Consider the following 72,089-nt stretch of genomic DNA (forward strand, 5'->3'; position numbering starts at 1 on the left):
GTGTAATCTATGCCTTCTTGTTGATTGTAACCAAGAACAACCAATCGTGCCTTATTTCTCACGATTATCATGTGATCGTCCTTTTTGCACTTAAAAACCCATTTTGTCGGAATAGCCTTTTTCACACGGTCGGATTTATCAATTAAGTCCCATACACCCAGTCGAATAAACTGTTGCAGCTCCTCCTACATTGCTTCTACCCAAGATGGTTCCTTAAGTGCCATCGTGACACTTGTCGGTTCAATCTGTGATAGGAAGCAGGTGTATTGTGCAATACTAAGGATACCCGATGAGTGCAAATCCGCATAAGCATATACAATCGAATCATCAGTAGGATATAAGTTACAGTCAACCATATCATCACAAACGTTAGCTAATTCGTGTCTTGTACGAACCCCGTCGTTCACATCACCAATTATCTGTTCCTGCGGATGATTATAGTGAATCCTTAAAGAAGGGTTAAGCATGTACAAATACATTATCACCCAAATTGGTGATATTTTCCTCCGCTGTGTCTAAAGAGACAGTTGGTGAGGCATCAACAATTAGAATCGGCTCATTTGTTTCTGGAGCTTCATCTAATGGAACTGACGATGAATCAACAAAATCAGCATCATCGGAAGACTCAGAAACCTCATTTAACGTTTCTGATACATTAGGAGAGTCTTCTACATCAACGGACGAAGAACTTGGAGTCGGAAGACATTGTTCGTCCAAATAAGAACGAATAAAGTCTTCAGGGATCACCTCCCCCACTGGTGTAAATGAATTAAATAACCCTTCGTAATCGAACATCCAGTCAGGACCCGTACCAGTTGGAGGAGTAGTATAACTTTGGCAATCAATGTGATACCATTCTTTCACACAACCAGAAGAGATATTGAAGATTCATTTCTTAGGAGAGTTATATCCCAAAAAATAACCCTCAAAGGCTTTTTCATCAAACTTTCCAGTATCTCTCTTCAATACAGTACACGGACACCCGAACGGTTCCAAATACTTTAAGTTCGGCTTATGACGTGTGTGAATATATATATAAATTTGGATAAAAGTTCTACACAAATCGGGTTTTGAAAATAGGTTTTCACCTATAACTAAACCACACACGAAAGGCAAGTGTACCTATCGTTTATAATAAAGTGTCGGCAAGAACCGAGTGTCAATCCATGGATACGGTAATTTTCTTGTACTAAATCTTTGTAAATGACTAACTGAACAAAGAAATCTTAATTTAAGTTTTTAACTAACTAAACTAGCATACAATGAAAACAAAGCAAGTAAATTACAAGAAACAATCAATCCAACAAAACTACCTACACACGCATCCACTCTACTAATGTGATAAAATAGCAATGATATGGTCAACATCATGAATCTAAACATAAATACTAGATTACAATCAAGCAACCAAATACTAACAAATAATCATCACGATGGGCTTCCAATCAAGAATTAAACATAGACTAACTTGTTTGTCAAAACAACAAAGTCTCATAATCAAAGGAAAGATAGCATGAATAACATTCTAACCACCTTAGATTACACTAAATTAGATAAACTCATGAATTAAACATCAACTTATGAAACTTTAACTAGCAAGTCATCACCAAGTCAAGAATCACAACAACACTCATCAATTTTCTAATATCAAGTGTAGGGTTTCATGCTCATCAATAATATTACAACCAAACTAATATTTACTAGTCATTCCTAACTTAACAATGTAAACAAAGAAAACTTGAACATTCAAAGTTTACAAACAAACATCTAGAACATAGTTTTCCTACATGAATGCCCAAACATTTGTAAGACTAACAAGGTATGCAATTCTAACAAGCATGAACACCATCAATATCAACTCATAACTTCAACATTTCCTTGAAAGAAAAACCAAATTACCATAACCATACATAGATAAAAATCACAATAGTAAAAGCTTCAACAATGTCTACATAGTAAAGGTCTTAGCCCATAAGGCTTACTACAACTACAATCAATCTAAAAATAAGCTTCCAAAACATGCTCTTAAACATATAAATACAAACCAAAATCAAGCAAGGATTGAAGGATGGAATGATGAATCTTATGTTGATGGAAGCCTCTAAGAATCCTCTAAAAATGCTGCACTTGGTTGAGAGAAAATCCCCAAGACTCCACACCACAAAATGAGGATAATGGGGGTGTATTTAAGCTTTCTGGACGTCGTGCCCGGGCATGAACGGTGATGCACCAATCTGGAAAGTCAACTCCATTGCTTTAATCTGACCAAAAAGTCAGATTTCTCTGTTTGGGCACGAGCTGGCACGGGCATGCACGTTCGTGCACTGGCTAGCACTGGCGGATTTCCCGGGAAGTACTGACTGGCACTGGCTTGTTTTTTGTCCACGAAACGCCCTCTTTTCATTTTTTCTTTGTCGGGCGGGTGCCCGGACCTGCAAATTCACAATAACTCAAATAAGTACCAAAAACAATGAACTTGCATGGAGTTCGTCATAAATATGAGATAATTCAATGCAATAAGATGTACACTTTGTGTTTCTTCAAACATCCCCACACTTGAACTTTTGTGGGTTCCCAGCGCGGGGCGTCGCCGATCGATACGAGATCCGCACGAGGTCTAGGAGTGCGGAATCCTCCTAGACTCGTTTATGGTGTAGAAGACGAAGAACATGATTACACACATACAAACACACGAACAAACACACGAATGGGATAAACACATCTGCAGATCTTTTATAATAATCAAAACCACGTTACATACCGAACATAAACAGAAACACGGCCGACCCGAGGTGAGCTCTACCTCGGGCCGTCCTACACGGCTCTCCCTCTCTGTTTCTCTCTAGACAATTGAACTGTAACACAAATCTCTCTAACTTTCTGGATACACAAACCTAACCAAGACACACATATATATATAAACAACTTCACGGGCTTGGGCCTGTAGGTGAAGTTGTTACAACTTCGCCTAAGGCGAAGTTGTTCTAACTTCGCCTATGGCAGAAGTTGTTACAACGCCTATGGCGAAGTTGTTCTAACTTCGCCTATGGCGAAGTTGTCCTAACTTCGTACATCGTTTCCGCTGATCAGAATTGCATAGCGACGGTCACAAAATGCACCAACAGACTCCCCTTTGACCGTTGCTCTCAATTCTAACAAACACAAAAGATCATCTGTTACAAACCATGCACTAACAGACTCTCTCTTAACTGATGATCTTCTGTTTGCCCTTCAACCAGCCGTGTCTGAAACTGTCTTGTAGCTTCACAAATCTACCAATCACCCAGCGTCTTCCCTATCAGATCTCCCCTTAAGTGTAAGCTTCTCCGACTATATAGATTGAGGTCTTTGAAATGCATGCATCCCCGTGCCTAATTGATCATCTCAACCAATCACGTGAGTCCTTCTGACTTCACAATACGTGAAGTTGGGCTCCCTCCATAACTTCACCAACACGTCGGCATACGATAAGGTTTAATCTTCAACTACTCAACATCAAGTGATCAATTTCATCACAAAACCACCTTGACAGAATCTAACACATATGACCATTAATTAATCCGAAGCATCTTCAATCACCAGGGATAACGATCAAGAACATAAACACTTAATTCCCGATTAAATCCAACTTGTTCCAGAATTTTCACTTTAATAAATAAGCATCACGTTTCAGGATCCAATTCTCGAACGCCTTGAAAATAACATAAATAATATGCTCTGACCGCAATCCAGTAATGACAAAAACCTTCAGTTCAATTTGACTTTCTTCAGTTGGTCAACCTCGAACAACAACAATTTCATTGCCCACAAACACCCAAATATGTGTCAATATCCAGTTTCAATCAATATCCCATTCACAAACTCAACTCCATATCCAGAGTTGACACGTATTTGTTCACCACGTAAGACCAAGAGATAACAAGTTTCACTCGTTGACGGAACAACGTCTTCGGTCTCACAATAATCGTGTACACCTGGCCATACAGACGAAAACTTCAAACACTTTTTTTTTTAACTTCGCCTAAAGTCAACTTCGCTCCTCCTTGACTTCGCCTGACCAAAACTTCGCCTGACAGATAACTTCGCCTGAGATAAGCGAACTTGTGAGGTAGGCGAAGTTGTGAATAACTTCGCTTAACCTTATATCTTCGCCTAAACCCTAAAATTTAAGCGACAACTTCGCCTGAACCCCATAACTTCGCCTGCGGCGGCTGTTCGGCCAGAAACGCATCAGAAACGTGCCAGAAACACCAAAACGCAGATCTCGAACCATAGCATAAGAGCCTAAGGCTCTGATACCACTTGTGGGTTCCCAGCGCGGGGCGTCGCCGATCGATACGAGATCCGCACGAGGTCTAGGAGTGCGGAATCCTCCTAGACTCGTTTATGGTGTAGAAGACGAAGAACATGATTACACACATACAAACACACGAACAAACACACGAATGGGATAAACACATCTGCAGATCTTTTATAATAATCAAAACCACGTTACATACCGAACATAAACAGAAACACGGCCGACCCGAGGTGAGCTCTACCTCGGGCCGTCCTACACGGCTCTCCCTCTCTGTTTCTCTCTAGACAATTGAACTGTAACACAAATCTCTCTAACTTTCTGGATACACAAACCTAACCAAGACACACACACACACACACACACACACACACACACACACATATATATATATATATATATATATATATATATATATATAAACAACTTCACGGGCTTGGGCCTGTAGGCGAAGTTGTTCTAACTTCGCCTATGGCAGAAGTTGTTACAACTTCGCCTATGGCGAAGTTGTTCTAACTTCGCCTATGGCGAAGTTGTCCTAACTTCGTACATCGTTTCCGCTGATCAGAATTGCATAGCGACGGTCACAAAATGTACCAACAACTTTGCTTGTCCTCAAGCAGATGAAACAAACTCAAAAGTTGCAATAATAAACCGCACGCAATAATCATTCAAATCTTTAATAGATCAGGCAAGCATTGTATATATGTCGAAACAAGCCTAATAAGAATTAAGACATAATCTAGAGAACATTACAATTTGTCATCAAATTCCCACCTTGCAAACCTCACAATGTTCACGCGTACACTCGGCTATATTTAGTGATCATGTGTGTAATAGTGCATGTTGAGAATACTCGATGCCAAGACGATGACTAGGCAAGGCATAGGCTTGTTTAAGGGTCAAATCAAACTAACACATACATGGCATAAAATACTAGTAGTTGAGGGTTGTAATTTGGCTTAGGGTGAGGAATTTTTGGGAAAAGTGGCTAAACGGCCAGAAAATCCGAACTAAGCTAGAAATAAAACAAAATTTAACTAACTAAACCAAATGGTTTACACGAGCCGAGAGCTAACGAACCAAAAATTGCTCTTTGAAATCAAGTTTCACCTCTATATGATGAACTAACTTCTTAGTTTTCTCTTCTTTTCTTGTAAGGATTTTTCTTCTCTGTTTTTTTTTGCCAACTAAATTTATACAAATACCTTTAGGAGATAGCATTGTGCTTCTAAAGTTCCCAAGTGATAAAATATATACAAAAATGAAATGCAAAATAAACTAACTAACTTAGCCGAACCGGATTTCTAACGAAAAATGGGTGAAAAATAAAGGCTATATGGCTAAGTGGTGATAAAAATAGGACGACATAGAAAAAACACGAGAAAAGGCTAAACATGGCTACTATGGGAATAATGTGGGTATGGAAAATATAAGTGAAAAATGGCTAGACATGGGGTTTATCCTAAATTCCTTAATGGTTTATGCCATGTATATGTATATGGTTTTGAAATGCCATCCCAAAAACAAGTTCTACCTTACAATAATCACCCGCTCACTCAATTGCCCGCAAAAACATGAGACAAAATAACTGATGAGGCCAACTCACGGAAACGGGTGGAATGGGTAACTTTTGCAAGGTAAGAATGTGAATTTTGTTTGTTATGCTTAAAGGTATGTCTTTTTAAAGATTTTCGGCTTGAATGTCTTAAAGATTTGTGCTATGACAAAACAATTAAAGTTGAATTAAAATTGCTTAGTGGTTATTATTTTCTACAAAAATTTTTCTTAGGAGTTTTGCAAAAAAATTAAGTTTGGACAAACATAGTTCATAAAATTCCCTCCCCACACTTAAATTGTGCAACGCCCTGGTTGTACAACAAAAAACTATAAAAGTGAAATGCGTAAGAGAGAGAACAGAAAATTCCCCTGATCCAGCAAACTGCCAGAAGTGCCTCCAAAGACTTCACAATGCGTGAAAGCATCCAAAACCAAAGAAACCATAACATGCCACTGACATACTAACAAACACATTATAAACCTATCATATATAATAAAAGCATCCAACAAACATAATCCCAAAACCAACATAATCCGAACCATCAAAATATAGTTTGCAACAAAACAAAATACTAAAAGAAACACACAAATGGGTTGCACCAACGAGGGAAAATGGTGCAACCCTACATACTACCAAAGCCGAACACACATGAAAGTCCTAAACATGCTACATTTTGCAACAGTCGATAGCTAGACTCAACCCCTCAATTTAATTATCCTTGGGTGATGTGCTAAAAGTAGTTATTAATTTATTAACTAAATAAACGCTAATCTAGACACTAAGTAAAAATTCTAGACTCTTAATTTAACTATAACTACTAACCGGCAAGTGAACCGGTCGACTCTAGTACAGCTATGTAAGTCTGGATATCGAACCCACGAGACTCTTTTAAATACGTAAATTAGCTAAATTAGACTTAACTACATACACAACTATTTATTTATTATTATTGGGGGTTTTTCTAAAAACTAATATTAAACTAATATTAAATTAATCACTAAGACTTAAAGATGACTTAAACCTAGACTTAATTCAAATAATGACAAGCAACCACGTAGGCTAGAATCACTAATGTATCAATTATCAAATAGTTGGAAAATGCTAAGTTATGGAACTAGGGTCTTAAATTATTCACTTAACGAAAATCCGAATAGGACCCCTGACCCTTCTCAAGAAGACACCTATGGATCTCTATTAAGTTCTTAAAAACACCAGTTTAATTAAACTCGCTTATGGTCGCTAATTTAATTTATGATAAGTACCTCTATAAGAAATCCTACCTTACAGCGCGAAAATCAAAGGTAGTTTAAAGTATTCACTCGACTAGATAAACAAGGCTGAAAAATCAAACCTAGACGGACTCCTTACAAAGAACTAAATCTAGCAATCTTAAACAACCAAGACTTATTATATAATCTATGACCTCTCAGCTATTTAGATTAGCAGCACACTTAGGTCTATTTGATTTATTAATATTGTTCCTATGGCTTTAATGCAAATCAACCATAAACTAGTCAAAAACACACATAAGATGACCTAACAGAATCCTATCATATGACAGACAATCACCAAGGAAATTGTGGAACAATAAAACCTGTCAAACAATCCTTAGCACACATATGCATCGAATAAATAACAAGAAACCTCTTACTTAATCATAAAACATAACAAAAGCAAAATCCAAACCAAGATCAAACATCAACAAAAGTTCATCATAAACCTAGGTGGTCTAGGGGTTTAGCCAACAACCATACTCAAGAACAAAATAAAATAAATAGGTTCAAATAATGAATTCATAATGAAAACAATAAATTCAAACCAAATAATAAGGATTCTTGGATGAGACGGTGTTGAACCCAAACCCTCTCTTTTCTTTTTTCTTTCTTGCGTGACCCTTCCTCCCATCTGTTCGTAGGGTTCTTTTTATTTATATGTGCTGCTGTGCCCTCTCCAATTACTGACTTCCTTTTTTCTTTTCTTTCTGAATTGTTGTCCAAGTCTTCTTCCATCATATGTGAGCCCAGCCCTTGTTTAATTCACGTGCTGGGCTAAAAATACAAATGCTTGTGGGCTTGTAATTCTTCATTTAGTCCAACTTAAAGTTAATTCAATGGATCCCATATTTTCATTTGAGATTTGAACTCACGTGGAACATGCCTGTACAAAATCAACATTTATATTTTAGAATTATATTTAATATGTGCACATATATAATATTATGAAATATAAATCATATTAAATGTTATATAGGTTAAACAAAATTAATTTTAATAATCTGTTCAACCAAACAAGATAATAATAACTTAATTTATTTACTTCACCATTCAATAATGGATTTACTCATTTTAACTCGATGTATCTTAAAACCTTAAAACATTCAATAAGAGTCAGATAAGAGTAATATTCAATAACAACCTAGCTCAAAAGGTACTTAAAAGTATAGGAAATATTAATATAATTATATGTATATTTTAGGCACATCAAATATCCCCACATTTACTCTGTTTTCGTCCCTAAAAAATATATTTTTGTAATGGAATCATAATTGGAAAATACAGTCTTAGAAAAATATAGGTTATTTTAAAGCTCAGATAAACGTAAAAACCGCGATTGCCGATATTGTTGTCCACTTAAACCCTGTCACCAGCCTATCAAGCCCCCACGCACATTAAGCATTTAAGTTTATGTGATATCAAAAACCTATGGGTCTCACACCTTTAGAGTTATGATCCACCTACTCAATCTCAAGTATAGTAAAGACAATTAAAAATTGAGTTGAAGCAAACTGGTTCAACATGTCGTCGTAAGATAAGAATCCCTTAATGGTAAGAAGAAAATACACATAGATGGAATTTTTATGGAAGATAGTTCAGGTGACGTCGTACGAGCATGTCCTAAATATTATTGGACTTTGTCCTATATATTCCCTAAGAAAATATTTATCGACTAAAAACTTTCGAGCCCCAATAGTGTATCCTCAGAGTCGCCATCCCCTTGGTAACACGTAAACTCTCAGTCTCGTCTAGTATGTGCACTTTGGCCTCCTTTTCTATTTTTTTTTTAGAACGCTTCTTTGGCATTTTTCATTACTTAGCTTTTCTCACTTTTTCTGTTCAGATCAACTTTTTGGATTACACTTATTTTTTTCTTTTTATTTATTATTTTTTTCTTTTTTATTTATTTTTTTGTGCATGTAGGCATCTTTTATCCTAAATATATAACTAATTACTAAGCTCGTATAAAATTGGACATTTGCGGGGCGTCACCACTCTTTAATTATTTTCATAAAACGGAGTGGCGTTCTAATGTTAAAGTTCATTCAATTCTCACCACCTTAGGGTAATCAGCTTATGGTAATACTACCTATACCTTATCGAATTTCAGCTTCACTGTCCCCCTTAGGATGAGAATCCACAAAATCTAAGATTAATTAGGTATATTAAGAATATGCAGTGGGAAACCTTTCAAAACTAGTTGGGCCTATCGACACATCCCAAGCTTAGTACTCTTTCTTTTATATTATCTTATATTATTAGTAGTTTGAAAAACCAATTTCTGATTACACTATCATCTTCCATTATAGTGCAAAAAATATTCCTTAAATTCTTGGGACATTTTTTTTTAAAACTCTTTTTATTTTTTATTTTTTTAAAAAAATATATAATATTGTATATATATATATATATATATATATATTTTTGCTGAAAAACATCATTCCCATTCTCACACTTAAATTTCATATTGTCCTCAATGTGAGAAAAAGGAAATTACAAATAAGCTTATGCAAAAAATAAAAATAAATTAATGAATTGGAACAGATTCCCCTGGTAAATGTGACGATATGCCTCGCGAGCTGTGTTCTGCGCCTTCCAATTCGAACCCAATCAGCAAACTATCTTCAAATAACTGAATCTCTCACGAACAAAAGCAACAATCCTGAAGCAAGTGGCATCCCCACACTTGTTTAAAACCATAGCTCATCAATCATCTCATAAGCAACCCTGGAACAATCTGCAAGTAAGAGAAGAAACACCCGGCAGAGCAAAGAAATAAAACCAAAATAAAAATTAAAATAAAATGAAAACATAGTACCGGGTTGCCTCCCGGGAAGCGCTAAGTTTACAAAAGAGTCTTCAGCCGGACTCGTTCACGAAACCTCAATCAAGAGGCTTCTCCTTTATCCTCTTCCGATCAGTGCTCTTCAACACTCTCCTTTTACAACTAGTTGGGAAGAAACTAGTTTTCAAATTCATGTGGGCCCAATAATAAGCATTAAGCTTGATCCACCAATTATTGAAATTCTGAGGATGTGACAAATTTGGCACACTTTGATTCCTGACCCCGGATATCCTTCTTAAGGCTCTTGATTTACGTGGCGATCCACGAATGAGTATTTCTAAAAACCTGCCAGCTTTACCGCGCATACGCGTATGATGTTTCACAATGAGATGCAGTTCTTTATTCTTCAACTCTTTGGATATCTCTTGTGATTCCTCTTTGACATTTAGCTTCTCAACCAGCTCCCCGAATAACAATATTTCAATCTCCTCAATATCTCTTTCGGGGTTAAAATCTCTCTCATCAATATCAACTAAGCCCACTAATTCTTCACCAAATTCATCTCTAAACTCGTCCTCCCAAGATGGAATACATTCCTCTATCTGATTCTACAAACAAACATCCTCAAACTCTATCATCGGCTCACTAAGTTGTATTCGACATTTTAAGCCTGACCGAAACTCATCCATAAAATCCCCAAGCGGTGTACTTGGATTCATGCTATGGACGACACGCATGAAATCAAAGAATATCTCTTCTGGATGTGGTATATAATCCATCATTGCACCAGATGAGTCATTACAACCAACAACATTCCCCATCCTATCATATATCGGGCAAAATTTGGGCTCATAGTAGCACTCCATGAAGATCACTACAAAGATAAACTTAAACAGAAAAGGATCACGGGCACCAGAGAATAGTAATAAACAATATATTAAAGAAAAAACTAAACTAATTTAAAGCAATTAAACTAAACTATATTAACCTAACTCCTACGACTCAATAAAACTATATAAAAAAACAAAAAGAAAAATAAAATAAAATAAAAGCTACCTAGACTCCTATGACTAAAAAAAATAAAAATAAAAATAATAATAGAAAAAAAAAACAAATAGCACGGATGTATCAAGCAAGTCTAATCAAAGCTAATGAACGCAATCGCCAAGAGTCCCCGGCAACGGCGCCAAAAACTTGATGTGCTAAAAGTAGTTATTAATTTATTAACTAAATAAACGCTAATCTAGACACTAAGTAATAATTCTAGACTCTTAACTTAACTAAAACTACTAACCGGCAAGTGAACCGGTCGACTCTAGTACAGCTATGTAAGTCCGGATATCGAACCCACGAGACTCTTTTAATTACGTAAATTAGCTAAATTAGACTTAACTACATACACAACTATTTATTTATTATTATTGGGGTTTTTTCTAAAAACTAATATTAAATTAATCACTATGACTTAAAGATGACTTAAACCTAGACTTAATTCAAATAATGACAGGCAACCACCTAGGCTAGAATCACTAATGTATCAATTATCAAATAGTTGGAAAATACTAAGTTATGGAACTGGGATCTTAAATTATTCGCTTAACGAAAACCCGAATAGGACCCCTGACCCTTCTCAAGAAGACACCTATGGATCTCTATTAAGTTCTTAAAAACACCAGTTTAATTAGACTCGCTTACGGTCGCTAATATAAGAAATCCTACCTTATAGCGCGGAAATCAAAGGTAGTTTAAAGTATTCACTCGACTAGGTAAACAAGGCTGAAAAATCAAACCTAGACGGACTCCTTACGAAGAACTAAATCTAGCAATCTTAAACAACCAAGAATTATTATATAATCTATCACCTCTCAGCTATTTAGATTAGCAGCACACTTAGGTCTATTTGATTTATTAATATTGTTCCTATGGCTTTATTGCAAATCAACCATAAACTAGTCAAAAACACACAGTAGATGACCTAACAGAATCCTATCATATGACAGACAATCACCAAGGAAATTGTGGAACAATAAAACCTGTCAAACAATCTTAACCACACATATGCATCGAATAAATAACAAGAAACCTCTTACTTAATCATAAACCATAACAAAAGCAAAATCCAAACCAAGATCAAACATCAACAAAAGTTCATCATAAACCTAGGTAGTCTAGGGATTTTAGCCAACAACCATACTCAAGAACAAAATAAAATAAATAGGTTCAAATAATGAATTTATAATGAAAACAATAAATTCAAACCAAATAATAAGGATTCTTGGATGAGACGGTGTTGAGCCCAAACCCTCTCTTTTCTTTTTTCTTTCTTGCGTGACCCCTCTTCCCATCTCTTCGTAGGGTTCTTTTTATTTATATGTGCTGCTGTGCCCTCTCCAATTACCGACTTCCTTTTTTCTTTTCTTTCTGAATTGTTGTCCAAGTCTTCTTCCATCATATGTGAGCCCAGCCCCTGTTTAATTCACGTGCTGGGCTAAAAACACAAATGCTTGTGGGCTTGTAATTCTCCATTTAGTCCAACTTAAAGTTAATTCAATGGATCCCATATTTTCATTTTAGATTTGAACTCACGTGGAACATGCCTGTACAAAATCAACATTTATATTTTAGAATTATATTTAATATGTGCACATATATAATATTATGAAATGTAAATCATATTAAATGTTATATAGGTTAAACAAAATTAATTTTAATAATCTGTTCAACCAAACAAGATAATAATAACTTCATTTATTTACTTCACCATTTAATAATGGATTTACTCGTTTTAACTTGATGTATCTTAAAATCTTAAAACAATCAATAAGAGTCAGATAAGAGTAATATTCAATAACAACCTAGCTCAAAAGGTACTTAAAAGTATAGGAAATATTAATATAATTATATGTATATTTTAGGCACATCATTGGGGAAGAAAATGTAATCCTTTTATAAACGGGTGGTTCTATGATATTGATAATTATTATACGACCCGTTTTAGATAAAGAATGTTTTAGAAAAAAATCAATAAACGGCATGCCACAAACACTTAAGCTTACCTGGTCCAAATCTGATACAATTTATGTAGTGAAGAAGGCGATCATCCTGGCGTTTTCTTATGCTTTTGATGTGTTTATATGACCATTGACACCCTTGAAATTTGGTTGGTCCGGCTTTCTCCATGCCATCTCCAATGGTGTTTTTGATTTGGGTGGCGATCCACCATCATCCTCATCCATGGGCGGACATTCTTTGGTGCAATGAAGTGAATTGGATGTCACCATAGTCATTGGTTTGTTGGTGAACCCATTCACTTGTAACTTTTCATCTTGGTGCGGCTCTTTCATGACTTCCACGGTTGGTTCTCCAAATTATAAGGCTTCCAATTCATTAAGATCACCAACCGGATCAAACTCTTCTTCATTCACTTCCATGAGTGGTATACCTAACAAATCATCCCTAAACTCGTCTTCCCATGATGGAATAATATGAACCGGAGGTGGGACTTTTGCGGTACTTTGTGGGCTTGAGAATTGCACTTTGTCCATTATGGTCCCCGGTTCTTAAGTTTGCTCCAACACAACAATGGATAAGGGTTTTCGTGCTTTAATTTCATCCTCATCATCCCAATATATGTTGTGATTCGTGTAGCAAGGCAAACTCTCCCGTCGATAGTTAGCACAAAGTTCATTGATCACAATACTTTGGGCCTCTATTATACGGAGTTGTTCCTCAGATTCACGAGTATCGAGCATCGGTAGTGGTATCCCAACATCTTGTATCCCCTTGTCGAGCATCGCGTCCCAACATTTCATTCTTTGTTCCCAATACTCTAGAAATCCCGGGCTAAGCTCGAGTTGGGAAGGTGGTGTGTTGGGACCCTCAAATGGTTGTGAATAAGGGCAAGGTTCTTCATTTAAATATGTGGGGCACCCACTTGAATAATAACAATCATGTTTGTGATGGGGTTCTCCACATACCTCGCACCAAACCTCCATGTGATAATTCCCGTTATCATAATGGTATCCTTCACAATAATCTCCATAGTAGTGCTGCTCTATAGGAATTACTGCAAGGAACACTCAAACAAAAGAATCACGGGCACCACATATACATGAAATAAAATGAACTAAATAATGAATAAACCAAAAAAAATATATAAAAAATAACACACATACACAAAGTGGCTACCAAAAAAAATAACTAAACAAGTAAATGACACTAAAATAAAAATAAAAATAAAAATAAAAATAAAATATGAATAAAAATGAAATAAAGTAGATCGAAAATATAAATAAGGCTAAATCAAGGACTTGGATCGTTCTCAAAAAATCACCGCATCCCCGGCAACGGCGCCAAAAACTTGACGTGTGTGAATATATATATATATATATATATATATATATATATATATATATATATATATATATATATAAATTTGGATAAAAGTTCCACACAAATCGGGTTTTAAAAATAGGTTTTCACCTACAACTAAACAACACACGAAAGGCAAGTGTACCTATCGTTTGTAATAAAGTGTCGGCAAGAACCGAGTGTCAATCCATGGATACGGTAATTTTCTAGTACTAAATCTTTGTAAATGACTAACCGAACAAAGAAATCTTAATTTGAGTTTTTAACTAACTAAACTAGCATACAATGAAAACAAAGCAAGTAAAAATACAAGAAACAATCAATCCAACAAAACTACCTAGACACGCAGCCACTCTACTAATGTGATAAAATAGCAATGATATGATAAACATCATGAATCTAAACATAAATACTAGATTACAATCAAGCAACCTAATACTAACAAATAATCATCATGATGGGCTTCCAATCAAGAATTAAACATAGACTGACTTGTTTGTTAAAACAACAAAGTCTCATAATCAAAGGAAAGCTAGCATGAACAACATTCTAACCACATAAGATGACACTAAATTAGATAAACTCATGAATTAAACATCAACTTATGAAACTTTAACTAGCAAGTCATCACCAAATCAAGAATCATAACAACACTCATCAATTTTCTAATATCAAGTGTAGCGTTTCATGCTCATCAATAATATTATAACCAAACTAATCTTTACTAGTCATTCCTAACTTAGCATTGTAAACAAAGAAAACTTGAACATTCAAAGTTTACAAACAAACATTTAGAACATAGTTTTCCAACATGAATGCCTAAACATTTGTATGACTAACAAGGTATGCAATTCTAACAAGCATGAACACCATCAATATCAACTCATAAATTCAACATTTCCTTGAAAGAAAAACCAAATTACCATAACCATACATAGATAAAAATCACAATAGTAAAAGCTTCAACAATGTCTAGATAGTAAAGGTCTTAGCCCATAAGGCTTAATACAACTACAATCAATCTAAAAATAAGCTTACAAAACATGCTCTTAAACATAGAACTACAAAACAAAATCAATCAAGGATTGAATGATGGAATGATGAATCTTATGTTGGTGGAAGCCTCTAAGAATCCCCTAAAAATGCTGCACTTGGTTGAGAGAAAATCCCCAAGACTCCACACCATAAAATGAGGATAATGGGGGTGTATTTAAGCTTTCTGGACGTCGTGCACGGGCATGTGCATGGGCATGCACGGTCGTGAACCAATCTAGAAAGTCAACTACTTGCTTTAATCTGACCAAAAAGTCAAATTTCTCTGTTTGGGCACGGGCTGGCACTAGCATACACGGTCGTGCACTGGCTGGCATGGGCGTGCAGGTCTGGCACTGGCGGATTTCCCGGGAAGCACTGGCTGGCACTGGCTTGTTTTTTGTCTACGAAACGCCCTTTTTTCATGTTTTCTTTATCGGGCGGGCGCCCGGACCTGCAAATTCACAAATAACTCAAATAAGTACCAAAAACAATGAACTTGCATGGAGTTCGGCATAAATATGAGGATAATTCAATGTAATAAGATGTACACTTTGTGTTACATCAGCCTACGATTGTACAGAAGTTCGTAACTTGTTTTCTTGAACCTCTTTACAGGTAGTACACGATTCATTGTGTAACACACCGTATTCAAAGCTTCGTTCCAGAATTGAACGGGTAGCTTTGAATCAGTAAGCATTGTTCTCGCAACTTCAATCAACGTATGATTTTTCCGTTCAAACATGACATTCTGTTGAGGAACATAAGGCGCACTGAATTCCCGATGAATTCCCTTCTGAATGCAGAAGAAATCCAATACATTATTCCTGAACTCGGTTCCATTATCACTCCGAATTCATCTCACTTTCAGTTTGTAAAGTGATTCGATCTTCGTGATAAGGTTCTGAATTAACAAAGGCGTCTGATCTTTCAATCCCATAAATAACACCCATGAGTATCTTGAGAAGTCATCAGTAACCACCAAGCAGTACAGATCACCTGCAATGCTAGCACGATTCACTGGACCGAAAAGATCCATATGAAGTCGTTCTAGTGGTGTAACAATCGAGTTAATTGACTTGCTCGGATGTGACTTCTTCTTTTGTTTCCCCTTCTTGCATGCAACACAATGATCATTAATCTTGAAGTTCTTAAGAGAAACACCATCCACCAACTCATTTGAAATCAGAAAATTCATCTTGCGTATGTGAATGTGTCCCATGCATTGATACCAAAGGATAGAGTCCTTTTCGGTTGCTTTTGATATGAAACATGTAGCCGAGGACAAAACATTTACATTACAACTCATGTCTAGTACATAAATATCATTTGATCGAGATGATCGCATGACAACCATGTCTTCAGGAATCATGTATCCCGGTTGAAGGATAACACATTCGGTATCTGTGAAAATTGTGGTAAAGTTCTTATCACATATCTGCGAAACGCTCAGCAGATTATGATCCACCTTTTCACAATAATTAACCTTTTAAAACGTCACTTTCCCGTTTGAAACTTCTCACTCCTTAGTAATCATTCCACCATTGTTACAAGCAAACACAACATAACCCCCTTGAATATCTTTGACGTTATTCAGAAGATATAGGTTGCCGGTGATATGCCGAGAACATCCACTATCCAATATCCACTTGTGATTAGACACGGACCTGGATGAACTCTGCACAAACAAGTAAAATGATTAGTTCAAAAAGGTAGCCCAAGCCTCAGACTTGGGCTCTCCCTTTGATACTTTCGGAGTTAAAGATAAATTAACACTAGCATTCGGTACTTGAGAATAGGTGACCGGTTTCTTGGTTTTCTTCTTTAAGTACCCGTCCCGTATTATTCCTAAATCAGTGTTCTTACAAATTGGTTGAACATGGTCAACAAATTTGTTTGATACATTAAAGGATTCAACCACAACGACTTTCTTCAGATTGACATTGGAATACATTATAACACACTCATCAATTTGTTGTTCTTTCAAATTTTGATTCAATTCAGTCTTTCGGTTTGATGACAACTTGATATCATTAACCTTAGCTTTACATTTCTTTGAAACATGACCCGGTTCACCACATTTAAAGCATAAACGTGTGTCTAACGATTTATGTGGTGAAACACTTGGTATGCTTTCATGCACAGGTTGAGGAATATCAATATTAGACTTTTCAAAAGTTAATTTCTTTGGAACAGTAGGTTTGAATCCCTTTTTATTTTGATAAAATTCCAGATTAGTAGAATTCGAAGAATCTTCCCTACCGGACGATTTCACAAATTTTATAGGTTTAAACTTGTTACCATTTGAATTTTCTTGTACATTCTCAAATTTTGATTTGGTAAATCTTTGTTCAAGCTTAGTAACTTTTGACGTGTCATCTTGATAGACACTTTCGATCATTTCAGGATTTAGAAGATTCAAAGGAACTTCTTTATCCGAAAAAACTTTTGACAATCCTTTTAACTTAAATATCTTTCCACTTGAAGATTTAGTTTGAGGATTGACAAACCTCATCAACTCCTCATCAGACACCGATGGTTTATCTAATTTAGGTACTTTAGGAGATACCTTAGGAGTTTTTGATGATTCACCCGAAGATTAACCATACACTGCTTGTTCAAACTCTTCAGGTTCACATAAGATGTGATTGTCTGCATGAATGTTCTTTTCTTTGACAATCTCATCTGGTTCAATTAAATCCTCAATAGAACCGTCCAATTCACTTTTGGTAAACACTGATTTACTTTAGATGTGAATCGGTTCTAGAGTTGGTTTGTTTTGATCAACAATTTCAGATTCAACTGTATGCATATCTGGACATTGTTTCACATCTGGAATACTACAGTAATCTCCTTTAAAAGGAGGAGGAATCTTGACGTACCCTAAACCTGCTTTCCCATTTTTCTTGTGGGAATTGTTTACTTTAATGATTTCATTTAACAGAAACGAGGAATCTCGAAATTTTCCAAGTTTGTTTTTCAGTTCTAAAATTTCATTTTCCATATTAGAAATGCAGGTTCGGAGTCGGAGAATCTCCTTGAAATGTTGTTCAACCACAATTATCTTACATTGAACCTCAGCTTTGAGATCATGATTGCTTTCAGACAGATTGTGAATTTTTAAGGTAGATTGTTCCAGTAATTTGGATTTCTGTCGATAACATTCATTGATCATAAAGTGATCTTTTGTGAGAGTAGTGTTCTGATTTAAAGCTGATTCAAGTTTAATTTTGAGTTCAGCACATTCAGTACACTCAATCACAACAGCTGAAGGTTCAGATACATTAATTGATGGTTTAAGACATACCTCCTCAATTTTAGCCATATAAGCAAATGATTCGGTTTGCATAGATGAACTCTGGTCAGAATCAGTTTCTGAATCTGAGGTGTCGCTTTCTTCAGATACATTATCTCTGCTTGCATCTTCAAACTTCTCAAATGGTTCAACAACAGCAAGGTTGGCTTGATTTCCCAATAACCTTTGAGACCAGTCTAAACCATCATTTGCGACAAAAGCTTCAGTGTTGTTTGACTTATTCTTGTCAACTTCTGATGAACTCCTTTTACTTTGATCACTTCCCGATGAATTCTTACTTGGAGATCTCTCAGCATTGCGTGGACCCGAATACTCTTTTCTTGATTTATCACATTCTTTGGCCAAGTGGCCAAAGTCCCCGCAATTATAACACTTGACCTTTAGTTTATCAAAACCAACTCGCTTGTTAAGAGTAGGAAGGTCTTTTTCGGTTCTTTGCATAAACCTTTTAACCATTCTGACAATCATTGCCATATTCCATTTGAGATCCATCAGTTCAAGGTCATCGAGATCAATCTGGTCGTAGTCTTCATCGGTCAACTCACTTGTTGCAATCTTGCTACCAACCAGTTGTTCATATGAAGTCATGCATGCACACACAAAAGCAAATTGTTGTTCAGCTTCTTGAAGATCTACTTTTGGCAACGAACTTGAAGCATTTGCATTTGACTCAGACTTTGCACCAGTTGCCATGAAACACATGTTAGGCAAACTATTTACATTAGCATTCTCTTCTTGTTCTTGAGTGAAAAATGTTGTGATTGGAACTGAACTTGAGCTTGATGAATTATTAGCTGGCAATGCACCACCATACAAAGAAGGATTCTGAACTTGATTATCCTTCAATGAGTTTTTGACACTTCAACTCAAATTCTCTTTCCTCTATCTTGTTAATAAATTGCACTGCCGTGAGCTCTGTGTTATGAAAGAAACCATTCTCTTTTAACACAAAAAGGGAAGTAGAATATGATGAGGGCAATGCGTTCTTCGGTGTATCAACTTTATCGGCTTCAGTTGGCTCAAGATTTACACTTGCCATTTCCACAACAAGATGACTAAAATGATTAATAATCTCTTCCACAGTTTCATTCTTCATTAAGATAAAGTTTCTAAACTCAAACTTCATAAGAGTCTTCTTACTCTCAGGCGTATTACCCAAGCTTCTTCTTTTCAGAGTATCAAATAAAGATGCAAAAATCTTTATAGTGCTATATTGGTGAAAGATTTGTTCGGGCAAAGCCATTGTGAGAGTCGAATACGCCTTTGTCTCACTCTCAAAATCTTTCAGTTCTTGTGCTTCATAATGCTTAAATTCCTTTGGAGTCCAACCAAGATTGTCACTACTAACCAAAGGTGCTGCATAAACAACATCGAGATACCGTACACTACTTGGATGAACTGATCCCAAGTGAGCATGAAATATTGGTTCCCACCGAGAAAAGTCTGAAAGTTTCAGAAGTTTAGGACACTTTTTGTGACTACCAATCTCGTTGTCCATCGTAAGCATTTGTTGCATTAAAGCATTCTGGGATGCTAATGCATAGAACGAAGCATTCTGAGAAGCCATAAGATAACAAGTTTTGAAATTCAGGGATCAAACTTGTCAAATTTTAAAACTTAAAGTTACTATTCAAACGAATCAGAACAATAACGAATGTGAAAATCAACGGAGTAACGAATGGTATAGCGAATGTGAATTAACGAATGTGAAGTTTGTGCCTGGTGAAAGTATAGCGAATGTGATGGAGCGAATGTGACTTAAAGCGAATGTGTTTTGAACTATTGAACGATTGCTAGGATTAACGAATGTGGTTTAGTAACGAATGTTGATTGAATAAAGAATAAGTTATAAGCAAATGTGAAGGAGTAGCGAACGATCAGTTAAGAAATAACGAATCAGTCTTCATCCATTAACGAATCAGTCTTCATATCTTCAACATTCAAACCTTAGTCCATACTTGTCTGAAATCAATCAAACTTATATTAAATGACTCGTAATCCAAATCTGATCCTTACTATGCTAGTCCGTAATCACAAACACTAAAATCCAGACCTAATTAACAATTCACCATCTGAATCACCTCAAATCCGAACTTAAACTTCCATAATCAGTCTCAATTGCCTTATATCTCAATCCATTACACTTAGAACAATCTAATTACAGTTCACCTGAAAACCTCTATATCACTGGAACTTAACTAATCACTAATTAGATCAATTCATAACGAAATTGATTCATTCCTTAATCAATCAATACAATTATACAACAAATAACCCCGAAGATCATATTAAATGGCTCTGATACCACTTGAAAGAGCCGGTACGGAACTAGATCTTATGATGACATCGAGTTATTCATTGTTTATGTATACGGTTAAGCATGATTACATGAACTGTGTGTAGTGTGTGTGTTGAGAGTGAATTCAGGCAGAGTAACGAGGTAGAAAGAAGAATAATCAAAACTGTTTTTTTTAATCATAACTTATAGGGGTATATATAGTGATGACTACATTCGTTAATTTACAACTTAACGAATGTGACATTCGTTACATTTACCTAACGAATGAACAGGCTCATTCGTTAACACATAAAATGATAGCGTATAGCTCCACATTCGTTATCTCATTCGTTAAACAAGGTTAACGAATGAGCTTACATTAATACGAATGTGATACATTCGTTACGGGGTAACGAATGTATCTTACATTTAGAGCGATTGTCATTTTACATTAAAACCCCTATACTATAATATAATGATAAATATATAAAGACCGAGACGTACAAAACATGTATCAACAAATTTAATCAAAAATAGGAAAGAATTGGCAAAACTAGTCCCTGTAGTTCCCGAAAATGCGATTCTTAGCCATTTTAAGCGATTTTAAAGGTTTCTAAGGGTTATTTGGCATAATTAAAAGTAATGAATTTATAAAATAAGTTAAACCAATTTAAATACCAATAAGTACAAGTTTTAAATAGTTCGGAAGATCCAAATTACGTCCCCGAATCGATTTAAACTTAAACGAATATAGATACGAAAACTCCGAGATGTTACAGTCTCCCCTACTTTAGGGAATTTCATCCCGAAATTAATGAAAACCACAACATCCTCGTTTTGAAAACAACTATACTTTTAACGAAAATATCATAACATAGAACTTATAATAACCGAAGCAACGCTTCAAATGACAATCTGATAAGGACACTTATATATAGGATATACTAGCGGCGTGTCCACCATGTCCTTATCATCTCATCATTCGTACCGTTACCCAAGCTACCTTTGGTTCTAGATCATGACACATAATTGTATGATTTCCATGCGAGGACTCAGATAATTATGTTCGTGACCATAATTACTCTTATCGTCGGATGGTTCGCATAATTCATTTCATCATGTGGGTTATAAAATATTTAAAACCATCATTTTGAAAGAAATCAAATGTTTTGATAATTTTTAAATATAAATTCAAAAGATAATTAATATATGTTCGAGTTGAATTTGTTAAAACCGTGAATTTTCTAAACACCTTTTATAGCAAAGTTACAAATTTTAGAGTTTGGAATGGATTTCGTGAAACAAGCATTTGAAGTGAATTATGATGATCGAGAACAAGCTATGAGTAGAATATGAAGGTAAACGTGATAGATTAAGGAACTTGTTTCGTGAGATGATAGCCGCAAAATTTTAATTTGTAACAATTTTTAAGATAATTATACCATGTGGAATCTTTAAAGATCGTATTCATTAGAATGAAATTCTTAAGATCGAGAGTATAAGTTTAAACGAAAATTTTGGTGAGTCGATTTTGATCAGTTCGAGAACTTATGGGATTTTAAAGAGAAGTTAATTTTGATATTAGATTAATTCGATTAAGATATTCTAAAATATAATATAATAGTTAGTAATTAATAATTTAGATATTAATGATAATGCGAAAATAGCATATTTGAATTAAATGGTTAATAGATTAAATTGGTAAACGGATATTCCCGAACCACTGAGATAGTCCTATTCCAATTAAACATTTTAAAATTATTTAAATTAGATTAAATTGGAAATTCGTGGATTTTTTCACCTTTTTCACAAAATCGGTATAAATATTAGAAAATAAGTAAATTGAGTTATTAATGATCTATAATGGAAATTCAAGTAAATAACAAAATTTTAAATTAATTGTGATACCAAAAATAATATGTGAATTATCGTAATAAAATAAGATAACGCGAGGCTAGTAATGCATGACACCATGACTATTCTAACACTACGAATTTATCATTTGTTGGGTCGGATTTTCTACATGGAAGATTGGAATCTTCTCAACCTCCTCAGAAACGGCTAAGTATGGAATTCGAGCAAGCCCAGACGATCGAGCATGGTTTTTACTACTTCGAGCAAGGTTCTGAACCTTAAATGGTTGATTCTTCTAAGTGTTAAAGGCTTCGAGCAAGCTACACTTCAACGAGCAAGAGTATTCTTCTATCGAGCATGGATTGCCAATCGAGCAAACAACTTGATCATACAAGTTCTAACCAAGTGTTACGAGCACAGGATGATCGAGCACATGGGGACGAGCATGGATGCAATAAGAGGATGTCATGTAAATCAAAGCAAAGACTTCGAACAGAGTTCAGTTAACGAGCAAGATTTACATCCGGGCATGCTAAAGATTGCTGAATAAAAAAAGCTGAAAACATCAAGAAGAATGAGCTTGTTCGATGGACTTATTCGAGCAAAGCTTGAAAAAGTCAAGAGGAACGAAGCTTACTCAAAGGGAATATTGTAAGGCCCCGAACCCCGGGAACCCCACAGTTGGTAATCATTCAAAACACTCGTAAAAATAATTAAACTTGAAAACAATTCTTTTCATTAAAATAAGCATCACAGAGTATAATTCGGCGGAAAACGTAAATAAGTAAATGAGTTCCCAAAACCCGGGAATTTTGCCCAAAATCAACATAATTATCTTTAAATAAAAACTTTTAAAAATAAATGTTTAATAATAAAATCTTCATTCCCCGTATGCCCTTCACCGTCCAAGTAGCTTCGTGCACGTCCAAGCGATAAGGCATCCTCTTCCTAACCTGAAACTCAAACTAACATGCACACAAAGTCACCTTAAGCTGAGTGAGTTCAAGATTTAAATAACTAACAAAAGTCTTAAATAATCATTCCAACGGTTTTAAAACGGTAAACGGAAATACATCGGTTAGGTCACCACATTCGATAAATAGTCATTCTTACGTATGAGCATCTCTATACGTGCATTCCTATATATATCAATATATATATATATATATATATAACTATATATATAACATTCAATAATAACATTCAGGGCCGAGAAAACGTACAACCCAAACACGTAACATTCAGCGCATACAAACACAAAGTAGGCATACGCAACATTAAGTAGTTGAGACGACTACAAACATTCAGGGTCGAGCAAACGTACAACCCAAACACGTAACATTCGGCGCATGCAACACAAGGTAGACATACGCAACATTCAATAGTTGAGATGACTACAACATTCGCCAAATATTGGCCATTCTAAATATATATAAATATATATATACATACACATTCTATAACATTCCAAGGCTTACCAATACTAGCAAGCCTATGTAAAACCATTCAAAACATTTCATCAAGTAAGAAAAACACTTAGGTGTGCATGCTAGCCCAAAACTTAAAAAGAGTTAAACGGGGCATCAAGAACTCACCTGAAATCAATCGAACACCTACAACGAGCTAGGAAATCCCTAAGTGCACAATCACAAGCAAGGGCCTGTAAAGTATACACAACGTGTTACTAAACTAGACCATAAGAACACTCTTGCCTAATGGGCCGTTCAAGCCCAACACTTGGCCCAAGGCCCAACAACCTTACCTTAGCCCCTAAAATCTTTCGACTAACCAAATCCACCGGTTAAGCCTAAAACGAACTTATCGATTAATAACGAGTAAAACGTGTAGATTTTAGCATGCGAAGATGCATTTAATTACATAGGATAACCTTTGAAATAAATTATTAAATTTTTACCAGAATTTGATAAATGTCTTAGGTTTATAAAAATATTTTTATTATATTTTTCTATTGGACACAGAAATTATAAAAATTCCTCCAACACAGCAAGGTAAGTGCAGCTATTTCAGTGTGCAACAAAATGGTTTTATTTTTATAAAATTCATTACCGAACCAAATTAAACGATTACAATTGGGTTTGGTTCCTAACTCAAAATACTAACTTCCAGAAGTGGAACCAACACATTTGGACCTGTCGAAAAAAGGTTATGACGTCGGGAAGACAGACCTGAATCCGTCATCCCGTATCAGCTTTGACACTCGATTTTATAAATTCATAAAAACCACTCAAATCTCGTCCAAAAATTACGTATTATACCTTTCTGGAAACTAGACTCAAAGTAGAACATTATGAAATCAAAAATCGATAAAAAACAATGGATTATCATCGCGTTACAGACCCTACAATAAACGTATACAAATCTGTCAGCAAACTGTTATCATCAAAACTCAACCTTAACGACCAATAAGCGCGGTAATATGATCAATTAAGGTGTAAAAGGCACGGGGAATCATAAAACCGACTTTGAATTGAAGTTTTCATGGCCGAAACTTGGCTGGGCAGAAGAAAAACAAGCAGGGGGGGTCTTAGCTGCGATCGGCTGCTGAAATAGGGTTTAGGGTTTTTTGTTTAGTGTTATATTATAAAACATTTTCATTCTAGCCCCCCAAATTTAATAATGATGCAACTTGGAAGAAAAGTTAAGCGATTAGACGTACCGGGATGACATAAAGGCTTTCGAGAAGCATCGGATAAATCCCGAGAATTATACATACTCTACAAGCTTTAATCTTGAAACCGGAATTGACGGGCGTTACAAGTCCACCCCCCTTACAATGGGATTCGTCCTCGAATCCCTATGCGACAGGAACAACTGCGGATAATGCCTCATCATCTCGTGTTCGGACTCCCAAGTGGCCTCGGAACCCCTACGGTGTTTCCACTGCACCTTCACCTGTCTAACCACATTATTCCTCAAACGCCTATCCTGACGGTCAAGAATAGCAATCGGTTGTTCGACGTAGTTCAGCTTACTATCAAGTTCAATATCATCGAGAGGCACATGGACCTCTTCATCCGCTAAGCATTTCCACAGATGGGACACGTGAAAAGTAGGATGAACCCCCGCGAGCTCCTCGGGCAATTCCAGCCTATATGCTACCTCACCGACTCGGGCCAATATACGGAACGGACCAAAAAAACCTCGGACTGAGCTTCCCCCTCTTACGAAAACGAATAATGCCCTTCCAAGGAGAAACTTTCAACATATCGCGATCTCCAGCCTCGAACATACTAGGTCTTCGCCTTTTATCCGCGTAAGATTTTTGTCGATCCTGAGCGGCCTTCATAAACGCCTTAATTTTATTGAGCTTCTCAGTCGTAGCCTCAACTACCTCCAAACTACCCAACTGTTTCTGTCTAATGGAACCCCAACAAACTGGAGTCATACACCTCCTACCATACAACATCTCAAACGGTGGCATCCCAATCGTGGCGTGATAACTGTTATTATATGAGAACTTTACCAACGGTAAGTGACGATCCCAACTACCACCAAAATCGATGACACAAGCCCGTAACATATCCTCAAGAGTTTGAATGGTCCTCTCGGACTGACCATCCGTCTGCGGGTGATAAGCGGTACTAATGAGGAGTTTGGTGCCCATCTCCTCATGAAACTTCTTCCAGAACCTGGAGGTAAAACGCGTATCCCTATCCGAAACAATAGATACCGGCATCTCGTGCCTAGAAACGATCTCACGAATAAACACATCGGCCAACTGCTCGGAATTAAAAGTCTCTCGGATCGGCAAGAAGTTAGAGCTTATGGTCAGTCTATCAACGATTACCCAAATGGTGTCGTAATTACCCCTAGGAGTACGAGGCAGTTTAGTCACAAAATCCATGGTAAGGTGCTTCCATTTCCACTCAGGTATATCCAACGGCTGAAGTTTCCCAAACGGCTTCTGATGCTCGGCCTTAACTTGTAGACACGTCAAACACTTACTCACATACTGAGCCACCTCAAACTTCATCGTAGGCCACCAATAATTTTTCTTCAAGTCTTGGTACATCTTGGTCGCTCCCGGGTGAATAGAATAGCGCGACTTGTGTGCCTCATCCAAAATTTTATCTCTGAATCCCCCATACTTCGGTACCCATAAACGACCATCCTTATACTTCACCCCGTCACCGACATCCTCCAACAATTTCTTCTGAACCCAAACACGCTCTGACATAATCCATTCCACCTGCAAAGCCTCATTCTGAACGCTGGCTATTTGCTTTTTAAAATATCGGGTTTAAGGATAAGCTGGTAAGATTTTACACGAATCGGCTTCGGTCTCTCCTTCCGGCTCAACGCGTCAGCCACCACGTTAGCCTTACCTGGATGGTACATAATCTCCAAATCATAATCCTTAATTAACTCCAACCATCGACGCTGGCGCATATTCAGTTCCTTTTGTTCGAAGAAATACCTTAAACTCTTATGATTGGTATAGATAACGCAAGGAACACCGTACAAATAATGCTGCCACAACTTATGCGCAAACACAACGGCCGCAAGCTCCAAATCGTGAGTAGGATAATTTGCCTCATGAGGTTTCAACTACCGTGAGGCATAAGCGATGACTCGACCTCGCTGCATCAAAACACACCCAAGCCCCTGATAAGAGGCATCAGAATACACTACCAAATCATGGTGCCATCAGGTAAAGCTAAAATCGGGGCATGCGTCAACCGGTTCTTCAACTCGAGAAAAGCCTCCTCCTGGTCAGTACCCCAAACGAACTTAACACTCTTCTTAGTCAACCTGGTCAGCGAAGAAGCAATTTTCAAAAAGTCTGGAATAAAGCGTCGGTAATACCCTGCCAAACCCAGAAAGCTACGGATTTTAGATAGAGACTTTGGAGACTCCCATTCATTCACGGCTTCCACCTTTTGCGGGGTCAACCAAAATACCACTCGGGTTAATAACATGACCCAAGAACTGAACCTCGCGTAACCAAAAAGGAACACTTAGATAGTTTCGCATACAACTTGTTCTTTCTCAGCGCTTCCAAAACTTCCGTGAGATGACCGGCATAATCGGATTCGCTTTTGGAATATACCAGAATGTCGTCTATGAACACAATAACCGAATGATCGAGCATCGGCCTACACACCCGGTTCATAAGATCCATAAACCCAGTCGGTGCGTTGGTCAAACCGAAAGACATCACGAGAAACTCATAATGCCCATAACGAGTGCTGAAGGCGGTCTTAGGAATGTCTTCCTCCCGAATTTTTAACTGATGATACCCGGATCTAAGGTCGATCTTAGAGAACCAACTAGCTCCTTGGAGCTAATCAAATAAGTAATCGATCCTTGGGAGAGGGTACCGATTCTTAACAGTAAGCTTATTCAATTCACGGTAGTCAATGCACATTCGCATGCTACCGTCCTTTTTCTTAACGAACAGGACCGGGGCACCCCAAGGTGAGATGCTCGGTCGAATGAAGCCCTTGTCGAGCAAGTCTTCCAACTAGGCCATAAGTTCTTTCATCTCATTCGGTGCTAGACGATAAGGGCTTGAGCAACGGGTTTTGCGCTTGGCACAAGATCTATCTGGAACTCGACCTCGAGGTCTGGCGGTACATCTGACAAATCATCTGGAATTACATCCGGGAAATCCCGAATGATAGGAACATCACCGATGGTAGCCCTAGACCCAGAAACAGATTTTCCTACGGCGACCTCAACCTCAAACACATCGACTACGCGCTCGGGTGATTTATTCAACGAGGAACAGAAAGCGGTAAACACAAAACTTCTACTGGCGCCCGAATCAAATAAGACTGACGCCGGTAATTCATCAAGTAGAAAGGTATCTAGGATAACATCACGCTCCTACTTAGCTAAACAGTTGCTCATACATTCTTGAAGAAGCGAGGAATTTAAGCGGTCAAGTACCAAGGAACCCAGAGTGACAGTATGCTACGCCTCAGCTAAACAATTACGCGCAAAGCGTTCGAGAGGATGGAAAATGAACAGGAGAATCTAGGGAATAAGATAAACTTTAACGCTAACGACTCGAGAGTTAGCCAAATCCTACCCCTACAAAGACGGAACCCTAACATACTCAGACACAAGTGGTATTTAAAACATGGAAGGTAAGGGTAAACTGCTATAACGTTAATCAAGTGTTATTACTTGTTTACTTCACCGGCCCGTTCTAAGCACCCCCTATCCCTAACCACATTAGCATTCTATCTAACACTTTACATTTAATCACATACTGGAAACTTTCAAATTCAAAGGAATGACTAAATAATTTAAAGTTACCTCTTGGCGTGCAGCTACTCGAGGTGGGCATACTGGTCTCTTTTCTTACAGTTCGAGTCCAAGCATTCGGGGATGCTCGGATCCCTCGAACCATGGCTCTGATACCAACTTGTAAGGCCCCGAACCCCGGGAACCCCACAGTTGGTAATCATTCAAAACACTCGTAAAAATAATTAAACTTTAAAACAATTCTTTTCATTAAAATAAGAATCACAGAGTATAATTCGGCGGAAAACGTAAATAAGTAAATGAGTTCCCAAAACCCGGGAATTTTGCCCAAAATCAACATAATTATCTTTAAATAAAAACTTTTAAAAATAAATGTTTAATAATAAAATCTTCATTCCCCGTATGCCCTTCACCGTCCAAGTAGCTTCGTGCACGTTCAAGCAATAAGGCATCCTCTTCCTAATCTGAAACTCAAACTAACATGCACACAAAGTCAGCTTAAGCTGAGTGAGTTCAAGTTTTAAATAACTAACAAAAGTCTTAAATAATCATTCCAACGGTTTTAAAACGGTAAACGGAAATACATCGGTTAGGTCACCACATTCGATAAATAGTCATTCTTACGTATGAACATCTCTATACGTGCATTCCTATATATATCAATACATACATATATATATATATATATATATATATATATATATATATATATATATATATAACATTTAATAATAACATTCAGGGCCGAGAAAACGTACAACCCAAACACGTAACATTTAGCGCATGCAAACACAAAGTAGGCATACGCAACATTCAGTAGTTGAGACGACTACAAACATTCAGGGTCGAGCAAACGTACAACCCAAAAACGTAACATTCGGCGCATGCAACACAAGGTAGGCATACGCAACATTCAGTAGTCGAGACGACTACAACATTCGCCAAATATTGGCCATTCTAAATATATATAAATATATATATACATACACATTCTATAAAATTCCAAGGCCTACCAATACTAGCAAGCCTATGTAAAATCATTCAAAACATTTCATCAAGTAAGAAAAACACTTAGGTGTGCATGCTAGCCCAAAACTTAAAAAGAGTTAAACGGGCATCAAGAACTCACCTGAAATCAATCGAACACCTGCAACGAGCTAGGAAATCCCTAAGTGCACAATCACAAGCAAGGGCCTGTAAAGTATACACAACGTGTTACTAAACTAGACCGTAAGAACACTCTTGCCTAATGGGCCGTTCAAGCCCAACACTTGGCCCAAGGCCCAACAACCTTACCACAGGCCCTAAAATCTTTCAACTAACCAAATCCACCGGTTAAGCCAAAAACGAACTTATCAATTAATAACGAGTAAAACGTGTAGATTTTAGCATGTGAAGATGCATTTAATTACGTAGGATAACCTTTGAAATAAATTATTAAATTTTTACCAGACTTTGATAAATGTCTTAGGTTTATAAAAATATTTTTATTATATTTTTCTATTGGAGACAAAAATTATAAAAATTCCTCCAACACAGCAAGGTAAGTGCAGCTATTTCAGTGTGCAACAAAATGGTTTTATTTTTATAAAATTCATTACCGAACCAAATTAAACGATTATAATTGGGTTTGGTTCCTAACTCAAAATACTAACTTCCAGAAGTGGAACCAACACATTTGGACCTGTCGAAAAAAGGTTATGACGTCGGGAAGACAGACTAGAATTCGTCATCCAGCATCAGCTTTAATTCTTGATACCGGAATTGACGGGCGTTACAAATATGTATTCTTCGAAAGAGAATATATTCCAAGTAAAGTCTGCTCGAGGACATTCACCGAGCACACCTAGTATAGGAAGTTTACTTGAGCAAGGTATGTACCTTGCTCGAGAATTGTAACACTTGTATTTGATTTGTTTTTCATTATTTAATGATTAGGACTTCTAGAAGGAATATCAGGGTCTATAAATAGATGTCCTAGGATACCTTTTAGGACACGGATTTTCCAGACGGAATACAGGCTGGCACGCTCTGATTACGAAAAAGATTCCATTTTGTTTGTCGTACAATAGCCGCCGCCGTCACACAAAACCCTAGACATTCCATTCACTGTTTCATTAATGAATCATTAAATATAGTGAATATTTGTCTCTGAAATAGCATTTACTGATTATCATTTACTGTTTTGTGTTTGATCATTGTTCACAATCCTTCATTCCCAATCATTGGATATCCTGATTCAATCGGTCTTTGGGTATTCGAGTCGGTGTGTTCTTGTCGAACCTTTGCTAAGGTTTCACCCGACTCACGGTCCTGACATCATTTAAAACATTCAAAAGTTTTCAAGGTGTATTAAAAATCAAAGTAGGGGGTTTAAGTGCATACGAGCGAAAGTTTAGTTTCAACTAATTAATGAACTTAACCAATAAATAAAGTGAGTGATGAGTTTTAATGAAGATTTATCAAAAAGTCAATTTTAATGTTAAAATTTAATTAATGGAATATTTAATTTAATAATGAAAATTAAATTTATAGGATGCAAAATTTAGTTTAATATGAATAAAATTTATCATAATTGAACTTTAATAATAAAGATTTATAAAATGGAGAGGAAGTTGTGAAAACTAACATGAAGTTGAGGAAAGACATTAAGTAATAAAATATTTAAAGTTAAAATTTAGGGTAAGGATTTAAACGCACTTAGAAATTTATAGTTTGAGAATATGGATTTAAATAAGAAAAAATGGTTTAAATATATTTTAACGGATATGAGTTAGTATGAGATTTCTTGTTCGAGGTATTTTAGTTTTGTCGAGGTTGGCAGTCGTTTGGTTAACGGAATACAGCAGCAAACTCCTTGTCGATTCTAGTAGTCGAACAACAATCATGAGAAATAAGTGAACGGCGTTGATTATGACGATGAAATTTAGAAGACATTCTACGAGGATCAACAATGAAAATGTGTAAGATGATAGGTGAGTTGTGGGAATGAGTTGATGTGAAATAATAGGGATGCGTATGTATATGTATATGTATATGTATATGTATATGTATATGTATATGTATATGTATATGTATATGTATATGTATATGTATATGTATATGTATATGTATATGTATATGTATATGTATATGTATATGTATATGTATATGAATTAGTGCTAGTGAAGACTCGAGGGCGAGTCGGGATTTAAAATAATATGTATAAGTTTGAAGCATTTAAGTAAATGAACAATGTTTATAAAATTTTCCAAGAATAAAATAACCAAGCATATCAAACGAGTTGACCTCCCATGAGATTTCCATGGCAATTTGAATGGCCCAACTAAATAAAGCAACATAAATTTTGTGAATTGGCCTCCCATTAGCATTCCATGGGAATTTGTTTGCCCAATTCAAATAACGAGTAAATACCAATTGAGTTGGTCAGCCCATGAGCGTGTACATGGCGTTTAACTGAATAGCCCTTTAGTCGGAATAGCCCTTTTCACACGATCGGGTTTATCAATTAAGTCCCAAACACCCAATCTAACAAACTGTTGCAGCTCCTCCTTCATAGCTTCAACCCAAGACGGTTCCTTAAGTGCCATCGTGACACTAGTAGGTTCAATCTGTGATAGAAAGCAGGTGTATTGTGCAATACTAAGGATACCCGAAGAGTGAAAATACGCATAAGCACAAACTATCGAATCCTTAGTAGGAGATAAGTTACACTCAATTTGTTCATCACATACATTAGCTAATTGGTGTCTTGTACGAACATCGTAGTTCACATCACCAATTATCTGTTCCTGCGGATGATTAGAATGAATCCTTAAGGAAGGATTAGCAGGTACAGATACATTATCACCCAAATTGGTGATATTTTCCTCCACTATGTCTAAAGAGACAGTTGGTGATTCATCAACAATTAGAGGTGGCTCGTTTGTGTCTCGAGCTTCATCTAGAGAAACAGATGATGAATCAACAAAATCAGCATCATCAGAAGATTTAGAAACTTCATTTGATGTTTTTGATACATTAGGAGAGTCATCTACATCGACCGAAGAAGACCTTGGTATAGGAAGACATTGTTCTTCCAAATAAGATCTAATGAGATCTTCAGGTACCTCTTCAACCACTGACGTAAATGAATTTAATAACCCATCATAATCAAACATCCAATCGGGACCCGTACCAGTTGGTGGAGTAGTATAACTTTGGCAATCAATGTGATACCATTCTTTCACACAACCAGAAGAGATATTGAAGATACGTTTCTTAGGAGAATTGTATCCCAAAAAATAACCCTCAAAAACTTTTTCATCAAACTTTCCAGCATCTCTCTTCAAGACAGTACACGGAAACCCGAACGGTTCCAAATACTTTAAGTTCGATTTACGATTGTTCAGAGGCTCATAACTTGTTTTCTTGAACCTCTTTATAGTTAATAAGTAATTCAGAGTGTAGCACGCTGTATTCATAGCTTCGTTCCAGAATTGAACTGGAAGCTTAGAATCAGCAAACATCATTCTCGCAGCTTCAATCAACGTACGATTCTTTCTTTCAGATACACCATTCTGTTGAGGAACATAAGGCGCACTGAATTCTCGATGAATTCCCTTCTGAATGTAGAAGAAATGCAATACATTATTCTTAAATTCAGTTCCATTATCACTCCTTATTCATCTCACTTTCAGTTTGTAAAGTGATTCAATCTTCGTGATAAGGTTCTGAATCAAGATAGGCGTCTGATCTTTTGACCCCATAAATAGAACCCATGAGTATCGTGAGAAATCATCATTAACAACCAAGCATTATAGATCACCAGCTATACTAGCACGATTCACTGGACCAAAGAGATCCATATGAAGTTGTTCTAGTGGTGTATCAATCGAGTTAAGTAATTTGCTCGGATGTGATTTCTTCTTTTGTTTTCCCTTTTTGCATGCAATGCAATGATCATTGATCTTGAAGTTCTTAAGTGAAACACCATCCACCAATTCATTTGAAATGAGAAAGTTCATTTTGCGTATGTGAATATGTCCTATGCGTCGATGCCAAAGGATAGAGTCCTTTTCTGTTGCTTTTGACACGAAACATGTAGACGAGGGTGAAACAGTTACGTTACTACTCATGTGTGATACATAAATATCATTCGATCGAGGTGATCGCATGACAACCATTTCTTCAAGAATCGTGTATCCCGGTTGAAGGATAACACATTCCTTATCAGTGAAAATTGTTGTAAATTTCTTATCACATATCTGCGACACGCTCAACAGATTATGATCCACCTTTTCACAATAATTAACTTTTTCAAACGTCACTTTCCGTTCGAAACTTCTCCCTCCTTAGTAATCATTCCCCCGTTGTTACCAGCAAACGCAACATAACCCCCTTGAATATCCTTGACGTTATTCAGAACATCCAGGTTGCCGGTGATATGCCGAGAACATCCATTATCCAATATCCATTTGTGATTAGACACAGACCTGGATGAACTCTGCACAAACAAGTAAAATGATTAGTTCAAAAAGGCAGCCCAAGCCTCAGTCTTGGGCTCTCCCTTTGACACTTTCGGATAAAAAGATAACTTAACACTCGCATTCGGGACTTGAGAATAAGTGACCGGTTTCTTAGTTTTCTTCATAAAGTAACCGTCACGAATAATTCCCGAATCCGTGTTTCTACAAATTGGTTGAGCATGGTCAACGAATTTTCTTGATACATTAAGTTCATCAATCCGAACGACTTTCTTTGGATTAACATTTGAATACATTATGACGCATTCATCAATTTAATTTTTGTTCACATTATGAATCAAATCAGTCTTTCGGTTTGATAACAACTTGACATCATCAACCTTTGCATTGCATTTCTTTGAAACATGCTCTGGTTCACCACATTTAAAACATAACCATGTGTCTGTTGACTTATGTGGTGAAACATTTGGTTTTATTTTATGCATAGGTTGAGGAACATCAATCTTAGACTTTTCAAAAGTTACATTCTTTGGAACAATAGGTTTGATTCCCTTTTTATTTTGATAAAATTCCAGGTTGGTAGAATTAGTTGCATTCTCCCTACCAGAAGATTTTACAAATTTTATAGGTTTAAACAGATTTGCATTTGCATTCTCTTGAACATTTTTCAATTTTGACTTGTTAAATTGATGTTCAAGTTTTGTAACTTCTGAAGTGTCATCTTGAAATACACTTTCAATCAAATCCGGATTTAGAAGATTCAAAGGAACTTCTTTATCCGAGAACACCTTTGACAATCCTTTTAACTTAAAAATCTTTCCACTTGAAGATTTAGGTTAAGGATTGACAAACCTCATCAACTCCTCATCAGAAACCGAGGGTTTATCTGATTTAGATACTTTAGGAGATACCTTAGGAGTTTTTGAAAATTCACTCGAAGATTTTGAACCATAGACTGCATGTTCAAATTCTTCAGGTTCATATAAGATGTGATTGTCAGCAGGGATGTTCTTGTTTTTGACAATCTCATCTGGTTCAACTAACTCCTCAATAGACCCATCCAATTCACTTTTGGTAAACACTGATTTACTATTGATGTGATCGGTTCAAGAGTTGGTTTGTTTTGATCAACAGTTTCAGATTCAACTGTAGGCATTTCTGGACATTGTTTCACATCGGGAATGCTAAAGTAATCTCCTTTAAAAGGATGAGGAATCTCAACGTACCCTAAACCTGCTTTCCCATTTTTCTGGTGGGAATTGTTTACTTCAATGATTTCATTCAAAAGAAACGAGGAATCTCGAAATTTTCCATGTTTGTTTTTAAGTTGCATAACTTCATTTTCAAAATTAGAGATACAGGTTCGGAGTCGAAGAATCTCCTTAAAATGTTGATCAACAATGATAATCTTACACTGAATCTCAGCTTTGAGATCATGATTGCTTTTAGACAGATTTTGAATTTTAAGTGTTGATTGTTCTAGTAATTTTGATTTCTGTCTATAGCATTTATTGATCATAAAATGATCTTTTGTAAGATTAGTGTTCTATTTTAGTGCTGTTTCAAGTTTAGCTTTAAGATCAGCACATTCAGAATACTCAACCACAGCAGCTGAGGATTCAGTTAAATTAACTTGAGGTTTAGGACATACCTCTTCGATATTAGCCATGCAAGCATAAGATTCAACTTGATCAGTATTTGAATTATCAGATTCGACTTGCACAGATGAATTGTCAGACGAACTCTGATCAAAATTAGTTTCAGAGTCTGATGTGTCGCTCTCTTCAAATACTTGATCACTGCTTTCATCTTCAAATTGATCAACTGGTTCAAATACCGCAAGGTTGGCCTGATTTCCCAACAACCTTTGAGACCAATCGACCCCTTCATTTGCAACAAGAGCTTGATTGCTGTTTGACTTATTCTTGTCACCTTCAGAAGAACTCCTCTTACCTTGATCATTTCCCGATGAATTCTTTCTTTGAGATCTCTCAGCATTGCGAGGACCAGAATATTCTTTTCTTGGTTTATCACATTCTTTGGCAAAGTGGCCAAAGTCCCCATAATTGTAACATTTCACCTTCAGTTTATCAAATCCAACCCTCTTATTCAAAGTAGGTAGATCTTTCCCAGTTCGCTGCATGAATCTCTTAACTTTTCTAACAATCATAGCCATATTCCATTTGAGATCCATTAACTCAAGATCATCAGGGTTGATTTGATCATAGTCTTCATCGGTTAACTCACTCGTGGAAATTTTGCTTCCAACAAGCTGTTCATACGAAGTCATGAATGCGCATACAAATGCAAACTGATGTTCAGATTCTATAAGGTTTACTTTCGGTAATGAACTTGAAGCATTGGTAGTTGAATCAGACTTAGCACCTGTTGCCATAAAGCATACATTAGGTGAGCTGTTTACATTAGAGTTCTCATCTTGAGCTTGAGCAAAGAAAGCATTAATTGGAACAGAGCTTGAAGAATTGTTTGCTGGCATTGATCCCCCATAAAGTGAAGGATTATGGGTTTGATTATCCTGCAATGAGTTTTGGCATTTCAACTCAAATTCTCTTTCTTCAATTTTGTTAATGAATTGCACTGCAGTAAGCTCCGTATTGCGAAAGAAACCGTTCTCTTTCAACACAAACAGGAAAGTAGAATATGATGATGGCAATGCATTCTTCAGTGCATCAATTTTATCGGCTTCAGTTGGCTCAAGATTTACACTTGCCATTTCCACAACAAGATGACTAAAACGATTAATCATCTCTTCTACAGTTTCATTCTTCATCAAGATAAAGTTTCTAAACTGAAACTTCACAAGTGTTTTCTTGCTCTCAAGCGTATTACCAAGGCTTCTTCTCTTCAGTGTATCAAATAAGGATGCATAAATCTTTATGGTGCTATATTGGTGAGAGATTTGTTCTGGTAGAGCCATTGTGAAACTCGAATATGTCTCATTCTCAAAATCTTTCAGTTCTTGTGCTTCATAATGTTTAAAATTCTTTTGGAGTCCAACCCATATTGTCACTACCAACAAGAGGCGCTGCATAAACAACATCGAGATACCGTACGCTGCTTGGATGCACCGATCCCAAATGAGCACGAAACCTCGGTTCCCAACGAGCAAAATCTGAAAGTTTCAGAAGTTTAGGACACTTGTTGTGACTTCCAGTCTCGTTGTCCATCGTCAGCATTTGTTGCATTAAAGCATTCTGGATGCTAAAGCATAGAATGAAGCATTCTGAGAAGCCATGAGATAACAATTTTTGAATTTTAGGGACCAAAGTTTTCAAAACTTAAAACTTATGGTTACTGTCCAAACGAATGAAAGAATAGTAACGAATGTGAATTGCGACGATTAACGAATGAAGGATACTCGTTAATGATTCAAGCGAATGTGACTGGGTAACGAATAAAGTGATATTCGTTATGAAGTGTAACGAATGTGAATAAAGAATATTTTTCAAACGAATGGTGAATGAGTTTAGCGAATGTGAGGTATAACGAATGAGTTTAGCGAATGTGTATCACGAATGTGGAATGAATAGAGAATGGAATTAACGAATGATCAGTTACTTGATTAACGAATCAGAATTCATCAATAACGAATAAGAATTCATATCTTCAAACATTCAAAAACGCAGATCTCAATTTAAACTTGTCCGATTTCAACAAAAGTTAGATCAATCTATTCGCATCACTAATCCGAACCTTCTATTACTAGTCTGCAACCACAAACAACTACAAAACCAATCAATTAACCAGTCCATATAACCCAAATCCGTATAATACTCAGAACACCCCCATCCGATCTCAAACCAGACTAAATTCGACTCAATTCACACTCAATTCAATCTCAAACCTCCATATATCAGTCACTCATACCTTAATATTGGTCCAATACAATTAGAACAGTCCAATTATCAGAGAACCATGAATCTCTGTTTTATTTGAATCAATTAAACCTCAAACTCGATCAATTCATCATAAAACTAATCCAATACATGATGAATTATACACGTTAAACAACGAGTAGCATCGAAGATCAGATCACAGTCTCTGATACCACTTGAGAGAGCCTAATTAGGATCTAGATCTCATGATTACATCAATTTCATCATTGATTAGGTATACGATTATGGATGATTACGTTAACTATGTGTAGTGTGTATATAGAGAGGAAATTTGGGAGAGTAACGAGAGGGTAAGCGGAAATAATCAGAACTCTAAATTAGAAATAGATTACAGGGGTATATATAGAGGATGACCTCATTCGTTAAGATAGACTTAACGAATGAGTCTTTCGTTACATTAACCTAACGAATACACATACTTATTCGTTAATACATTATCATAGCAAATAGCCTTCATTCGATATGTTCCATTCGTTAAGCTAGGTTAACGAATGGGATCCATTAATACAAATGTGACCCATTCGTTACAGAGTAACGTATGTGTCTTACAATTAGGCGAATAACATATTTACATTAAAACCCCTATAAACTAGAATTATTACATTAATACCCTGATAAAGACCGAGACGTACAAAACATGTATCAACAATATCTCTTTCGGGTCAAAATCTCTCTCATCCATATCGGTTAAACCCACTAACTCTTCACCAAATTCATCTCAAAACTCATCCTCCCAAGAGGGAATACACTCCTCTATCTGATTCTGCAAACCATCATCCTCAAACTCGATCACCGGCTCACTAAATTGTATTCGACTTTTTAAACTTGACTGAAACTCATTCGTAATGTTCCAAAGCGGTGTACTTGGATTAATGCTATGGACGACACGCATGAAATCCATTAATATCTCTTCTGGATGTGGTATGTAATCCATCATTGCACCAGATGAGTTTTTACAACCAACAACATTCCCCATCTTATCATATATCGGGCAAAATTTATGTTTATAGTAGCACTCCATGAAAATTACTGCAAAGATAAACTAAAACAGAAAACGATCATGGACACCAGATAATAGTAAAATAAACAATATATTACAGAAATTTAAACTAATATAAACTAAAATATATTAACCTAACTCCTACGACTCAAAACAGACTCAAAGAAAAAAAAAAGAAAAAAAAATAAAAATACAAAGAAAAATAGAATAAAAAACTCATTAGACTCCTACGACTCAAAAACAAAACAAAACACAATAAGCACGTATGTAGCAAGTAAGTCTAATCAAACCTAATAACGCAATCGCCAAGAGTCCCCGCAACGGCGCCAAAAACTTGATATGCTAAAAGTAGTTATATAAAAACACGCTAATCTAGACACTAAGTAATAAATTCTAGACTCTTAACTTAACTAAAACTACTAACCGGCAAGTGAACCTGTCGACTCTAGTACAGCTAAGTAAGTCTGGATATCGAACCCACGAGACTCTTTAAATTATGTAAACTAGCTAAACTACATACATGACTATTTATTTATTATTATAGGGGGGTTTTACTAAAAACTAATATTAAAATAATATTAAATTAATCGGTTTGCAACCCAGGATCGAATTCTTGGCGCTGCAAATGATGGTTTATTTTTTTTTAGTTGCGTTATTTATGTATTTGTGTATGGTAGAATGGTTTATCTTACAACATTAACTTTGGCATGCACCAGATAGTTTTGTAATCTGGTCGGTTTCATTTACTTTTTGTTTTTTTAGTTTTGGTATCGTAACAAACGTGACGAAGACCGACCAAATTTTTGAAGTTTAAAATATAACTCATTGCCTCAACAACCAAGATCGACAACGTTCGGGTGTTACCAAGCCCGAGCTTTACTGACCAACGTCACCCCGTTGGTCCACCTCAGTTTTCTAATTGTTTTTGTTTTAGTTTTGATGCCATAACGCACATAACCAAAATTGACCGAATTAGTGTCGACTTACCGCCTCAAAGTCGGGACCTACAATGCTTGGGTTTTACCAATACCCGAGTTTTACCAACCTGCCCGGCGCAATGCGCCGGGTAAAACGCTAGTTTTTGAAATAATTTAGGAATGTTTACATATATATTACTAGGTTACATACCCGTATGCAATACGGGTTGGAATACATAAATTTATTCAAACGGCGACGTTATAAGAAATAAAAAATGTGTTAAACTATTTATATAAATATGTATTATAGGGTATATTAAATTACATATTAAACCATATGAAAAAAATATATATATATATACATGTCAGAAATTACTAAATATCTAAATATTTCTTTTTATACAAGATTTATTGTTTTATTTGTAACTTTACCGTATCTATCTCTACATATATATTAAGTCTTCATCTTTATCTTTGTGTTCTTATAAACGGATTATAATATAGAATTGTACAAAATACATGTAAATACCCATTTGGCTTCCTCTTTGATTTCTAGCTAGGACAATATGGTATGGTTTTCTTTTGACCCTTAATGTGCAAAGTGACACAAAGATAGTCAAATTAGGTGTTAAGTGTGACAACAATCCTTCTATTTGTTATACAAAACATAAAGTCAATGTAGTCATTTGGTAATTCAAAAATATATAGTCACTAAAAAACAAAACTATATAAAACATACAGTCAATAGAGTCGACTGACAACTCAAAATGATTCATTATATTTATTTCGACCCATTTAGTTTTGAATGGAATGATTCGAGTTATGTTTAATCAAGTTATTAGAAAGATAAATTATATTTGATGCTTATGCTTTTGAAGTAACACTTTAGACAAATTTTTTTATAGACAGTATATTAAAAATTAATTGGAGAACAACCTGGCCCCAAAGTATGTTAAAATTTTCACAATTTTCAAAGTGGTTTAATCAATGAGAAAAGATTATTTAAGATCGGTTTTATTAATCACCTTTAGTATGCTATATCTAGATTAAAGCATAACATTACTAATATAAGTTTCAAAATGGGCGGGTCGGTTTGGCTTGCAATCACTTTTTTCTAGTTATTTCATTTATAAATAGATAACGCATCATTTTGGTTTTTGCTACAAATATAATTCAACTTATTTAATTTTTTAACCCATTGAGATAAAAATCAACGTTTAGAAACCGGACCATATTGGCCGTCCAGCTGACAAATAAATTTAAAAAAAAATAGAAATTGTTAGTTGTTCGCAAACTATCTTTCAAATGGCAAAAAGAACCAGAAAAAAACCGTCGGGATAACATTAAATATTTTTAAAACCTAGTAGCTGTACACAATAATTCTTGCACCGCCTAATGATATGATAAGTTTGATGCACTACCTTGTCTTTTATAAATGTTGACTTCCTTTTTGATTTACCATTGGAGGAATATGGGATATGATATAGTTTTGTTTGGAACCTTGAAGTGCCAAGTGGCATAAAGATGGTCCATTTAGCTACCAAGTGACACAACCATATTTTTATTTATTATTATACTAGGTTTGGTACCCATGTTTTACAGCGTTGAACAACTTAAATTCTATAAGTGATAACTTTGTTAATAAAAGAATGATACATAATCTTAAGTAATGCATTAATAACTACGAAGTTAAATTACAACTACAATTCATAAACTTAAAAATAAATCATAAAGCTCTAAATATTCTTTCGATATAACATTAGATAATACACTAAAAATATGGTAAGAGTGAACATAAATGGAAGAAAGCTTTTGATCGGTCATCAATGGAAGATAGCTTTCGATCGGTCAAAGAATGTGTGTATTAAAAGAGAATCAACAAGGTTTTGATCGGCAATATATGGATAGAAAGAAAGAAATTACGGTTCAAGGGGAATAGAAGGCGGGCCAAGTTCAGTTTAAGATCCACGCGCTTTCAAACAATGAACCCTCTGAGAAAGTTTTAGAAATTAAAATGTTTTATATATCTGTAAATGTTTTCTTTTATATATATATATATATATAAACAATATAATTTATATTATACATGTTAAATAATGAACATGTTCTGAAATGTTTTATCACCTAACTTTTTTTAAAAATAATATAAGTTTTGTAAAAGTAATTATACTAATCATTAAACAAAAAACATATAAAAAGAACTTTAAAAAATATGTATATTTAATAGGAGAGAGAGACGGAAAAGAAAGAGTAAGAACGCATAAGGTGAGTTTTTGATCTTTTAGGCACGGCCTTATCATTTGACAAAATATATACATTTATATAAAGGGATCATATGAATGGTAAAAGAAGTATAAAATATCATTAACTATGAATTTAAAGCCTAAACAACATGAAAGAAATTAAAATTGGCAAGCCACCTCCTATAATCCGGTTTGGTTTATACAGTCCAGAATTATAAGAATCATAAACCAAACCGTTCGTCATGATTTAACACAATATTTTAGTGGGGTACCATCTTCATGTTATTGTATCCGTGACGAACGATCGTTTTTTATAAACAACTTCATTTTAATATTCTAGTAACGCGCCATTAATTTTTATTTTATACATTTATTTAGTTATGAAATAATGAAATGCTTCCAGCTTGTTTTATATGGGAGCTAAAAAAGGTTATCACCTAATAGGTGCATGTAAATTTTATATGAAAACCACGTGTAATGCAACATTTGTTACCCAAGTATAAAATATATGTATAACACTATATAAACATAAACAATTGATTTAAAGGTGAGTTTCGTTAAGTCAAGATGATAAGTTTGCCCGGTTTAACGGTATCAAAGGCAACCAAGAAGACACCTAGTTGATATACATGTAATTCACATATATGCTTAAAAGTAAGCAGAATACAATATATAATATATATATATATATATATATATATATATATATATATATATATATATATATATAGGCAAAGTATAAAATGAAAACCCACTTGAGTTGTGAAAACCCGTGAAAACCCTATGTAAGATCGATTTTTTTTGTTACATGTAATATGTGTTGTAACATTTAATACGAAACATCGAAACATAAAAAAAAAGGTTTTTCTATTTTTTAACATTTTTTTACTAATTTTTATATATGTTTTCAGAAGAGAGAAAATGTTATATTTACTTTCACATTTTTTATTAACTTTAATTCTGGACCAGAAGTTTCAAACTTTAATTAAAAATATGTGGTTGAGAATGGGTTTCTAGAGTTTTCACAACTCAAGTGGGTTTTTATTTTAACCTTACCATATATATATATATATATATATATGATGTGCAATATAAAATGCGTACTTGAATGTAGAACTTCTTGTAATTAAAGTAAATTGATTGAAGTGGAACAAAGCTATGAAAGGTTCTTCAAGTGTGTTTGTGAGTACGAAAACTATCAAATTAAGGTGTGCAGTAGTAAGGAATAAAGGAGACCAAAGAAATTTATTTTTCGAAGTGGCTGCTGATATTGAAATTCAATGGGTTATTATGGAAATAAACAAATTTTACGGTAAGTAATAGTGTTGTATATTAGAGCATTCCCAACCCATTCCCTACCCTATATCCATATATATATATATATATATCATATAATTACACTAAAAATATCATCTTTTCTCTCTCAATTTCAATTAAATAATACTTTTTTTATATTTTTATCATTACCTTTTCTCTCTCATTCACTCACAACCACTTTCAAAAATATTAAAAAATTATAGAGATCAGCAGTGTGTTTCTTCAAATTTAACCATGAACAGTAACATTTTCTCCCTCCTCCTCTCACAACCACTTTTTACCATCTCTAAAAAATAGAGAACTCCCTCACATAATTTGGAGAACCTACTGGGAATGCTCTTAGTTGTCTACGTAACTGGTGGTATGCAACTTAAAGGAAACCACTAGTTATTAATTGATAATGAAATATTGTTTCCATAGAAGAAAGAAGTCAAAACAACTATTATGATTAGTTGATGACTAATTTAATAACTAAATATTAAAAATTCAAGGAATACATTTAGTTGTGTATAAGGGATAAGGATGACTTTAATTTCTTTATTTTAATTTTAGTTAGTAATATCTTTCTATACTATTAAATCAATAGAGTTTATGAACACATGGTCTCTTCTTATTAGTCGAACTCTATTTCTTTCATATATAACAACCCCTTCTTTGATTTTCTTTCCAATTAAATAATTCAAAAAGAAATTCAATTAATAAGAAACCCATTTGTGTTTGTCATTATACGTTATACCCTTTTAATATACCCATTTAGGTATGTCCCAATCAATCGAGCTTACAAATCGGCCCTAATTCCCACTTTTCATTTATCGATATCTTCACGCCTCCTTATTCGTCCCTGTTAATCTCTTGAGTATCCTTCAATTATACTCGGTTAATCAAGATAGATATTCAACCAGGTTAGTGTAAAATATCTTCTTTAACTGTTTCCATCGATTATTCCAATTCCATATTTATGTTTTATAGTAGTAATAGGTTTTGATTTCCTTGATGAATTATATCCATATCATCTTATGTTGTATGAATTTTTCATTTACACATTCTAATTTCTTAATTTCCTCTATTTTTTAAACCCTAATTTTGCTAATCGGTAGACATCAAATATATATATATATATATATATATGAAAATATGAATTATATCGATACCTTTTATGCTTTGTATCAATAAACGAAACCCTAATTTTCTGCATCATTTTAATAAATTAATAATCGGTAGACATCAAATGTATATACTCTATTCATGATGGGGGGGGGGGGGGGGTAAATATCACAGATGATATTACCCTCTTATAGTCTTACAACACCAGAATTTTCATATATATTAACATAGTTTTTCGTTTATTAATTATCATATTTTAGTTCAAATCATCTTATTTTTTTGCAACGTGTTTTGTTTTTGTTAATGCAGACCTCCATTTAATGGCCAAAACCAAAAATGAAGTATGGAGAGCAAACACACAACATAACTAAGTGTATGATTCTTACTTTCTTTGTATCATATTAATTTAATTTAATTAATATGTTCTAACTTGATCTGTTGATAAATATTTACAACTTTTATTTGATAGATATAATTAAAATCAAATCAATATCAAACTATATCAATATCAAATGAATTGTAACAATTAAAATTGTTTCATAATTGATTCAATTTTTATATGTTTAATAATTTTGTTCCATATTTCAAGCTCTTTTAAAATTCAAAATTAATGCATTTTACTCGTAATTTAGAAATCAATACCTTTTATATTTAACTAATCAAAATATTATAATCCTGTAACTTATAATCGTTTCATAATAGATTCCTTTTTTGTTTAACAATCTAACAATATTACTCCTATTGCCTGTCTATATATAGTGTGTCTTTGACACACGAATTTTCACACAATCACAACACTTTTTGCAATATCATATTTGTTAGTTTGTAAGGTAGATTTTCTTCGTTATACTTGCTTACTTCATTTATATTATTTGTTTTGTTCATGCATTATAACAATGCATAGTTATTTGTTTACAAACAGCGCAGAGAGCCAACAAACATTACAATGTTAAACGAGTTAGATATTCTTAACAATGAAAGTATCCTCAAGGTTCGTATATTGAAGTTATGGCGTCTCAAGGGCAATAGCAAACCGGGGGAAGATTTGTCATTTGAGATGATTTTGCAAGACGAAATAGTATTTTTACATATTTTAACTAATTTTTATAATCCATTTTACATGCATTACCACTTACACATTCTAATTATTATTTTTAATATATTATTCACACGTTTTTTTGTAACATTAATTATGTAACAGGGTTAATGAATTCAAGCTTATATAAGAAAGCCTTGCATTCCCAAGCATGATGCTTATCTTGCGGATAACATGCTGTTGATTGTTAGGAAGACTTCAATGGAGCATATTTTTCCACCTACAAATACGTTGACTGCCCAAACAAACTATGTTTCAGTTTCAAAACTCATCTTTGAAATTCATATGAATTTAAAGGTCATCTATATGGCTTGTCATTTGTTAGCTTTGATGATATAGTTTTCAATTTTTTAGTTGAAGTTATAATTATCTTTATAATAATTGTAAATTGAATGTTATTTTGGTTGAAAGTTGTGTTTAACAATCATTTATTTTCGTACCGTTATTAAGAAATATATATCATGTTGTCCTACCAAAAAATATATCACAAATTATGGAATCCTATAAAATAATGTGTGTTTCTTACACGATTTATATAATTCCACCTATGTTGTACACGGGTCAATAACCTAGTTTATGGTGACGCATGGCAAAATATTAGGCCAATTAGGGGTAATGTGGTTTAACCATCATTTTTATTTATTATAATAGTAGATTTAGGGTATCTTTAGCTATATATATTAAGTTTGAGTTTGAAAACTGCTTATTGGCTTTTTCAAAAATCCAATAAGTTAAAGAGTGTTTAGCAATCACGAAAATCCTTTTTATTTTAGCTTTTTTGAAAGGGTTAAAAACAGTTTTTTTAAAAACCCTAAATCCTAACTTTTCAAAATGGCTTTTTGAAAAAATAAATAAGTTAATAAGCAGTTTTCAAATCAATCCTAAACATGCTTTAAATATCATAATTTTTACAAAATTGAATCAATATTTCATGTTCTATAGTAAAATAAAAAGTTCTGTCAGTGTTTAAAGTTGATTAATCATTAGGTAGAAGGAAAAGGGTAATAACTCAGAAGGAAAAGGGTATCAACTCATAAAAGACAACTATAATTTTTTACATATTAGCACCGATAAATTACACAATTTAACTAATTTACTACAAGAAAACAACAATGCACCGACGAAATTCTTTTATGATGGATTAAGCCATGGAATCCAACGTATGTTGGCGCAAATCAATGGGACGACTTGCATTTATCTTGCGGACTACCATCAACGAAATCCCATGAACGAAACTGTTTCCCATTTGTGTTTCTCTTGCGGATTATCATCGAGGGAATCCCATCGGGCCATCGGTGATAACTTATACCGATGGATAATATCCTTCGACTAAAGTTTTGTTTTCTAGTGGTGAATGTGATACATAGATAATGCCATTAATTTAGTACATAAAATGTATTTTAATGAGATTTAGTCATATACGCAAAACCAAAACAGAATATGGGACTGTGGGTTTTATCACTGTGACTATTATGTATAATAGATATGAAAATTATTGATTTCATTATTCTTTTTTAAAATTATATCGTTTGAAAATGCACTATTATTATTCTAAGTCTTATGCCCTCTTAACCAACTGAGCTGACATATATGAATTGCTATATAATTTTTAGAAATTTATTAAAAGTTAAAACTATAGATAACAAGTAATAAAAGTATAACTTTCTACATATTTAAAATCCTCTATAAGCTCTCACTAAAATCAGCTATATATATATATATATATATATATATAGAAATTTATTAAAAGTTAAAACTATAGATAACAAGTAATAAAAGTATAACTTTCTACATATTTAAAATCCTCTATAAGCTCTCACTAAAATCAGCTATATATATATATATATATATATATATATGGAGGGATGGTTCAAGAGAGAAATGAGATTACTACGAGAAACGCGAGAAATGAATATGGGCCACTAGATTTATTTTAGGTTTTAAATGCTTAAAAATAAAATGAGGAAATTATTAATACATGCTCTCTATTCAATTAATATAACTAATCAAATTATTATAATTGGAAAATATTAATAATTCATTTATTTTTATAACTTCTTTTTCTCTCTTGAATTTTTATCCTATACAAGTACAATTTATTCATACATTAAAATTTCTTTCCATCAAAAACCAATTTCTTCCAACTCAATATATTATATCCATCTAACGAGGTTACATTGTGATGAATAGTACAAAAAATTATCTCACACGTGTTTGCATTAAATATCAACAAAAAAGTACACAACCTACACAAAAACATATAACCTACACTTGTTCTAAGAATAAGAAAACATATGACCTACACACGAAAAACATATAACCGACACACAAAATTCAGCGTCAATAAATTATACACGCACACGAAAAATATATAACGTACACTTGAAAATTTTATCCTACACAAATACAATTTATTCATACATTAAATTTTTTTTTCTATCCAAAACCAATTTCTTCCAACTCAATATATCAATATTCATCAATGCGTAGGTAGATTGTGATAAATAATACAAAAATCTATATTACATATGTTAGCATTAAATGTCAATAAAAAATATACAACCTACACAAAAATATATAGCATACACTTGTTCTAAGAATAAGAAAACATATAACCTACACACGAAAAACATATAACCTACAGACGTATAAGATATGTGTATCTTTGTCTAGTTTATATAATTATTGATGTCGAATTACATATGTAACTTGCATACTTTTTTTGTATGTTGTACGTTTTTATTACTCAAAACAAATGTGGGTTATATAATTTTGTGTAGGTTGTATATTTACTGTTTATATTTAATGGACACATTTGTATGATATTTTTTATTATTATTATTCATCATAATAATTTTTCTAAGATATCAATTGAAAAAAAATATTATGTTTTGATATTATTATTAAAAATTACGTGTTAATATATGCTAATAAATTGAGTGGAAATAAATTGTTTTTTAATGAAAATAAATAGTATTATATGAATAAATTGTATTTTTGTTGGATAAATGAAGAGAGGGTAAATAAATTATGTATAAAAATAATTAGTGTTTTTATCTTTTTAATTATTATAGTTAAATTAGTTAGGTATATTAATTAGAGAGGGATTTATTATGGGGGTCAAGTTATTATACAATGGAAGACAAAAATAAGAAGGATGGGAAGGATTTATAACCACACAAAAAAAATTCTTAAAAATATTAAATAAAAAATCATAACTCAAAATTTAATAAAAACAAAAAAATAAAAACACAAAAAGGTTTCCACTGTCTTCCTCATTCTTAAAAAAAACACAATGTTAAGGGAAAAAGATCATTGTGTCTTTTTGTTTATCATTGTGTTTTGTGTTTATTTTCGTCATTGATTGTGTCTTTTTTCCTTAACATTGTGTCGTTTTTCTTGATATTGTGTTATATTACTCAACATTGTGTTATATTTTGTTCGGCATTGTGTTATTTTTGCAATTTATCGTGCCTTTTTTAGTTATAATTGTGTCTTTTGTGTCTTTTCGGCGTTTTTTTATGAAAATGACAATGGAAATATTTTTTTTTATTTTTTCATTTTTTATTTATATTTTTATGATTTTCTAATTAATTTTTTGGAATTTTTAAAAGGTTTTTTGTGTGGCCACAAGTCCTTCTCACACTTCTTATTTTTGTCTCCCTTTGTATTTTAACTTTTCTCTTATTATGGTTTATTAGTTGTATTAATTAAAAGGAGAGAATGTATTTATTGTTACATTTACATTTTTTTCATTTATTTTTAAACGTTTAAAACATAAAATAATACTAGTGGCCACACACACACACACACACACACACACATATATATAGGTAAGGTTAAAATAAAAACCCACTTGAGTTGTAAAAGCTCTGAAAATTCATTCTTAACCACATGTTTTTAATTAAAATTTAAATCTTGTGGTCCACAATTAAAGTGAATAAAAAACGTAAATATAAATATAACCTTTTCTGTCTCCTAAAAACATATATAAAACTTAGTAAAAAAATGTTAAAAATAGCAAAACAATTTTTTTTTAAGTTTTCGATGTTTTGTATTAAATGTTACAACATATATTACGTGTGTAAAAAAACAAAAAAAAAACGATGTTACATAGGGTTTTCACGGGTTTTCATTCTATACTTCCCATATATATATATATAGGGGAAAGTTAACGTACAAATGAAATTAACGTGCTAAACGTGAGAATCAAGTAGAGTAATTATATATACAAGTAGTGTAATTATGTAATTACTCTATAATGTACTTGCATAATTACTCTACTTGTATATATAATTACTCTACTTGATTTTCACGTTTAGCATGTTAATTTCATTTGTATTTGATCCAAACCCTATATATGTATATAGGATCAGGATCATGTGAGAACTTTTTGGGAATTGAGAACTATGAGAACTATTTTGGACCACAAAAAAACCCAAAAATAAAAAATATCATAAAATAAAAAAAGTTAAAAAAACCAAAGTTCTTATTTATCATCCCAGTTTCTAAAAAAACGTAAAAAAAAATTCTCAATTTAGCTAAATTATACATATATGTATAATATGGACATATATGTACGTACATGTTTTTTTCCTATACACATACGTATAATTTAAGGCAAATGATAATATACATTTGTGTACATTACGTAACTAGAGATAAATAAAAGTATACATATGTGTATAGGTATAATACGAATTAAAAAGAAAAAAAATCAGTTTTTTTATTATACATATATGTATAATATGTACGCACATATTTTTTTCCTATACACATATGTATAATTTAAGGTAAATGATAATGTACATATGTGTACATTACGTAACTAGAGATTAAATGAAAGTATACATTTGTGTATAGGTATAATACGAATTAAAAAAAATGGTTTTTTTAATGAAACCGGAATGAAATATAAGAACTTTGGTTTTTTTATTTATTAAAATTTTCATTTTTTTTTGTTTTATAATTTTTTTTAAATATTTTTTTAGAGGTTTTTTTTAGTGATCCAAAATACTTCTCAAAGTTCTCAGTTTGTCAAGAGTTCTCTTAGGATCCTTACCCTCTATATATATATATATATATATATATATATATATATATATATATATAGGGGTGGGATCTAGAGAGAACTTCTCTTAAAGAGAGAACTAGAGAATTAATAAAAACTATTTTTAACTTTTTTTAAAAAAATGTTTTGCGATTTTTTTTCTTTCCTTCTTCTAATAAGATGATATTGTTCTTAAAAAAAAACTCTGTCGATGTAGTGCATATGTGCACTAATGTGTATTGTATATAAACAATAGTGTTTTATTGTATATAATACAACACAATTGCATTATACAATACACACTATTGAATATATGCAAATACAAAAACAAATAATTGTACTCAAAACAAACTATTTCATATACGTAATACAACACTAATGCACATATGCATCATATTGCTTTTTTGGTATTTTTGTTACTTTTGTATATAATATAACACTATTGTACTAATACAATACAAAAAATTACATATATGCTATTCAACATTATTGCACATATCAAAATACATACTAGTGCACATATGCAATAAAAAAAAGTCGATGTATTGCATATGTGCATTAAAACAAGTTTTTTTTATTATTTTTTATTTTTTTGATATTTTTCGAGTGAATGGTAACAAAATATAAGAATAATAGCAAAAACGAAAATTTTAAAATATTTATTTATTAGTTCTCTTTTTAAGAAGGAGTTCTCTCTTGATCCTCTCCATATATATATATATATATATATATATATATATAGCTAACATATTGGCTTTAAAAATATACAATTACAATTGTTAGAAGAATTTTTGTAACCCGGCGTCTGGCAAATTTGGATCGAAATGCGTCTTCGGGTGGTTTGCGACGGGTGAAACCCGTCATGAAAACATTTTAAAAGCAGTCGTAGATGAATGCATTACAGTTACCCAAAAAGTTGCCTTTGATGACGGGTTTGTTTCAAACTTTGCCAAGAAAGACGGGTAGAACCATTTGGCAAGTTTTGATTGAGTTTTCTACCATTTGGCAAGTTTTGATTGAGTTTTAAAACCCCGTCATCTTGAATACAAAGGCGTCGAAGGCAAGGGGTTTGTAATGACCATTTCTTAGATTTGGAAAAAAAAAAACGAGACATGTTAAGACTCAATTTTCTCAAAAGGGATATTTTAAAAATTTTCCCGATTATTAATTTATCACAATTTTAGGTCTTAATAGAATTTATAAGTTAACAGCTCACAACAAAATTAAGCATTACAAAATGCTCCCAACGAGTTCACACTTCACAAGCCACAAAGGTGTAAAAATAACTCGAGACGAAACAACGCCCGTATCACGTAGAGAAACCAAACTTTTGATTTAAATGTATGAATATATATCTTTGTAACTTTCATAAATATTTATAATAACCTCTTACATAAAACGTAGACAGTTTTTTTTTTTACTTGGTCTCTAAGCTTCACATAGGTTTTACATTAGAAACCATACAAGTGCGGTTAAGTTGTGGATATAGGAATTTAATCCTATTGATTCACTATTTTAAGATACTCTAGTTTTGTAAAATCGGACATAAATTTTCCAGTTTGATTCGACTGTTTGGGTCGGCCAAATCAATGAAATCACCTAAAAATTTTATGATTTGTAATTCAAAGTTTCACCTGAAGTCCTAAACCCTGAAACTAATTATCAACTAAATAAATAAACTAAAAAAGTTAAAACGGTAAAAGTAAAAATAAAAAAGAAGAAGAGAGGAAGAAGAAGCAGCAGCAGCAGCAGCAGCAAATTTTACTTTTATGCTTCCTCACAATATTATTGAGGTACATCTTTATTGAGATTTGAGAGTAAGTGTTTGATAGTAGCTATTTGATAACAGAAGGATTAACTTACAAACCAATAAATTACATATTTTTTCAAATAATGTCTCTAGTTACCCTTAAAACTATGTGTAGTGAAAGGTTATAAAATTAGGAGGGGGTTAAGATTTTTGGCACATGGAGCCACGTCAGTAGAGGGGCTATTTTCATTTTAAAGGTATAGTGATGCTCAAGTCAAAAATTGCCCCCCCATTGAATAAAATATTATTACTTTCACCCACACCCAACCATCAATCTATGTCCCCCCTCCCCCCGATTTGCCATACTATCGACCAAGGGGGGCGTCGTTGTCGCCCACTACGCATACCTAATACTTGATTGAGCCTTTCTGAGACGGGACATCGACCATTCATACTGATTTTAACGCTTCAGGTCTGACTCACCAAAAAACACTATTAAGGTGAAAACCATCATTGTGAAAAAACACCCCTTAGTTAGGTTCGAACTTGAGACTTTAAGGATTCCAAGCCTTAACTATCACCTCCATGTCATTGGACTAGAAGGTGAATGGCACTAATAAATCACATTGCAAACAAATGTTAAAAAAGTTGTAATCTTTATTTTATTATATTGTGGAGGTAAGGTACTAAACCCAATGTTTTCAAACGTAGTCTGGAGATCGACCCGGGAGAGCGGACCGGTATTTGACCCGGATGATGTCATAAATAATATAATATATGTATAACATATAAAAATCAAAATCCATACAAAATAACATTATGAAGTACATATTATGTCATGGTCCACCTAGGTTTACAAGCCCAAGTCAGTGGCTCACTTCAAAAGCCTTGAAAGAGGTCAAAATTATTAGGGTTTCTTAGAAAAATATAATGAGCAGATACATATTTCTTTCCTTGTAGTGTTTTTCTCTTCTAACCCTGCATACTGTCATCCTCTTCTCATCTATTTTCTCTATTTTTCTTGAGTATTTACTTGTAGCATAGTTATGTGAAAGTGCAATAGACTTAACCGGGTGTTTGGCGTTTGATTACTTATCTCAGATTCAAGTTCATAACATTGCCGACTAGATTTAAACGAGTATGTAGCAAAATAGATGAAAGATAGCGAAAGGATTTTGATTTTGGGTTAGATAGATTTCGATTTTTGATCTAGAAAGAACAAAGAGGCAAGCAGATCATGGATTTACCAGTCTGACGACCGGCTTACCAGGTCCGGTGCGAACGTCGAAATCGAAAACCGGTCAGTCTATTGAAAAACGGGTTGAATACCCCAAACCGAACCGTTGTGCTTACCGGATCCCGGTCGGACCGGTCCAGGTTTCAAAACATTGACTAAACCATAACACCACAAGGCATAACTTACCATCCGCAGAGCAGAAGACCATTTGCACAAAAGATATGACTTCTACGGAAAGCATACCTCACACTTAGTAGCTCAAAGAGTTCAACAGAAGATATGATGTGCTCAGAAGGCAGGACCGCACGTGACAATGAAAGGAAAGACCAATTACAGGTCGAGATTCCTACAATGCTTTAACATTTGTTGTAACCTCTCGGATTTTTCATATTCGTATTCATATTTATTTACCCCACTCGGGAATTTAATTCGAACCTTTTGTATTAATAAAAACTTAATTTCATTTGGTTTAACCAATTTTATATTCTCACAACTTTCAAACTCGTCAAACTGTGCTTAAAACCCCTTAAAATCGCTTAAAACGACTAAAAATCGCATTTATAGAAGTGCAGGGACTATTTTTGCCAAAAATAAAGAAACTTAAGCCCCAAGATAAGTACTATGATATTATAACATGTCCATATTCATACCTCTAATATCAAAAACAAATTTTGATTATTAAAAGGCTCGCTTTAGTCAGTTATTGTTCGATTTACTTCCTAAACGAGCCTTTTTACCAAATTGGCTTTCCATAAACGAATTTTGACTCTTATTATTATTATAACCTACCATAAAACCCTAAACACATTTTCAAACTTTAGCCTCCATCACCAATTTCATGACTTGGTGCTTCCATCGATGAAGTTTTTCAAGTTCTTCAAGCCTTCGTTGACTTTCGAGCTTCAAGACCCTTTGACCTCCATTATCTCTTGTTCCTTCATAATTCGGGTAAGTTTTCTTCTATGTTTTTGTGTATTTTCATCCACTTAACAAAATCCCTCAATCAATTTCAGTGATTGAGGGAGTTTTGGTGGTTAATTGCTTTCTAACCCGTTTAAGGGCATATTGGTCAACAACGTTGACCAATCGATTTTTATCACTTCTGGTTGGAACCAACTTTCGTTACAGAATACTTTTAGTTTTATCTCAAGATTTTGAGTGTACTGACCAAAACCCAACTCCCGACTCGCTGTTCGGATTCTGGTCAGTACCAGCTCGCTTATTTACTGAAAATCACATAGCCGGAGTTCTATACATCTGTTTGGATTGATTCCAGCGGCTTTGTTTTGGGTTTTGACTCTATTTTATTTTGTATAAGTCTCAGGTCTGGTTGGATCAGAAAAACTTTGCTAGTTTATTCTATCTCTCGGTTTATTCGTTTAATCTTCAAGGTGAGAGATCATTCCCCTCATATTTTACTATTTTCAATGATTTTGAGGTCATATGTGTATTATCTCATACATTTTTACATTTTATATACTAATTAGCAAACGTAAATCTTTTGTGTTAAAAATTAAATGCTAATTGCTATTTGCTTAAGTGTTTACTTTATTGCATTCGGAGAGGTCTATCATAATCACATTAAAGCATGATCATACGTTGTCTTAGTAGCCAAAGCCTGATTCACATGGCGATGGTCAAACGACACCCACATTGTATATGCCGTTCATAATAGCCAATGCCCAATTCGCAAGGCAACGGTCAACTGACACAACTATTTGCGTATGGTTTGATTGCTTTATACTCACGTTATTTTGTTTGCTCATTTATTATATATTAGTATTAGTGTCAAAACTGATGATTATCTCAATCAACCTCGTGTTGACAAACCTATGTTTATTTTGTACGCATATGCAGGTTATCAATTGATTTGAAGATAAGATGAAGAACACATAGAGAGACCATTAGATATAAAAATAAAAGATATTTGTGTACTATTTTTATTTTGGTAATTTGTTAAAATTTGTGTAGTTGATTGAAATTTTGTAAGAAACAAATAATTAGATATTGTCATATTTAAATTGTATGATAGTACCTTGTGAGCTGTGAACCAACGGTTCGTACCCCAGCATTTTCGTCTTAGGTTGGGGTGTGCCATTAATTACTTTTCAAACCCGAAAACCTGACCATTTTGAATTTTTGGTTTTTGTTTTTAAACATACACACACACACATATTATAATCTCAAGTTTCATCGCATTATTTTTTGTGTAATTTGTCACTTTTATTTTCATTTGTATTCGTTAAACCAACCCATTAAGTTGTTGTATTGCATTTGTGTTTATTGTTCACGAGGATTTATGTTTATCATTTGTTCATTTTCTTTTCATTTTATTCCATAAACGAACTCCGGGATTTAAAAGCTTTAACAATTTAATCAAATATCAAATTAATCGAGCATAATTCAAAAACTATCCCAAGTTTATTAATTCTATTTCATTTATAAATCATTCAAGTACAAGGTTGAATATGTAAATATAATTCAAAATCAATTTATAAGAAATCTGAAACTTGAGGGGTATAAAGTGTAACTTTGATTTAAAAATATAATATAATATATATTATAATCACCCAGCCCTTTTCCCAACCCTCCCTCGTGATTTTCCGGTACACCGGATTTCGGCCAGCCGCCGGCAAGCCAAAATCATTGCGACGACATTAGAAACCCATTCAATCTTGCGATTTTAATCAATTAAAACTCGTAACCTACTTAGTCAATAACGGCAAATCCTCAATAATCAATAATAACGCGTTATAATCTTCAATTTATGTGTAATACCGCCATAGCCGCCGGAAAATACGTCAATTGTCATTAACGACCAATTAACCCAAACCGTTTCAATTAAACCTTTAAATATGACCCTAATCATCATCTAAGCACGTCCCTATCATCAAACTAATCTAACATACTCTTTAAATGTCCCATTTTGATCTTTAAATGTCCAACTCCGTCCATCTCCGTTTACCGTCCTTCCGGTACCTTTCAAGGTAATTTATATATGGTTTTTGTTAGTTTTTGGTCGATGATTAAAACCCCTAACATAATTTTGACGAACATGAAAAGGATTAATCAGATTGAAGGTCTAGGGTTTGATAAAGAAGATGAACATGAGTGATTGTAATTATCTATTTCTGTTTCAAGTCTTTAACCAAATAATAAACTAGTGCAGATGGTTAAGACACTTGAGTATGGTCTATAGACCCGGCTCAGCGCATTTTGACTTATTTTTTTAAAAACCATTTTTCCTTTTTATCATCAACCCTTTAAATTGTTAAAATCATTAAAAATCAAATAAAATCTTTTTAAATTAAATAAAGTTAAGTATAATTTATATTTTATATTTTCATCCAAAAACACAACTTTTTCCTATTCGTTAAGTTCGTGATTTTCGTTAATATTATATTATATTTATTTCCATTTCATTCACTTTATAATTCTTCTTCGTTAATATTTATAAACGCTAAAATAGTTGTTTCGAGATAAAACTTGGCTGTTAAAATCTGGGCTTTGTAAATATTACAATTTCTCATATTAATAATAAACAATTAGTTGAAATAACATATAATAATATTATATTATAATTTCTTTTTGTTAAACCGTTAATATTAGTTCCGTTATCTTTAATCCTTTAATTTTTAGTTCCGTTAACTTTAATCCATTAATATTAGTTTCGATTCGATGAACTTTAATTCGTTAACATTAGTTTTGTTAACTTTAATTTGTTAATTCATTCGTTAAAACTTTAATTCGTCCGCTTTTAATTTGATAAACTTTAATTCAGTAATATTAATTCGTTAAACATTAATTCATTAGCTTATAATTCATTAAACCGTTAAAGATAGCTTTATAATTCGTTAGCTTTTAAATTCTTTAACTTTAATTCGTTAACATAAGTATTCTTCGAGATATGATTACCATTTAAAATCCGTACCTTGTAATATCATAACTCTCATATTAGTGTTAAAGTTATAATATTAAAATAATATAAACCGTTAAAATTTCCGTTAAGACTTAGAATAATATTAAAATAATCCATGCCGTAAAATAATAAAAGTTATAATAAAATAATACATCTTCCCAACAATAATTAACTTTAATAATCCCGTTTGTTGGTCTTTAGAATCTTCGTCTTTATTTTATTTATAATTCGTTCGGATCGTTCACTTCGGTTCCTTTGACGCATTTCGCCTTTTATCTTTATTTTCCGCTTCAATTTCTAAGGTAAGTTTCTCACATCCCCTTTTTAACGCTTTTATTACTTTTCGGGGTAGCATATGTATTTTTACAAATTCAAAGTATTATGATTTCGCTTACAAAACTACAATTCACTATATGGACTTGTGTGTTACTTGATTACTTGCTCGAACTTCTTGCGCGTGGTAGCCTCAATAAGTATGATCATATGCCCCATACACTCAGGACCATTTTTTTCTAGTTGAAAAGGGCCTTATTATCCGAGTACGTTGGTTGTCCCTAACTGGAAAGGACATTACTTGCGCGATTATCCGAGTGCGATGGTTGTTACCAACTGGAATGGACTTTACTTTCTCGTTTAACACTTGTTCATGAATTGTATAATTTTTACGTAATCATATCAAACTGTGTGAACTCGCCAACTATTTAGTTAGTTGACATTATTCTATACATATGCTATAGGTATCGTTATTAGAGGATAAAGCTCGATGAAGACACTAGACTTAGGTTACTTAAACAAATAGATAAAATGTTTAGTGGTATTTATATTTCCTTGTATTCTTTGTTTTCAAGCTTGTGTATTTGATGTTGAAATTAATTAACGATAATATTGTCACTTAATAGTGTCACATGTGTTTTGAGCAATCTCTACGTCAAACTCGGCGTTTCCACTTAATTCGGGGTGTTACAAATGCCCACGATTACTCGAAGGACCAATCATAGATGACCATCACTGTACCTGCCTGCAACAGATATCTTCGTATGCCAGTTACCTGACCAGTCAAGAACCATTATCATGCTCAGCTATAAGATTAGAAGGTTCCATCGAGTGGGATAGCTGGCTCAATCCTTTTTATTCCCTTTGGCTATAAATACTCAAAGAAGATCAAAGGTGAATAGGATCGACAACCCTATTCTCTAAAGAATTACTCTAGTTACTTACCACACTGATTCTCATGCGGAGGGTGGTTACGAGATTCACCCCCTATTCCCCTTCTCGTAACGAGCTCACGGTGTTCTGTTTTGTAGGTGGAAGTTGTCAAGACACATAACGATATGGCCATAACCTATCCTCGGTTGAGATATTAAACTAAACACGTCCAGGATGAACTTAGTGTTTCTTCATTAGCGCCATCCGTACCGGCTAGAATAGTTTCAAGCTTTTTAAGGTCGTTATGAGCTAAGGTCAGCCTCCCCCGTTCACACCACTATTGTCCAACCTTATTTGACCTACCACAGGCGGGTCCTAAGAAGGAAATGACAGGAAAATGGATTGTTTAGCTGAAACAATGATGACTGCACTGAGGTAGAACAACCAAAACCAGATCTGTTCTTCTGCTTTGCGAAAGCAAGGTCCTCTCGTCAAAAAGGACCAAGCCCAACGGCTGACCTTGACGAAGACCTACTAATCTGGCTCAAAATAGAGCATGAAGGAATAAGTGCCAAGTACGAGAAAAGGTTAGAGGAGCAGATGAGAAGACAAACAAGTCGAGTGACGCCGCAGACACTGGTCTACCCGCGGAATGAACAAGAAGACTCTTCCAGTGAAGATGACCCACGACCTCGACATCATGGTCCAAAAACAGGCGTGAGCCCTACAACACGTGGAAGCAAAAGACATGGAAGCCACGGACACCCGACAAGAGGTCAAGGAAGAAGTCATGCCAAAAGTAGACAACAATCTCCCGGCCAAATCCGAGCGGCTCGCGGAAAAGAAACTCTTGCTAAAGAATGAAATTCCTGTCAAAAAAACGTGAGCGATCAAAGAAGAAGTGATACACACAATCCTGGCCAAAGAGGTTTGAGGCGAAGAAAAAACAAGTTCGTTACTACCCCAATGTGAATATGGATTTCAGTAAGCTCTACAGGCCAAAAGCTTTTGCAGAAAAATGTAAGGTCGTACAAAGGATCGTGGAAGCCCCATTAACGTCAAATTCAAGGCTACCTTCATCGATAGGGAAGTATAACGAAATGACAGATCTGAGCGGCAACTTGCAAAACTTTATAGAAGCAGGTGGGGTCCCAGGATGGAGTCTCCCAGTTTGGTGCCATATGTTTGCACTAACCATCTATGTAGCGGCCATAGAATGGTTCAAAAGACTTCCAGAAGGCCGAATCACCTGCTTTGAAGATCTAATAGCCAAATTCTCACAACACTTTAGCCAACAACGGAGACAAAAATGTGATCCTGCAAATATACTCCTAGTAGTCCGCAAAGACAATGAGTCAATTGAAGATTTTATCACGCGGTACAACAAAGAAGGTCTTATGATAGGGGGAGTAAATGAATACATGATGAAAGAAGGCTTTCGCTGTAACACCCCGGCTTAAGCGGAACGCCTAAGTGCGACGTACAGATGGCTCAAAATACATGTGACACTATTAAGTGGCAATATTATCATTAATCAATTTAAAACAACACATACATAAGTTTGAAAGTAAAAAAATACAAGGAAATAAAAACAACTAGCAATTTGCATCTTAATCTATTATTTTGATAACCGAAGTACTAGTTTCTCTTCCTTTTCTTCAACCTCTAGTGATTGTACCTATAGCATGTATAAAAATAAAGTCAACTACAAGTAGTTGGTGAGAATCACAGAAGTTTAAATATATATATATATAATAGAAATTCATACAATTCCATGAACTAGTGTAAATCATGCAAGTAAGGTCCTTTATAGTTGGTAACAACCAACGTACTCAGATAATTGCATGCAAGGTCCTTTTCAGTTGGTAACAATCAAGATACTATGATAATGAGGCTCTTTTCTACTCATAACAACATGGTCTTGAGTGCAAAGTGGGGCGTATAATCATACTTATTGAGGCTACCACTTGAAATTGAATTTGAAGCAAGTAAGCACACAAGTCCATGATATGAATTGTAGTTTGAAAATGATCAACGAAGTAAATGCTTTGATAAGTTATACATGCTACCCCAAAAATGTAAAAGCGTTAGAAAGGAGTCTGAGAAACTCACATTGAAATTGAAGATAAACGAGAAACCAAACCAAAAGCGCATTAACGAAACAGAAGCAATCGAACTTCACGAACTATAATTAAAAAACAAAAGAAAAATCTAACTAATGTGATTGTAAAAGTTAAATAATTTGGGTTTTGGGAAATTTGCATTATTTTATCATATATATTTTATTATTTTAAGGCATTTTGTATTATAATATTATTTTTAAGTTTTAGCGGAATTTGAACAATTTATATTATTTAAACATTATTTTAACTAATAATTTATTATTTAATTATGATATTTATGGATTACGGGTTTTATCAGAAATTTAACTTGAAAACGATTATTTAAGTGAATAATAATGGGTTGGGTTTTTGGATTTGAAAAGTAATGAATGTTATATCCGCTAAGGGGTAAGAAGTGATATCTCATCCGTTGCTTGTCCGGTTGTGATGGTATGCCCCAATCATGGGATGCCATAATGAACGTAGCCAAAGTGTATGCAGCAACCAAAAAATCCTTCGGCGGGAGAGATTATTCACGAAGTGAGATAAGAAATGAACCTAAAGGGTACATCGGAAATAAAAAAGATAAAGGGTCGATATGGTCCAGAATCCAACCACCCGCAAAAACTCCTATACCTTCACCGACAAAGCCGTTGGTAGGAGAAAAACAGAATGATCACAACCGTGGGTATAGACAAAGAGAATGGGCACCACTATCGAAAACCCCATCGTAAATTCTGGCAACTGAAACTGTACACTTTAAGAGGCCAAAACCAATTTTCAACAAGAAAAATCTGGATAAATTCATAGACTGCAAGTTCCATGAAGATGTTGGCCATACAACCAATGATTTCACTAACCTGAACAATGAAATCGAAGAAGCGGGGCGGACCATTACTGAAACAACCTTTATAATCACCACATTAATCGGTCATTACCGAAAAAAATACGTCTTCATGCACATCAGACATAATGTATCAACAATGCTTTGATCAATTGGATGCGGAAGACAAGCCAAGGCTAAAACCTGTCAACGCACCAGTTTTTGGGTTCTCAAATGAGAACACCCACTCGTTCGGCCAGCTGAAGTTTCACGTAACAATAACGGACGGAGTACACTTTTGAACTAAAGACGTTGAGTTCTTTTTGTTAACGGTAACATCGAAACACGCCGTAATCTTGGGCAGGGAAGCGATATGTAGTTGTAACGCAAACCTGTCCACTAGACATGGCATAATGGGTATTCCCACACCAACAGGAGTTGTGCTGATACGGTTGAACAAAGATTGTTTAAATGCCTAAGGGTCAAACCACTAAAAACACCTAAACTCGCGGACAGCGCGGAACCATAAAAGTGGGCATTGAATACGAAGTTCCCTGAATAGACAGTCACCATAGGGCCAAACCTGTTAAAAAGCATGAACTCATGTTTAAAACAGTTGTTGTTAAGATATGTAGACGTCTTTGCATGGCAGTCTATCGATATGGTAGGAGTTCCACGGCATATAGCAGAGCATTCTTTGAAGGTCAACCCAACGTTTACGACAATCGTCCAAAAACTATGAAAAATGGGTCTAGAGCAAACGAAAGCGATGAATGATCAACTCCAAGAACTGCTGAAGGCAGGGATCATCCACGAAATAAGATACCCGACATGGGTAGCTAATCCGGTTATGATCACAAAATGCAAAGGAACATGACGAATGCGTATTGATTACAAAGATCTAAACAGACCCTACCCCAAAGATTGCTACCCATTGCCAGAAATAGACTTGAAGGTAGACGCATTGGCACATATCATTTTAAGAGTTTCCTAAATGCATATAAAGGCTATCACCAGTTCCACATGGCAGAAAAATATCAAGATAAAACCACATTTCAAACAAACAAAAGTAACTTTTGTTACAAAATGATGCCTTTTGGGATGAAAAAGGCTGGAGCAACTTACCAATGCTTGATGGATCAAAAGTTAAGTGAACAAATCGGAATCAACTTGGAAGTTTATATGGATGACTTGGTTATAAAAAGCGCGGAAGAAGACATAATGTTGCGAGACATCAAAGATACCTTCAAAAAGCTACGGAAGATAAGCATGGAACTGAATCCCAGTAAGTGCTCTTTTAGGATGGAAAACGGAAAACTCCTCGGGGTCATAATGACAAAAGACGGTATCAAAGTCCGTCCCCAAAATCTTTGAATGAAATCCAAACGTTGAACGGAAGATTGGTAGCAAAAAGCATGTTCCTAGCAAACCATGCTACCAAATCATTCTTGTCCGTAGAGTTGTCAACACCAATTTGTTGGAGTTCCCAAAACTCAATCTCAAGCTTTTGCAGTTCATGTTTAGGGCAAAGTTCTTTCTTCATAGATTTTATGAGTTCATCCCAAGGCATAGCCATAGCAATCTCGGTTCTTTGGATAGCTTTGAAAGTGTTACACCGAGTGAGAGCCCACTCGTCAAAGACGCTCGAGGCGAACTTAGTCCGTTTTTCGTTCGGACATTCGCAATGGATGAATACGTTCTCCATTTTTTCAAACCATCGGAGAAGTTTAGTGACATTCTCTTCTCCAAGGTACTGAGGTGGTTTAGCACTAGGAAGTCCTTGAAGTGGAAATTGTTTGGAGTGGCCGAAGTAGCAGAACCATTCGACCGGAGACTCTGAATCTGAGTCACAACAGTAGGCATAGCAGCAGGAAATTCCTTGGTGATTCCTTGGTGATCCTAGCAGCCAGACAGCGATCATGAGAACCAGATGAACGACGTTGATTACCATGACGGATTCTTAGGGAATACATTCTGCGAGGACTAAAGATGAAATTTTATAAGATGAATGGTAAGTTGTGTAAGTGAGTTGATGTAAGATAATAGGAAAATGAATTTAAATGAAATTGTGCTAGTGACTTATTATAACTTGAGGATGAGTCAAAATTTAAAACAATATGAATAATTTTGAGATATTTAAATAAATAACCAAGGTTTATTTAAAAGTAAAATTCATAATGAAATTTTTTATTAGGTTGGGCTTTCCATGGCTATTAGGACGGCATACAATCATACTGACTTGCTAGACTTCTGATGGACCTCTCCGAAATACGATAAAATAAAACAGTTAAACACATAGTATTTAGTCATTCAATTGATAACACACAACACTCACAGTTTGCTGGTGCGATTAATATATAAGTATGTAAATACGGATAAGTACGCAAGTGTCCCCAAAATGTTTAAAAGCTGTAAAATGTGGGGACTGACTTCTCACCTTATAACTTAGGCGAGTTAGATAATAGTAACAAGAATAAACGAGTAAACCGCCTTTTAACACGCGGACTGAGTAAATCTGAATAGACCTTAAACTTAGAGCTAACAAACTACAATTAAAACCGAGAACATATCTGCTGGAACCAATCTAAACGGATGTCTAGAACTCCAGTTATTAGATTTTTAGTAGATAAACGAGCTGGTACTAACCAGAATCAGAACAGCGAGTCAGAAGTCAGGTTTTGGTCTATACACTTAAAATCTCGAGATAAAACTAAAACTTTTTTGGACCGAAATCTAGTTCTGACCAGAAGTGATAGAAATCGATTGGTCAACTTTGTTGACCAATACGCGCTAAAGAAGACAACTTACACAAAAAATGCTTAGATTGATGAGAAAACGGAGTCTAACACCGGGAAAGCACCAAAGTCAACTTGAATACGAACAATCTTGAAGAAATTAATAAAGAACGAAGGGAAAAACGGGTTTTTCTTGAAGATGGCGGCTGCTAAAAAGTATATTAGGCTTTGGGTAAGAGGTTTGCATGTTATAATGGCTTTTTTTATATAAGATTAGTAAACAAAAGCTAATTTTAGTTAAATGACTCGTGAAGCAACAATGTCTCGTTTAAACACGAGTTAGGACCTAAAATAGAAGATTCTTGCTGATCTGAGGGTCTTGTCGCACAACACTACCAGAGGAGGTCTTCCATGTCGCACGATGCGGCGTGGGGGATTTCCTGGCCACTTTTGTTTTGACAATTTTGGTCCCTGATGTTCCCAAACATCATTTTTGGCCTTTTTAAGATATTTTAAGCAATAAATGGCAAGTTTAAATAACACAAAGGGTATAAATTGAAAATACATCAATGAATACTTATAAATACATGATTTTATTAATAATCAAGATCCAAGTTACGTTCCCGGATTGATAAAACAAATACGAATACGAAAAATCCGAAATGTTACAGTCTCCCCTACTTTTGGGCATTTCGTCCCGAAATTAGAGAAAACTAAAACAAAAATAATATAATCAAATTTTAAGGAAAAATAAAATTAAAATTTAACATAACATGGAACTTTGAGTAGTCGGAGCAACGCTCCAAATGAAAATCTGATAAGAGCACTTATATATAGGATGCACTAGTGGCGTATCCACCTTGTCCTTATCATCTTAACATTTGTACCTTACTAAAACTACTTTCGGTTCTAGATTATTACACACAATTATACGTATTATGATTTTCATGCGAGGACTTGGATAATTACGTGTCGACCCATAATTACTTAGATCGTCGGGTGGTCCACATAATGTGTCCCATTGTGTGGGTTACAAAAAATTGAAAGTCATAATTTTGTGAGAAAGCAAAAGTTTTGATAAATTTAAATATCAAACCAGAAGACCATCAATGCACAAAACATTTCTAAAAATGAAATGAACGTTCGAGTTGATTAATAAAACGATGAAATTTCTAAAACATCTTTTGATGTAAAAGTATAAATCTTGAAAACTGAAAAGAAATGGATTTCTTGAAGCAGATATTGAAATGGACCGTGATGAACGAGAATAAGAAAATACGATAGGAGTACGATATTATAAGAAATTAACCTTGATAAATAAAATAAACTTTATTCATGAGATAAAACACGCAAAGGATAAATAATCCAAATTGAAATTATTCAATACCAAAATTAAGTAAGGATTCGTTACAATTCATAACTTGAAAAGACAAAATAACTTAAGATAGAAATAACGCAAGCAACAAGAGTCTTTAGAGTCATTGAGAAGCTTAGTTAATGTTTTACTTGATTCACTTGACCTGAAGCACTCGGAGGAGTCGGATCCATAAGAACTTGAGCAGTCGAGGTAGATTGCTTTGAAATAGCTTGAATAGGTTGAGCTTGAGCAGGTTGCAAGAGTGGGGTTTGGTTGGAGTAAGTTTGGTAAACTTGAGCTTGTGGATAAGGGATTTGATAGGTTTGGGTTAAGTAGGAATGATCTTGATTGACTGGAGGAGCTTAAAGAATGTAAAGTTGATAGGTTTGGACTTGATGGGCATGCGTATTGTGGTAGGGTGCGGGTATAGCTTGAGCTTGTTGAGCACGGATGAGTTAAGAATACACATTACGGAGATGATTAGGGTCTCCATAATTGTAGCAAGCACGGATAGTAGCGGGTCTAGGAGTAGGCGGCACTGACCGCTGCTGAAAAGCTTACGCGCCAGGTGGCGTACGGCAGACGTTAGCAAGGTGGCTGTAACGATTGCATTGGGCGTAGAGTGACGAGTGACTCGTAGGGAAGCCATTAAGTGAGTTAAAAGATATAAATGCATTGGCTTAACTAACTTAATTTCATGGAATTAGTTGACTATGGTTACTCACATGTTTGCAGGTAGGAGGAGGTATAGGATGAAATTACGAGAACGTGGGCGAAAACGGCGAAGAAAACGGAGTTGAAACGAGAAAGATATGAAGAAAACAAGAAAATGAGCAAAAGCTACACCGTGGCCCACGGTCAACACCGTGGACCACGGTTAACCCAGCTCCAATCTGACAGTTTTCACCGTACCGTGGTCATTCTATGCACCGTGGATGGACCGTGGCTTTTCATCTACCTTTTCACTTGGGATGGCTTGGAGGCGATTTTTGAAGACAAGAATCATATTTTGGGTGTTTGTACTCCTTTATTTATGTTTTTGAGTGCTAAAAACAAGATACTTGATGCAAGAATGATCTCTCGAGCCATGAGTGGCTAGTTCTAAGGTATTCCTCTCCGGATGTAAGGTTATTTACAAAACACTTATGTTAGTTGTTCTTGAACTTGGATTGATTATCTAAATGTTTATGTTAGTATAATCATGATGTTTGTGTGATTGTTTGTAGCCTGTCCATATTGTTTATTCCTTGTTTTGAGCCATGTGTTCTAGGTGTCGTTGACAATCGAGATTTAGCGGAAGGAATTAGGGATAATTGTATTGATTGATTGTTAAGTAACAACCTCGCATTCTAGGAATCCGAGTACTTAGTTCTTGATTAATCACAAACAATTGCATGTACACAAAACCGAGATATTATGGTTTATCCATTGAATGTTAACAAGAGTGTTGAGTAATAACCCGAACCCCGAGAGGAATGCTTGTTTAATTAATCGTTTACAACTTTCGTTGAGTTTAATTTAGTTTATAAAATCAAATCAAAACCAACTTGGAAATTACTTTTTCGTCATCTACATTTATTTTAGTTAATCGTTGAGCTACTTATTGACACACTTTCCACACAAACTCCTTGTGTTCGATACCCACTTACCGCTATCTATTTAGTAATATTTGGTTTATATTTGAGTGAGCCTTCGACCTCACGTCATAGAGACGACACGAGATTAAGCCGAATGATGATAGTTACAAGTGAAGCGTAACAGGTATGAACCAGTGTAAGGTTTCTTGTTTGAGACAGTTGGATTAGGTTGTGCTTGATTGATAGCGTAATTTTGGAGGTTGGGTTTATATTTCTTGTTTTGGTGAGAAGTGTTGTTGTTGTTGTTCAGAGTGGGTTTGGGTTCAGCTCTAGCATCGGTTGAGGGTTCGGCTTTAGTTTTGTCAGGGGTAGGTGTAGAGTTCTTTTGAGAGAGGGTTCCATCCCTAACATGGCCATCTGAGAGAGCAGCAGTAAGGCAATAGCTTCACCGATGGAGAGAGGGTCACGACTAACAAAACATCACGGAAGATCGTTTGTAACACCTCGGCTAAAGCGGAAACGCCTGAGTGTGACGTACAGATTGCTCAAACACACATGATACTATTAGGTGACCATAATAACATTATTTCATTTAAGTATTCAAGTAACACAAGTTTATCAAATAATACCAGTTGTAAACCAATAAATAAACGAAACGATAAGTTGTTCTTTGAATATCCTATAAGCATGTTATGTGTCTTCTAACCTTCATCCTCGTATCTCTACACCTGTAGCATATATATAAAATAAAGTCATCTATGTACATAGCTGGTGAGATTCCCACAGTTTGATATAATACATAAAAATCATATAATTCCATGAAACTTGTGAAATGAGCACATAAGGGTTCTTTACACTCGATGCAATGGACCTGAGTGTAAAGAACAAAAAAAGGTCCTTTTAGTTGGGGCTACCAACGTACTCGGATATGAGGTCCTTTTTTCGCTCGATACAAATGGACCTGAGTGCAAAGGGGGGCGTATGATCATACTTATTGAGGCAACCACTTGAAATCCACGTATATAACAAATAAGTAAGTAAGCACACAAGTCCATGATATGAATTGTAGTTTGTAAGAAAAATTGTAATTCTTGAGGTTTGATAGGATACATATACTACCCCCCAAAATATGAAAACGTTTAAAAAGGGGGTGTGAGAAACTCACCTTATGAGTTGATAAGATATTGATAACCGAATGCGTTGTAAAGATTGTAAATGGCGTACGAACCGAAAGCGTCACAAAGCCGACTTGAAGGATCCGCACAAGCTAGGATAAATAATACGAGACTTTAATCGAGAATCTAACGGGATTATATATTGATAAGTTGTGTTGAGGTTTTGAGATTATAATACAAGTTTTACCAATCTTGATTATTATATTATTATTTTAGTAAACGAAAATGCGATTATAATATTATATTGTTATTTTATAGGCAACGACGTGAAGAATATTAAGTTCGGGATTCTAGAAATAAAGATTACAAGTTGGAAGATTTCTTAACATTTTAACGAAATGAATTTTAATAATCTAAACGTTACGATATAGGTTATGTAACGATTTTTAATTAATGTTTTACGAAGGTGGAAGTTCGGTTTTTAAGCGAATATAGTGAGACATATCTTATACTTAATTTATATAATTTTTATTTAATTTAAACCGATGTTTATAATTTAATTATGATTTTCTTTTTAAAAAGATTTGTAAGGTTTAATATAATAATAATAATAATAATAATAATAATAATAATAATAATAATAATAATAAAACAGTTTAAAAAAAAAGAAGCTTGGCCCGGGTTTCGAACCCGGGTCTGGTCGTTGAAAGTGAAGTGTATTAATCAGTTGAGCTAAGTGCATATTTGTTTAAGGTTTGATTTATATTAAATATATTAACTTATTCAAATAGTATTATACATATTATTATCAAAAAGGCTGACCCCGGGTTTTGAACCCGGGCCTGGCCATTTACACACATGAACACTAAGAGAATTCTCAATGGATGCTCCAAATTATGTGAGGGTGTTCTCTATTTTTTTTAGAGATGGTTAAAAGTGGTTGTGAGATGAGGAGAGAGAAAATATTATTATTCATGGTAAAATTTGGAGAAACACACAGTTCATCTCTATAATTTTTTAATGTTTTTGAAAGTGGTTGTGAGTGAATGAGAGAGAAAATGTAATAATAAAAGTATAAAAAAATATTATTTAATTGAAAATGAGAGAGAAACAAATGATGTTTTTATTGTAATTATAGAGACAGAGATTGAGAATGCTCTAACCACTGGACCAAGATGACATTCAGATTAAACTGTGAAAACGATTATATGTAAATACACCTTCTGGATCATTTTCATTATTAAAACCCCTAGATTTTGAATTCTCTGATTTTAATCCATGTACGATAAAATTCATTTAGGGGTTTGTTTTAGGTATTAATCGCGGTGTATAACCATATAATAGGTACCTCAAAAGATGCCGTGAAGAGAGAGGACGGATTATGGCCGGATGTTTGATTAGAAATCTTGAAGTCGGACTATTAAGTACGACAATATGTTAATTGATCTTTGGTGTGAGATTAGGCTTAGGGAATGATCTATTTATACTATCCATTTGGTCAATTACGAGTTAATTACATTGCTTTGATCGCGACTTAATATCCGGCGACGGTTACGGCGATTCCGACGTTTACAAGATGTTAAAATCAAATTAATATATGGACTATAGTTTGTTGAAAACGGTTAAGGTCGTTTAACAATTCAAATGGGTCAAACATCGAATTTTCCGGTGGTTTCCATGTTTCCCGGTACCAAAAATCTGATGGCCGGAAAAAACGGGCGGCGGCTGGTTATATTATTAATATATTTGATAATGTTACCAATTACCCCCTTGGTCTTATAAACTCTTTACACCTTGAATTTATTATATAATTTACAGAAAAACCCTTGAACTATTAAATGATATTCAAAATAGATTTTAAATAGTATATTTTCAGTTTAAACCCTGAACTTTGAAGATGTTATGATTTATGATTTATCAATAAGAGTTTGGATAACCCGAAAGTTGATTTTACGATAAAGCTCTCGATTTTGCAATTGAATCAACGTAATAACAATCGAACGGGCATTGAATGTAAAGCATCGGTAATATTATGTTAATAGTAAATGATGAACAAAAATACATTGAACGATAAACCGGGTCAGAAAACATTAACGAGCGCCAAATGCAACTTGGGTATATTGTTGATACAGGTTTTGTACGTCTCGGTCTTTATTTGTTTATTATTTTATTGTTTAATTTAAAAGGGCATTTTGGTAATTTATGTAATCTGCCCATTCGCCTTAACTGTAAGGAACATTCGTTACCTTGTAACGAATATGTCACATTCGTACTAATGTAAGCTCCATTCGTTAACCCTGTTTAACGAATGGAACATAACGAATGAAGGGCTATTTGGTATGTAATGTATAACGAATGAGTAGTCTCATTCGTTAATCTTTAATGTAACGAATGACCCATTCATTAGGGAGATCTTAACGAATGTGGTCATCCCCTATATATACCCTGTAAGTTAATGATTAATGTAACAGTTCTTATTAATTCCCACTCTCGTGTCGTTACTCTACTCGATTTTACTCTCAACACACACAGTACACACACATAACGTAATCAAGCCTAACTTATACACAATCAACGAATTACTCGATTTCATCGTAAGATCTAGATCCAAAAAGGCTCAATCTTAATCAAGTGGTATCAGAGCCATTTGATCTGATCTTCGAGTTCATTCGTTGCTTAATTGTATAAATTCATCAAGTATTGTATCAATTTTATTATGAATTGATATTAATCATAGTTCGTTTAGTTCCGATGAAACAGAGGTTTATGTTTTATGGTAATTGGATTGTTCTAAGTATAATGGACTATTAATTAGGTAATAGTTACTAAGATATGGAGGATTGAGTTCGGACTAAGTTGTATTAAATCTGGATTGAGTTCGGATTAAAGTGAATTGAGTAAGTTATGGAAACGATGAAATACGGACTTGTTAATTGAGTGGATTAGTAGTGGTTTGTAATTGCGGACTAGTGTAATCAGGTTCAGAATTGAGTTACTATCAGACTGATATAGGCTTTAGTGATTTCGGACTAGTATGGACTTAGATCTAATTGTTTGAAGATTTGAAGATTTGAATACTGTTTCGTTAACTTTCCAACAGGTTATTCGTTAAGCCTCACAATCGTTCAAACACATTCGCTTAAATCACATTCGCTTAAGTCACATTCGCTCCGTCACATTCGTTATACATTCACCAGTCACATTCGCTAAACTTCAC

This window comes from Bidens hawaiensis, unplaced genomic scaffold (genome assembly GCF_021521415.1).
Source record: "Bidens hawaiensis isolate Kalapana, Puna unplaced genomic scaffold, B.hawaiensis_p1.1 tig00044626_1, whole genome shotgun sequence".
NCBI lineage: Eukaryota > Viridiplantae > Streptophyta > Magnoliopsida > Asterales > Asteraceae > Bidens > Bidens hawaiensis.